The sequence below is a fragment of the Galeopterus variegatus genome, unplaced genomic scaffold, assembly GCF_000696425.1.
Source record: "Galeopterus variegatus unplaced genomic scaffold, G_variegatus-3.0.2 Scaffold3827, whole genome shotgun sequence".
Classification (NCBI taxonomy): Eukaryota; Metazoa; Chordata; class Mammalia; order Dermoptera; family Cynocephalidae; genus Galeopterus; species Galeopterus variegatus.
In genome coordinates, this window is record NW_007729938.1 from 84,669 (window position 1) to 156,757 (window position 72,089).

Consider the following 72,089-nt stretch of genomic DNA (forward strand, 5'->3'; position numbering starts at 1 on the left):
ATGTGTTGAGAATGTAAAATGGTGCAGTCCCTTTGGAAAACAGTTGGGCATTTCCTCAAAAAGTTAAACATGAAATTACCATATAACTCAGCAATTATACTTCTATGTATCTACCAAAGAGAAATGAAAACATGTTCACACTAAAACTTGTACAAGAATATCCATAGCAAAAAGTGGAAACAACCCAACGTCCATCAACTGATGAACAGATAAACAAATGTGGCATATCCATACAACGGAATATTATTTGGCCATAAAAAGGAATGAAATACTGATACATGCTACAACATAAATGAACCTCAAAAATGTTATGCTGAGTGGAAGAACATCACAGAGAATATCACGTACGGTGTGATTCCATTTATAAATAAGTCCAGAATAGGTACATCCGTAGAGATGGAAGTAGATTAGAGTTGCCTAAGCCTAGGACAAGGGGAGAATGGGGAGTGATTCTTAATAGGTACAGGCTTTCTTTTGCAGATGATGAAAAACTCTAAAATTAGACAACTCTAAATATACTAAAGACCATTTAATTCTATGCTTTAAACAGGTAAACATTATGGTATATACAATCTATCTCAAAACTGTCAAAAAATTCTTTTAATTTACAAAGAGCAAAAACAGGTCACATACAAAGGGTCAGAAATCAAAATATCACTGGACTTCCTGGAAAGCTACTTGAGGATATCCTGCAAAAAAACTGAGTAAATGCCGACAGAGAGGAAAGCACAGGCTCCAGAGAACAGGGGACCTGACATAAGAGAGTGGCAAACTGCCAGTTAGTATGACAGGAGTATGGCCGGACTGGGTAGCCAGTCCAGATGGAAGCGTGAGGGTGAAGGCTCCAGGAGCCTCATCTGATGACTTTGCAGGGTCAGAAATTATATTGAAAAGCATTTGGTAAATCTGTTGCTGCATGCTGTATTTGGTAAAGATTAGTGACAAGTATATAGAAAACTAAGAAAAAAAATCAATTATTAATTCCAGGAAGAACCCAAAAAAGTATACAAGAAAGAAAACAATCAAAATACTACTACTTGTGATCGTAATTTATTTGTATACTACTTGTGACCAGAATTTACATAGTCATAATTCACTAAACACCATTAACTGAAAACTTTGATATACTTGGAAGAGGGAAACTAAGGAGAGTAGGAAGTAAGAGAGCTAAATCCTCATCTACCATAATGCGAAATCAATGGAAAAATTCTAAAATTATTACTTTAAGAATCAGCAGTACATGCATATTGTTTAGATACATGAAGGTAAATATCAGAAGAAACAGCTAAAAATGAATAACAGTAACCTTGGAGGAGTAAGCCTGGGAGAAGACAGTGAAGGGGCACACTATTTTTCATTAAGACTTTTAGTACTATTTGACTTTTCAAATTATCATACATATATACCATTCTAATGAAAATAAAAATTAATTTTTAAAAAGTCTAGTAATCACCACTTTACCTAGTCCACAACAAAAGAGGGAAGACTTGGTGATATCAACAATAATAGTAACAGCTAAATTTCACCAAGTACTTACTTTGTGTTTGGCACTGTTCTAAGAACTATTTTAAATACTGTTGTTATTAAACAGCTCCTTGGTGGAGTCTCAATCACTTCCCCAGACTGCCTCTGATGGTGGCCGGAACACCAACTGCAAGTAAAATTGTGGTTCTTCATGAATTGAAAAGCACAATTCACACATATGTTCTTTTGATCTCCTCTAAACCTCACGATACAGGAATCTGTAGATGTAGAAACCAAGTTTCAGAGAGACTTGAAGAACTGCTCAATGTCGCAGGTGCAAGTGAAAATGCAGGTCTAGAATTCAGGTCTCTTGGCTCCCAATGCCAACTCTTTACACAACTGCCCCCACACCCATGAAAACAATTATTCTTAAAAAATCAATGTTTCAGATGTCTACTTTGTAATATAGTTTCCTCATGCTATTTTTAAATGTTAAAGGAAAAAAAGGCTTTGGGATTTCCAAGAATCTTAACCCAGTCCTTTCCTCAAATCTAGATACAAAAATATCCTCTGAAAAGCAACAAAGAAAAAAAAAAAAGATGCATTTGTGTATGCATACCCACACACACACGCACACATATAAGGTATGACACACTAGTATTAACACTCTTCTAGGGTTTGTTTTTAATAATCATAGTGCAACAAACATCTCCCAAAAAGTATTGTCCCATTCAGTGTAATCACTAAGACAGTCCACTGAGTCTACTGGGCAGTCATCACAGCTCAGGACTTAACAAAAAATGTGTCGCGCCCGTACCGGGGACCGGCAACAGGATCACAACCCTCCGTGTTGCGCCCGCACCGCGCTCAGCCAGTGAGCGGGAACCGGTCTCCACATGGGATCCAAACCCTCAGCGGGAGCGCCGCCGCGCTCCCAAGCGGCGCACTCTCCAGTGCGCCACCGGGCCCGGCCCCTCTTGGGTACTTCTAGAACAATATTTTGTGGATTTAACTGGTTTTTGGAAAGTGCCAAAAGCTATTTGGTGAAAATCAACAAATGAAGTGGGTGGTATAACTGCTAATGGGGGGAAATGGTGGGAAGCTATAAAATGGTTGTGCCAATTTACTGGACTGCTTTATAAACCATGCTCGAAAGTGACTTCCAAAGAGTCAGCATTTGGGAAGAGGACTACAGATGACTACTTGTAGAGACAAACACACATTTCCACTTTGGATATATACCTGGCATGATTAAGAAAGACTCACTTTATAAAAGCGGTAAGTTACATTACTAAAGTTTGTGACCATCATATAATACACCTACAAATGTTCCTTACTACTTAATAAAAACAATGGACAATAAACCTCACAAGACAGAATTCAATTTTTTAAAAATTATTTTAAAAACTGTAAACTAAGTCTATTCAATTAAACTTCTCTGACATTGAAAAATAAAAAATTCTTCAATGATTTTTATTAAATCTATTGGTTATTCACCCATGCTTATAAACTAATCTCTCAAACTCTTTAAAAGCTTTTTTTTTTTTAAATCATAAAACCCAAGTTAGAAAGCAATCTTCAAAAGACAGACCATTTGTCAAAATGTTCTCATTTATGATTTCCAAGTACCATTTGATCAGCCATCAGATTTCAACTAAAGGCTTTTTTACACTTGTTTTACATGTGGTTATAGAAAACATAGCAAAAAAAGGTAGTAGACATATAATAAAATCATCTGACAAAAAATTCAGGGACTTCTTATCATATTGTTCTTTAAATTTTAGCCAGCTGAAAATTTTCTGGAATCACTAATTCCTAGATATGCATTAGCCAAGTTCTGAGGAAATGTACTTTGGCTCACAAGTTTGATAATTTTATTTATTTATTTATTTATTTTTTTGCCTTTTTGTCTTTTTTCGTGTCTGGCAACAGATCGCAACCCTCAGTGTCGCGCCCGTACCGGACTGGGACCGGCAACGGGATCGCAACCCTCGGTGTCACGCCCGCACCTCGCTCAGCTAGTGAGCGGGAACCAGTCTGTATGTGGGATCCGAACCCTCGACGGGAGCACCGCCACGCTCCCAAGCGGCGCACTGTAGCAGTGCGCCACCGGGCCGGCCCAAGTTTGATAATTTTAACAGGTGCTAAAGGAACATTGTGATATTATTAGTGACTCAAGACAATTTTGCACCCTAAAGAAAAAAAGGTGAAATAATGTATAAAGCCATTATCCAGATTTTGAAGATACTTAGGGGTGGAAAAATATATGTATGTGTATGTGTGTGTGTATGCACATATGCACACATATGTATATATGCACACACATATACATATGCATGTGTGTATATATACATATTTAAATGAGGTTGGAAGCAAGCTGAAAAGCAGTGAGGGTTGTTTGCAAAGCAGCTAGATAAATGCATTTTAGAGGCATAGTCTGCACAGCTTACATCTTTCAAGAGTAGACATTAATTTCACACAGAGATCTGGCAACTATCAGATCCAAATTTTTAAGCCCAAAGACCTTTGCATAAAGAAGTTACCATTATGAGGAGTAAAATATCACAAATTTCTGTTTTCCAGGATCATTAGATAATCTCTACCAATAAAGACAGGAAAATCCATTAATGGAATTTAGTTTTATATGCTTCCAATCATAGATATCAAAATACTTTAATAACTGTTAAGTCCTACACATTCACATAATAGGCTAATATAGAGTGTCATTTTGGGTCCAGTTCATATTCTGAAGGGATTTACAGATACAGGTAAAATATGTTGCCAGGCAGGCACTATTTACCACCTCAAACAATCTTTCCTGAGGCCTAGTCTGTTCTCAGCCACCACTACCCTGAACCTTTTTTAGTCAGGGTCACCAGAAAGTTTTTTCACCCTTAACATAAACAGCAGTAAATTCTCCAAGTGCTCACATACCATTCTTGACTTTATAGGCTAAATGGATATGTGCAGTTAAGAAATAAAGATTGGTATCTGCTACACTTTGTAGGCATTTAGAACCTAATACTAATGCTGAAGTTGCTGACCCACTTAATTTCTTCATGTCTAATATTTTTATGCCATTAGATTAAAAATGCCAGTAGATTAAAATTACCTTGAAGCAATTTGAGTCAAGAGGAAATCCATTAACAAGCTGCTGATTAGCTGAGATCTTAACTCACCTATTTTCTTAGATAACTACGTTCTGTCAAACAGAATGAACACTTGATAAGGCACAGATGTGAGAGAGTGTTGCTTCTCAGAAAGAACAAACTGAGCAAATTTACACTGTGCCTCTAATTCTGCCAGAGAGAAAATACAAAGACTTTGGAAGGCAGTGACATATCGGAAAGAAAGACAGTAACTAGGCCCAAGTAGTAATGGATCTTCTGTTTATTTTTTTTTAATGTGATCTATAAAATTTAAAGATTATATACTTTATTGTGATAAACAAACAACATAAAACTTACCATCTGAACCATTTTTAAGTGTACCGTTCAGTAGCGTTAAGTATATTCACGTTGTTGGTGAAATGGATCTCCAGAAACTTTTCATCTTGCAAATCTGAAACTCTCTACACATTAGACAATTCCCCTTTTCCCACTCTTTCAGCCTCTGGCAACCACCACTCAAATTTCAGTTTCTATGAATTTGATTACATTATAAGTCAAAAAAGTGGAATCAGTGTTTGCCTTTTTGTGACTAGCTTATATCACTTAACGTAATGTCCTCAAGTTTCATCCATATTGTAGCATGTACCAGAATTCAATTTTTAAGGCTGAATGACAGCCTGCTGTATACCGCATTTTGTTTATTCATTGATGGACATTTGGGTTCCTTCTACCTATTGGCTATTGTGAACAGTGCTTCTATAAACATGGATGTGCAAGCGTCTCTTTGAGAACCTGCTTTCAATTCTTTTTGACATATACCCAGAAGTGGGTTTGCTGGATCGTATGGAAATCCTATTTTTAATTTTTTGAGGAAACACCATTCTGTTTTCCACAGAGGTTGCACCATGTTACATTCTACCAACAGCGTACAAGCGTCCCAATTTTTCTATATCCTTACCAACACCTTATTTTGTTTTGATTAAAACAATTATATTCTTTTTACATCCATCCACAGTAAAGTGTTCAGTTTAAGGTTATTGAAAATTGAAAAATACATTGGAAAAAATTGTCTAAAATTTTTTCAAATATTTGAAAATGTACATAGGTGACTAGAAAGTTGTTCCCAGAAGTTAAAAACATTTTTAAGTTCAAGATATTTAAATTAATTTTAATCTCTTATTCTTTAGTACACCCTGTACTTATTCCAGTCACTAATAACCCGACCTAGAATATTCCTAATGAAAAGTCCATCGGGGAGCAGATGAGTAAGGGTCCATTCAACAATGAACATGGTAGCAGTTTGAGGTAAACTTCTCTTCTACTTGACAGTGGTAGAGAAAGGGCAGAGGGGGACATGCATAACAGGGCAGGAGAAGGGAAGATTCTGCACCTACTGGCTTCTCTTGGAGATTTCCTTTCCAACCTCTGCCACAAGCATCTTCAGGAACCCCAAAGAAGTTCCTTGAAGCAGACTCGCCTGTTCCCCAAACAGATGAAAACTCAAGACACACCTCCCAGCAGCAGTAGCTACCCTAAGCTGCAAGGGGGCGCTCCCAATGAACTTGACTGTGGGAGATACCCAAGCCATAACGTGAAAGGTGCAGCAACTATGCCTTGGAAAACAGAGCCTCCTAATACCACTTCCTAATCAATGCAATTACCTTACTTTCACACATGTAACCAGCCTGCTGCTTGAATTTTGTATACATCTACTTTCCTTATGGCCTCAGGCATACTTATTTATTTTTTGCTATTTGTATAAGTAATAGTTTGCAAACTTATCTCATATAAACTCATGCCTTCACTCAACTATTCATTAGGAATCTTATACATAAGCACAACAACTAGGGCATTAGTGATAAACACAAAATCCCTACAGCCCTGTGAAGTTTATACTCTGGTAGAACATCATTAAGCAAATAATCACATAAATACATAGAGCTGTCTATTGCTTCCAGGACCATAAAGAGAAGCAATGAAACTATAACTGGGGAATTCTTAATTTAGATGTGGAGATGAGGCAGAGTCAGGGAAGAGAGTTCTGAAAAAAAAAATGACAAGCTGATGAGAATAGCCAGGTAGACGATGGGAGAAGAGCTTTCTTGGTTAAGAGGAAAGCATATGCTAGGGCCCTGAGGTGGGAAAGCACAGTGAATAGAAGGAACTGAAAGACAGCCAGGGTGGCTAGAGCTTACTACCAAAGGAGAGGGGGGAAAGATAGATGCATAGGTAGGTGCCCAGTTGTGCAGGGTTGCTAAGCCATGACAAGTACTTAAAATGTTATGCTGAGGCAATGGAAAGTCACTAAGCCATTTTTGGGCTAGAGATGCTAACATCTACTAGATTTTAGTATTATGATGTTTTTCTTTTAAGTTAATGCAACTATTGTACAATAATCTCTAAGACTTATTAAAAGAAAGGTGTTGTAACACGCTGTCATTTCTGGGAAAAAGGGAGGGAGTGTAAACGTTCATATATAAGTAAATCTCTAAACACAGGACACTGGTAATACTGTACCTCTTTATTTTAGATGGAAACTAGATGGCTAGGAGAGATGAGTAGGAGGAACAAGATTTCACTGTATATCGTTTTTGTGCCTTTTGAGTTCTGTATCATACTTAAGAATTACCTGTATAAAAGTAAATTAAATTCAAATTAAAAAGTCACTCTGGCTGTTGTGTAGAAAAGACTGCAAGGCCAGAAGTTAAAATTTTAAAAACCTGATAATATCTAGTGTTGGCAATGTAGGGAGAAACTGGAATTTTCATATGCTGCATTCAAGTATAAACTGATGCGATTACTTTGGAAAATTGTTGGGCAACATCTACTAAAACTCATTACACACATATCCTATAGCCCAGAACTCCATTCTTATGTGTATACTCAACAGAAATGTGTACATATGTTCCCCAAGACATTTATAAAAATTCCTAACAGCACAATACATGAAATGGTCTCTAAATGGAAAAGCAAACGTTTAATGAAGAGCAGAATGGATAAATGGAATACTATAGCACTGAAAGAGTCAGCTACATCAAGCAACAAGAATGAAATTTGTAGTATTAAGTAAGCCAGATACAAGAGTATATACTGCTTGATTTTATTTATATAGTTAAAAAATAGGCAAACTAATCTGTGGTCATATAAGTCAGGCTAGCAGTTACGTTAGGGGAAGAGTAGAGTTTGGAGAGTAGGAGATACATAAGGAGGCTTCTGGGGTACTGGAAACGTCGTATTTCCTATCTGGATGCCATTTACATGAATGTGTTCATTCTGTGAAAATTCAGAGCTGTACAAATGTGGTGTAACTTTCTGTGTAATATTTTAATCTTTAAAGCATAGATAAGTTGGAGGCCAGGTAGGACGATACTGCAGTAGTCCAGATGAAAGATATTGGTTTAGACTAGGGTAAGAATAGAGAGTAGACAAAGATAAGATGTACACAGAAACATGTTTTTGTTTCTAATTTTGCATTTTTGTCACAAGTATAATAAAATCATCAGCAAATCTAATGTCAAAACAATAATCTGCTTGGAAGAGGTAGTAAATTTGAGTAAGGCTATAAATATCTGTGAGTAAATCCAAGTAGTTTCCAGATATATTAAAATTTAAAACCTTTGCATTTGACAGCACTAGATTCAGGGCACATATTTAAGAACCAACCAAATTAAAAATATAGAATATAAGGCCTTCAGTAAACATTAATCCTTCATGATAGAAGGGCAAGCCAAATTTTAAATAACACTATTTTAATTGTGCCTTCTTATGGGGGATATCAGGCAGTAAAAGATCAACACCGTTAACCAGTTATCCTAGGCTTGTTACAAGTCTTTTATAACTTGTCTTATTCTCACGTAAACAATTAAGAAATTTGCTTATATTTTAATCAGTTTATCAGCATATACGCTGAAGCACATGATGACTTTAGATGTCTGTACTATATATAATAGCCATTTCAAGAATCTCGACTGTGTCACTTCCCATGGCTAATTGCATTTTTGTGTTATACTCAGATGTCTCCTGTCCAGAAACCCAACTCTGCTGTGCTGGCAGCCCCTCTTCCTAAAAATAACCCTCCCCAACCCCTCTGGCACCACGACCCAGTATCACCCACATTCTTGAAGAGTGCTATGCAGGGGCAGCTGTGGTTTCTAGCTGGTACACCCCTTGGGAGTACACCCTAGTCACCTTTGAAAGATGCATAGGCAAACTATATTGGCTGGCAGTCACAGAAATCATTAACTCCAAAAAAACTAGTCTTTCTAGAAAATGTGTGACCACGGCCAATAGGGTTTTCTTCTTCTAAGTCAAGAGCTAGGAAGAGGAAAAAGGAAACCCAGACCCATTTATTTATTTCAGACTAATTTCAGCCACAATTGCAAAGCCCCAGAATCTCCATTTTAACAAGAACTCAGTCGATTCCGATCAAGTTCTACTCAAGTAGAACACCAGGTTCTGGTTTCAAGAGGGAGACTAAAATACATGAATGAATACTTTCATTTCCTTAGTCACAATCATGCATTCAACATTTACTGAATATCTACCACATGCCTAGCACTGTCCTAGAGCTCATGTTGTTAACAAAAAAAAAAAAAAAACAACAAAAAAGTTCTTGTCCCCATGGAGCTTACATTCTAATGGTGAGAGACTGACATAACCAAAGATATAAAAACACCGAAGCAACCAGGGAATGAAGCCATCCATTTTTAAAAATAAAATATATCCCTTGGTATAATTAATTAAATGTGAATTTTAAAGGATGTCCTAATCCCATCATTTTACTGAAAATGCTCAAAGGCAGTTATTTTTAAATGGGAGCATGTGCCCAACATTCTAATACACATGTAGAATCCACATTACTAAATGAAAATACACCTTAAAGAAAACTGAAAAGAAACTATCAAGGCCATCTATCAGCAAGGACATTGGCAATATTTTAAAAAACCTGTTAAGTCTCCTAGTCTTCTTAATAAAATATGCACAGTCTTAAACCAGTAACACATTACACATCAAAACCCAAACCAATTATCCATGCATGGTTTCCTATACCTGCCCAGGATTGTCTAGTCCCATATCAATGCTCTCCTGAGTCAAGGGGCTTCCCCTCCTTCATTATTCTAGTCACCACTCCTTTCCCAACTCAAAACTTGACTACAGATGCAAAGTATGAGCTGTGCTGTATGCTAAAATATGACCTAGCCAAAGGAAATTAGTTCAAAATGTTTTCCAAGTTAGTACTTTTCAAAAGGAAGCAAATTAAGATTATTAAATGGGTATTCTCAATTTTTTTTTAGCTATGTTAAGACTTATACATTAGCTTTATTTTTGTGAGCAAAAGCACTCATATAAAGCACACGTGGAACAATATACAGTTTAACCAGTAAAACTAACTGAATGTGAAAATCTGAAACTTATACAGTATCAATTCTCAGAACATGCACAATTGCATATGGCTACATATTTCATGCCCATTTTGTCCAGATGGTTTCAGACTTCTCTTCATCGGTGATATACCCAAACCTAAGAAAAAAACATAAAGGAACAGGAAAAAGAAAATCACAGTTGGTCAAGTTATGGTATCTACTGCTTGTATACAGCAAAACCTGACAGCACCACACGATAATCGAGCTTTTTGCAAAAACTCTTGTCAATTCACAAGAAGGAAGCAAAGTCAAAAGATGGGTCTACAGGCAAGTTAAGCTCAGCTGAAAGATCAACTGGACAGCTCAAACACCAGAGATCACTTTCCAGCATACAATTGACAATTGCCCTGGCTGTCCTCTTAACTTTAGCTATCCAAAAGCACTTTAGTTTTGCTTGTGTTTGCAAACTTTCCAAGCTGACTTCAAGCCATTAGATGTGGATCACTTTCCCAGAGGAACAATGGTTAGTGAATTATAAAAAAATGCAACAAATTGGAAAAGTTAAAATTTAGCTTATGTATTGGAACTAAGTTGGAACATTCAGGGATTAAGTTATAAGGTGCAGGTCATTTGTTAACTGTTAGTCTAACTGGTGCTATTATTTAAAAACCAAACTATGAAAGTTATGTAGATTAATTCATATCTCCCCGCAAACAGAAGCCTAATTCTATAAAACGGTCAATTACTATCAGTGCCTTTTTTTCCCTTAAGGTAAAATAAACAAATATTTCTTCCAACTCCTATTTCCTAGATATAAATTGAACTTCTTTCACATTTAGGCATTTCTAAAACCAGAAGTCATTCTTGTCCCTAAAAGAGATATTTGCACAAGGTATCCTATGAATTACAGCACCTATGCTATCTGCACTACCTTTCAAAATAAACCTAATTCAAACCACAGCCCAGTTTTCATATTAACATGGCATTTTAACACTATACTAATTTACCACAATTTGGCACAAATTTTTAGTCATAATTATTCACATAATTTCCTTGTTAAAAATGGAAAAGATGGCAATCTAATTCATAGTAACCTATTTGAATGTAATACTCGGGTATTTTATTACTAAACATGGCAGAACACGTATTTAAGCAAAATCCCCCTCATTTGAACCACTTAAGAGTGAAGGCATATAAAAACTAGTATCAGTCTAAAAGAGGACTGGCAGGTTAGTTCAGTTGGTTAGAGCCATGGTGCTGATAACACCAAGGTCCTGGGTTTGGTCCCTTTACTGGCCAGCTACCAAAAAAAATAAATAAATAAAGTCTAAAAAATATCATGTTTGCATGCTTTCAAAACATACTAAAAGTGCAACATTAACGATTATAATGTATTAAGGAGAAGCCCAAATGCTCACTTTCAATTAATAGGGAAGATTTAATTTGGGCATACCCACTACAAAAGTGTCTAGAATATTCACTTAATTATTTTCCTACTCTTTTCCTATGTTTGTCAGGCTTGTTACACACACACACCACCAAAGATTAACCTAGACAACGTCCATTTAGGCTAGTCCATATCTGTGAACTCCAAATTAATGAGGTTTTTACTGTATTAATATTCAATAAAATGTATACTTTTAGAAGGGTGCAAATTTCTACTCCCCCATATCAAGATTAGATTTTAATTCAACATAGCTAGTGGACTTTTAAAACCTACACAGAACATAGAAATCTAAGTCCTAGCTGGTTAGTTCAGTTGGTTAGAGTGTAGCCTTATAACATCTCCCCATATAAGCCAGCCACCAAAAAAAAAAAAAAAAAAGAAAAGAAATCTAAGTCCTGAATACATACGTACTCCACATACCTTACTGATAGTTTAACTTAAAAGAAAACCAAATTGTTTATTTCATGGCAGCCTGGAAGGAATAATTATGTAATAAACGACAATAAGAAAAAGCCACTTATCATATAGTCTAGTCTTTATTGAAAGACTTACTTCAACTGTGGTTTACAGCTTTGGCTTAAGTTGGCAAGTCATTTTAGCCTCTCACTGCCAGCATATATAAAAATCAAGTGGGAATGGCATGGGGGGAAATATTAGTAGAGCAATTACTAGAGCAAAGAAAATGAGAGAAACACATCACCAAAATAAATCTTAAAATAATTATGAAATAAGAAACATTTCCTTGCATGCCAAAGAAACTCTGCTGCTGTTTTTAATGAATACGGAAGAGAAAAGGCAACAATTCTTAGGCTTTAAATTGGATCAAGATAGCACTGACTTCACTTTGTGTTATAAAAGTCTGAGTCTGTGTTAGCTTGACAGTCTTATTTTTTAAATGGTTCATTTCATTTGGATATAAGTAGCTTTATATTTTAAAAACAATTTAATATGAAATAACTTCCATTAACTGATCATGAAATCCTGTTTTCTTTCAGATTAAGACGAAGGGCACTTCAGTCACATGTTTACTATGGCAATATAACTAGTCTGGACAGTTTTATTAAATCATAGAATATACAACCAGGAAATGCTGCAGCTATGCTGTTACCTATCTCAAAAAGCTACTTAATTTACTGGCAGACCAAAAAAAAAAGCAAACAGAATTTAATAGGCGTTTATCAATTTTTTAAAAAAGTTTTTAGCTGTTCAAGTTTCATATATTCATGATATTTTTAACTTGGGGGCATAATTAATATAATTTCTTTTCCCTATAAAATATAAAGTAACTTTTCTAAAAACATTCCCCAAAGATACTATAAACAAAACAAATAAGGGTATATTTCATAATAGAAGACTGTAATAGGTTACTATTGTAGTTAAACTAAGGTGCCATAAAAAATTTGGCCCAAGGATGAAGAACTTCAGACCCTGCAATTTTTATGTTGAATACATTTGGCTATATTTTCTAAGTGGAGGGAAAAAAAAGTAACACCAAAATCATTGTGGTCACCAATTATGAAACCATCATTATTTTAAAGCTAACTGTAAGATTTCAAAGGTTTAAAAAATAGTAATTTGTGGGTGCCAATGGAATCTTACTACTTAATTATAAAGGGCTACTTTCTCATTTTGGTGCCCAGACCAACATTTTGAATACACTGCCAAAACATTTGCACCCCCTAGCTGTCACAATTCAAATACAACAAGTTTTACCTATTTTACATTCCTGTTTGATAGACATTTGAGGCAGATTTTATCCGCATAGCCTGAAAAATAACTCAAAAGCAAACCTCAATCTTCTGCATCTTCCCAACTGATTCATTTACAAACTATGCACACATACAACTCAAGCCTTCCTTCAGGCTTGTCATCTCATGCACACTACCCACAAAGGAAAAAAAATTACTTAAAAATAAAAGTCACAATTCTGTGTACTATTTAAACTGAATATCCAATTATAAATTGGTACATCAAACTGTCTAAATTAGATGTTTTAGCAATCCTGTTAAAAAAATCCTTGGCCAAAATATATCTAATTTTTAAAAACATCCCAAGATTTTTAAAAAACACTTGTACTATACAACTTATAGAAACCTTGAAATTGGTTTACAAGGTTTTAATCAAGGTATTTACATACCAAGTAATGTAAAGCAAAAAAAAAAAAAAAAAAGTCTAATATCCAATAACGTTTTAGAATATACTAATGTATCACGTATTTGTATGAAATTAAAATTAAGGCTTTTTCTGTGTAGTAATTTGTATAATTTTAATTTTACATTGTAGCCAACCTTGGAAATGTCAGTCTTAAACATTCTTATCAATCCACTGCATTCAATGCAGTGAAGTGTGTTAAGTGTTACTTCAAATAATTACATTGCTGCTACTTCTATGTTGAAGCATGCTTTTAAAACACTGTAGTAATTCAATATTTACAATGTATATTATTTAAACTTCATGTAAAAGCGCAAGTATGACTGTCTGACTTTAATACAAACAACATACTTGGAATTCCCCCCCCCCAAATGAAATGTAATATACTACAGTTTTAATAATCAATACTTTTTGAAGTTCTAAAAATATGTCTTAATGTGGACCACCAACATTCGCTCAAGTAACTCAGACAATGCCGTTCCTTATTTAGGGTGCAAAATTTCAGTCTGGCTTCAGTTTCTTTAGGCATACAGAAAGTAAGTATTTCCTCCAAAGCGATTCCAAAATCATGCATTTCTTCTTAATATCACACTTTTTCAGCTGACTTCAAAAGTGGTCCACCTCAAGGGAGGGGAGGGGAGTATCAGGATTCAGGATGAACTTATATGTGATTCCCAGTTTTTCATGATCATCCCTTTTTTGCTCTTTTAAAAACACAGTGAGTTAAAATACTGAATAGCAAGATAAAAATGGAATAGTATCTAAGAATCAAAATGTATTACCCACTTCTCCTATTATATCAAAATTTGTAGTCAGAATTGTCTTTATTGACTTTATTTCAGTTTTTGTACACAAAGAAAAATCATGTTCATATCCATCATGAACAAAAACTTAAAAAGGCAGAACTAGAAGACATGTGTCCTTCACCAAAGCAAAGCTGTGCTAAAGGTTCCAAACATTTCAATTTTTAAAATAAATATTTTCATTTTCCGATGTCTACTTTCATGTCTTCAGAGTGTCACAGGAAATCGAAGCCTATCACAAATTACAATTTTGTTTAGAGTCCCAGCTCACTGTGTTTGGTAACTTGCCATTCCATATCCAGCTTGGTTAGGAGGAGGTATTACAGGGGGAGGAGCTTGTCCTTGGGGAGGCTGAGCACCAAATCCACCCATCCAAGCAGCAGAAGGTGATTGACTTGGAAGAAAAAAAAAAAAAACTTCAGCAAACACAAGAAAAAAATCATCCATATTAAGAAAAAATCAAGCACAATCACAGAATGGACAACTAGAAATCAACAAACCTACAAGAAATAAAGTTTTAAGGCTGACATGTGTAGAACACATATCCCACTATCAGCCTAAAATTTTTGTTAAGATTACCACAACCTAGCATAAAGACGTCTCTGAAGAATATAGGAAAACTGATTTTTTAAATTGATAAATAATTTAACACATCATCCACCCATCATATATTGCATACCTGGTCTATGTACTTATCAGAAATATTTAAAACATAAGTTCATGTTGGAAAGTCTTAAAAGAAGAAACCAGTGAAAGTAAAATCTAGGCTGGCCTGGGGAAAAAAATTACAAGGGACCAACCCACCCACTCTGTCAACAAAGGGGTGCAGGGCAGGGCGGGGAAAGGCAAACTACTTTGTATTACATGAATTTCTGAGATTTTTCACACAGCCAAACAGGCATAAAATCATCAAATTTCTGAAAATATATAGACAAAGATCTTTCACATGCAAAAATAAATAAATGAAATATTAGAAATGTAAGTCAAATTCTACCAATTGCTTACAGGGATAGTAGTACACACCAAATGTTACCCCAACTTCCCTTTTCACCTAGGTAATAAGAAGTAATTTTGGAGCCTCATAAATAACATTCCATTAGATTTGTTTCTACAACGCTTATAATGTCAAATAGTTGAATATAGATAATTTAAAGAGATTCTCCCTTGCAAAACACACTTTCTTATTTTCTTCATCAGAACTGTATCTGTATCTGTTTCTGTATTGGAAAAACCAAAACAACTTACTCTACTCCAAATCCTTGTTGATTCCATGGTTGCCCATATACTCCATAAGGTGGAACTTGCCACCCATTTGCCATATACTGTCCATACTGTTGTGGGTTTCCATAAACCTGGCTCCACTGGCCCCACTGACTATAGTCGACCTAGGAAAAAGCAAATTATTGTTTTAGGAAACAAGTAAGAAACACCGTATTTGAAGAAAGAGTGGGAGACAAGGAAGAGAAAAACTAAGTAAGCACCCTTATGTGAATAGGACTCTGTTATTTATCATTGTCTAAGTTTATTGGGGTGGTGACACCTGTGAAAAGAAAGTATTAAGATTCAGTTAATACCGCAAAATAATCAATTTTGAAATAGCATTAACACAATCAACTGAAAGTAGCTATATGCTTTATTTTATTATTTATTTTACAGAGTATCCAAAGCTTTTTATGTAGATATGTAAGATAGAAACCTTAAAAAATGCTATGAAAAATCGAATTACCTGTTGGAAGTTTTTAGTCATATCAGGAGATTCTTTACCCCAATAGCATTTAACCACATGTCCTTCAATCGTAGTACCATTCACCGAAACAATGGCATGGGCCGCACTTTCATGGGTTGAAAATCTAAGAGAAAAAAATAATGTGGTTTCGTCTTTTATTTTTTAAGAACTTGACACAGTAAAATAATACAGAAACTCCTTAGTTTATACCTGTAAGTTGATATTTTTCCTAGGACATTATGTAGGTAATTAAAAGTTTGATATTGCAAAGTACTAAAATAACAAACTCTAAGATGGCAGGGGGGATTTAAATAACATAACTGAAGGAAATGAATCAAATGTAAGAGCAATGATGATATTACCGGTAGAATGTTACCTGACAAATGAATACCCCTTCTCTGGAAAAACTCTTATTTCCATAATTTGCCCAAATGGTGAGAATGTCTGTCTCATAAGCTGATCTATAAAACAAAAACATACAGATAAAATATTTAAGACTTTTCATATTTATATTTTCACGATAAATGTATATCACGAAATTCATACTACAGTGATGAAACTCCACAGGGAGGGTGATTAGAAAACCAAACACTGTACCTGTTAACCCAGAGGCAATTCCTCCACAGTACACAGTACAATTTTTTGGACTTGACTGGTTTACTACATCTTCAAATCTCAACTGCTTAGTGTTGTCTATATGCAGAAAGAAAACAAAAATGCTGACTGTTATACAGTATTGTAAAACTACCTTTTGTTAATTACTATATGATATTTTAGTTAATTACTTTTAGTTAATAACTATATGATATTAAGATATGCCTGAATGGGAGAAGAAAATACAATATTTTTCTCAATGCTATGATCTAATATAGATTTGATCTATAAAATCAGGTGGTTCACGGTTCCAAAAATATTTATACCAAAGCCCAATTATTTTCAGATAATGAAATTAAAGATGAGTCTTGCAACAGTAATTTAAATTTTAAAAAATTAAGACTACACTAATTCATGATTTTGTGAAAAATTCATAATTTTAACATATACAGCAGACATATCTTACTTTCTTGTGTACTTTTAGGTGCAGGTGGTTTACGTGTGGCCCAATTGGTTCTGATTTGACGACCTCCCAACCACTGACCTCCCATATGCACAATTGCATTTTCTGCATCCTAGAGAGAAAAAGAGGAAAGAAAGAACAACCACAAACAATGAAAATAGTGGAATATAAGACCCAGTAAGATGAAATAAAATGCTGGCACTGCTGGATCCAATAAATGTCATCAGTAAATGAATTCACTAAACATCCTAAACAAAACTATTACTGACAAGAAAATGATTTGAACTTGAGTAATTAATAAAAACTATTTTTATTTACAGATTTCAAAATACCAGGATAGCATTTAAGTTCGAGTAAAGGGAAATTTATCATAAATCAAATATGCAAGAAAAAATCACAACCCCACTGGAAACCCCACAAATTTTTTTAGTTTCTCAAATATACACATTTGAATAAAAAAGAAAACAGAAATCCCACAAGACAAAGTCATCTTCAAATATTTAACTTAATGGTTGATTTGTAATATAACTTTTACTGAATAATATATAAAAAAACTAATGTTATGATCTAAACTGCCTACCCCCCCAAATCTATATTCTTTTAGTAATGAATTATAATTATGACACAAGATTAAACACCTATTTTGAGACAGAAGACTTCTGAATTATGATTCAGAATGCTGTAAAATGGCTGTCAATAAAAAACAAGTTTAGATTACCTAAATCAATGTGAATTTAAAATTAATCTAAGCAAAGACAGAACACAACTCTGGCCCTTTATCTTAAATGAAATGTAAGTAATTTAAGTTACCTATTTTTTAAATGTACATAATTTAAGGTGTAGAAACTGTTCTAAAATAAAACCCTACTTTATTATTTAATGTTACAGTTAGTGCAAGTACTTAGATATTTTGGTACCTCTTTCTTAAAGAATACCTGCAAAAATCAAGATGGATTATTTAAATTTTCATTTACATAATTTCCTGTCGTCATTAACATCCCAGTTATAAAAGTATAGACAATAATTTTAAAAAGGGTTAAAACTAATATTTTCATAGTTAACACTCAGAGTAGCTCATTTTGCTTAGTCTTTGCTTTACTTCTAACAAATCTTACCTTCACCAATACACAAATGCAATTTTAATAATCTTCCTTATAGTGTAATCACCCTATCTTTTCCCAGCAATTTATTTCCAAGTTTATGAAAGAATTAAACTTTTATTGAAACACACACAAAATTACATAAAAACTGTGTCTGTAGTTAGCATCTAAACATACTCGTTTCAGATATGATATACTAATGATGAAATTTAGCATTAAAAAATTTAAATTGAGTGGAAAGAACATACCAGTTTGTTATAAAAAGATACAAAACCATAGCCTTTGGATTTTCCAGTTGCCATGTCTTTAACTACCCGGGCATCCCTGTGAAAAGAAGCACAGCTAAATGAGGGAAGTAAGAGTCACCCTCAAAATAAAAACTAAAAGGAACCACACACACTGTATTGTGAGCATTTTTAAAAATAATATTCCAGTTAGCCCTAATTAACTACAGCCATTCCTGAACTCTCCCTAATGCTTCTTTACCTGTTAGAAAAAAGCAGTAGGACAAAAACATGTAATAAACATGCAATCTAATCAAATAGCCTATGCTTTCTAAACTAAATGCTCAAAGTTGAAGATTAACAGGAAAAACAGTTTCCTTTTCTAACATTCTATTTGCTAGTGTCCTATAAGGTTTACTGATTCTATAAATTACTGTAACAATGCTAACTACTTTACCATGCAATCTCTAAATAGTTAAATGTCTTCTGCCTACTGATACAAAATATATGAAATATTAAAAAATTGAAAAAGAGGAAAAAATAGGAATTAAAAAGGCATACATGGCCTGTTAACAGATTTCTTTATTTTTCTTGGTCAATTCTCTACCATCATTTTGGAGTTTGGGCAGCTGTAAATTTTGAAAAATTGACATTTTCAGAAATTTAAGAAAGGAGAATAAAAAACTAACAACAATGCTAAGCACACCAGTACGAAAACAACAAATTTACACAGAAATTTTAGTGAGTAAGTTAAAATGATTGGAAATATAGAACTCCACTGAATATAGAATGTTAAAATGTAAATACTAAAATATGTATATATAAATAATGTATAATAAGAATAAATAGAAATGAGAAAAAAAATCTACAACTGAGTTCCAGTGTGCACAGTTCCTTGCAGTTAGCCTTCAAGATCCTGTCCATTCTTATGAGCAATTCTGCAAAATAACCAGAATGCTATTACTTTTAATTGTGACTTGGACTTTAGAAAAACTGCAGGTCTCAGGTATAAATAAAGATTGAAAAACAGCAACCTGTATTATTTTTATACTGATTTTTAAAACAGTACTACTTACCACATTTAGATTAAAAAGCAAAGCAAATATTAAAATAGAAAATTAAGAATTAAATCTTTCTTTCAAATAAATTATATCTACAGAACAACAAATTATATAGAGAAAAAAACTGTTGTTCTTAGTTGAAACATATTCCTACAAAGTAGTACTAAAACATTTAATTTAAATATACAGGAAACATACAAATTAAACTGATTTTAATCAGAAAGATAAACTGTAATACACATTTTATAAAAGTTGCAACCACTTTTAATTTTCTAATATACTTGATCAAGTAACAAACAGCAAAATTTGAGCATAAACTTTGTTAAAAATCAAACCACATTTGCCCCATAAGTAGCAAAATAAAATATCACTAACAAAAACGATCTACTAATTAATCCAACATTTATGACTTAGACATTGAAACATTTTAATATTGTAATAGTACTACTTTTCACTTATAGCTAAAATACCAAACACATTTATCATTATAATTAAACATGAACATTTCCAATCTAACCACAATATTCCCAAAGAGTTGCCTACTTTTCCCCATTTATAAATTGCTCCTACAAAAGTTTAATACACAGTATAAATCACATTTACTTTTGATTAACCCATTATCCTTAACCACCAAATTTTGAAAACATCTCACAAAAAGCCGGACTTTGTAAGTTTTACCACTTAAACCTCTGCTTCAAATATAACAAACAGAATCACTTAAATTTTTTAAACATATTTTACACAGGATTAGAAGAAAACAAGATCCCAAAACATTGAAATGACATTAACATTTTCAACAACATCTACTACTCAAAAAGCAAAACAAACCACCAAAAAAAAAAAGAGCCAAAAAACAAAAAACAAAACACACTAACTAGAGAAAGAAAATCTTAATTCCAATACAAGTTAATCATATACAATTTTGCCTGTTAATACTGAGTGTAGTACTAACTATGATACTTACGATATTTTACCAAAGGGGGCAAATGCTGATTTGATATCTTCTGTTGTAATTTCTGGACTCAAATCACCAACAAACACATGGAAGTGATCTGAAATCAAAGCATTTGATAATCAAATACTTAAGAAGTCAGCTATTAAACCTTTTTTTAGGCAACACTAAAAGAGGAAAAAAACCCTATTTAAGCTCATAATGCTGCCAGGATAATTTCAGAACTCTTCCACAGTAAAATGCAGCAGGAGTACTTACTGGAAGTATCTTTTTTCTGGCTACTTGGTGTTGTTGCCCAGTTTACTTTGACTTCCTAAAAATAAAGATTATATTTAATACAATTATTAGGCATGTCATAATGAATTGTAACACTTACCACTTATTAAATCATTTACCAAGCAGGATTATTTTTGTAAAAGCACTAGGCTAAATAAAGTAAAACCATCGCTCAGCAGCTGAGTATGTTTAAGAATTTGCTAAGAAGGAATACAAACTAATTTCACATGCAAATATATGTACTCATAAGGTACCACCATTCTATTATCTTACCTTTCCCAAAATTTTTCTCCCATTCATAGCAGCTAATGCAGCAGCTGCATCTCTGTGTTCATAAAATTCCACAAAGCAATATGGGTCATTGCTTGTATGCTGCAAAACAGAAAATCCAACAGAAGAGTTGACCCTTCTGCTATCGGGTTGCTGAGAAGAAAATCCAGGAAAAAACATTACTGATAGCTAGGAATGTAACAAGTGAGATTGCATAAGCTTATGAAAGCCTAACACTTAAAAAATAAGATTTACAGATCAACCTGACTTTGTACCTCAGAATACCGTTGTACTCAAACAGAACTATAAAAGCAGTATAGAATCATGACCATCAGTATTAAATGAAAATACAGAATTCTGGTGAAGGATGAACATAAAATGGAAGCTTATATGTATTAGACCAAATACATAGAAAGAAAAACCTCAAACTCAGATTTGATGAGGACCACTCCTTACCACTGCTCTTCTCCACTTTTTTTCTTTTTGGCAGCTGGCCAGTATGGGGATCCAAACCCTTGACCTTGGTATTATAACACTGCACTCTTATCTTTAAAAGGATAAATTCTACTTATGCATCATAATCCTTCATAACTGTATCCCAGGACTATAAAAAATACAGAAATGAACCAACTTTATAAACTTTACTGCTGAGCAAAACTAGGTTTACTACTACAAATGATGGTACTTTGTACTGCTAGAAAGACTGGGTTATATATATTTCTGTTCTGGATAAGGAAAGAATGAGAATAAAAACAGAAAAATTTAAGATTTATAATCAGCTATTGAAATTAATTCCTTATTTTCCAAAACAGCCTAACATACTGGAGATTCTATATACTTTAAATTTGGTCTCCCAAAGACCAGAGAAATACACTAGTGATCAAGAAAAGAATTTCTGAAAATGTGTCTAAATAAAATATTCCAGGACAAAGCTACAATTTTACACCATAAAAACACCAATACAAAAAAATTTATTAAATATGTTCTATAACACTGTGCTTGATAGTAGTTGGCAAATACACATTTATAAAGATGGTGAGAAAGTAGTGCTACCTAAGCTATATAAACATTTACCACCTAACAATCAAAATGGAAATGAATTTTTATAAAATTGCAATCTATACTGAACAGCTGCACAACTGTACGAATATATTTTTTACATAAAGTTAAAAACATTGATCACTTTTCAATGAAAAATGCCCTAAAAGGACAATATTTAAAATGTGGAATTCTAGTGGACTTACAAGGGATAAAAATATCAGATAAAATAAAATTCTTTTCAACAACTACTGTTTTTCACTCCAGGAAAGTTTTAGAAGACCAATCCAAAATAAGACATCTAAACAACAGCAACAGAGCAACTAGAAGGTATTTCCTCAAGGGGAAAAGAGTGGGATCATTAAATACTGACAAGAAAACTATGGGCTCTTATACAAAATCCTACTGTTGTAGCTATGTGAATACTTTTCTAAGAAGTAGAGAAAGGAAATGGGGGAAAGACTCCAAATTAAAATACTTAAATTCCTCTTGTAAGAGTTAACATTTACCAGAAACATTCATCGAAGAAAGGATTTAAAAGTAAATAAGAGACTGGCTGGTTACCTCAGTTGGTTAGAGCGTGGTGTTATAACACCAAGGTCAAGGGTCCAGATCCCCACACCAGCCAGCCGCCAAAAAACAAAATAAAACAGAAAAGTAAATAAGAAGCTACAATTGTGCTAGCTGGTTTTTCCTTTTACTCCTACCTCTTCTGCTGTGATAGTCTCTAACGGAAACATTGATAATTATAGCAAAACCTATATGGGTCCAATGGCAGATCTATGACAATCACAGGCTTTAGGAAATTCACGCATACAGATTTCAAATTTATCTAGCTAGGAGCAGGCCAGACCTCAATGTATACATGTATGTGTGCGTGTATGCAATGTGTATGTTTTGAGTGTGTACATATTCACATCACACTGCAGTTCATCTAAGATACCACTGATTTTTAACTCACACCTCAACTGTGAGAGATGTTAAACTTTTTTAAAGTTTGCCTTAGAATCAATAATATATACTCGTCATATTATATAGGTGTGATATTATAATATTTATATACTGGTTTTCATCGGCAATTCCTGGCTCATGCTACTCTCTGACCTTCTCCTGCCCTCCTTTCACCTGTTCCTTTTTCTCTCCAAGGAGGAAAATTCTCTGACCTACCTCAGTTGATCGTAGGTCATAAGACCCCCACTTCAGGAGGGACCCTGCCCCATACTGGGAGGAAGGAATGCTGCACAGAGAGGCCAAGAAGAATCTGAACAAACAGTCCTTGCTGGGTTTCCTCACCCAGTCTGTTAGTGTTAGATCATATCCTTTTGGTCCAATCACATCTCTACACAGTTGTCCATGCTTCAGTCATTCCTACATAATGAAGCTTCCATAAAAACCTAAGACCACAGGGTTCGGGGAGCTTCCAGATAGCTGAACATGTGGAGGTTCCTGGAAGGTGGTGTGCTTGGGAGAGCTTTCATGCTCCACGCCCCTTCCCCTTATATCTTGCCCCTTCCCCTTATTCCTCTTGTAAGAGTTAACATTTACTAGAAACATTCATTGAAGAAAGGATTTAAAAGTAAATAAGAGACTGGCTGTTTGGCTCAGTTGGTTAGAGCGTGGTGTTATAACAAGGGTCCAGATCCCCACACCAGCCAGCCGCCAAAAAACAAAATAAAACAAAAAAGTAAATAAGAAGCTACAATTGTGCTAGTTGATTTTTCCTCTTCTGCTGTGATGGTCTCGATGGGAAACACTGATAATTATAGCAAAACCTATACAGGTCCAATGGTAGATCTATGACAATCACAGGCTTTAGGAAATTCATGCATACAGATTTCAAATTTATCTAACTAGGAGCAGGCTAGATCCCACCCAATGTATCCATGTATGTGTAAATGTACGCAGTGTGTGTTAGTCCTTATCCTTTGTAACATGTTTTCTAATAAAACAGTAAATTTAAGGATGCATTTCCCGGAGTTCTGTGAGCCACTCAAGCAAACTAATCAAACACAAGGAGAGGGTTGTGGGAACCCTGATTTATAGCTGATTGGTAAGAAGTTCCAGAGGCCTGGAATTGTGACTGACATTTGAAGCGGACTGAGCCCTCACTCTGTACAATCTAACACTATCCTCAGGTAGACAGTGTTGGAATTGAATTGGAGGGCACCCAGCTGGTATCTGCTGGAGTACTGCTGGCTTGCTTGCTGGTGGGGAGAAATTCCCACATATTTGGTCTGTGTTGTTTGTTGTGCTGTGACAGCGGAGGAAAGAGTGTGTGTTTTTCTCACTCTTACCATAGGGAAAGCTAGTATCTATCATAAACAACATCTAAAGTAAAAAAAATCATAAAACTAAGGGGAAACAGTATTTTTCATATACTTAAGTAAAATTTATGAAAGGAAAATAAATGTCTAGATGCTAGATATTCTGTACTGGAGTTCATGCCCTTTGGACGCTTCCCATTTACAGCACCACCAAGTGACACTCTAAAAATCAATTATTTCCTTACCTTAATTAGTGTTGTCATCTATTTTTGTTGGATGACAGAAATGTCAAGACAGTGAAATATGAGATTTTATAACTATTTACAAGTTCAAGTCTAGGAGTTCCAGAATATGAATATGTATGAAAATTCATTTCACTCCCTCCATCCCTCAAATGGCTGTACACACATAGGCTTTTTAAAAATACTGTTATCACGTTTCTCAAAAATTTTCTAGTGACTCTTTTTACCTTCTCACGCCCCATCCTCTCCTAAACCCACTCCTGTCAGCTTCCCACTGAATCCTGCCACTGAAACTGCATGTTGAGCTCACCGATGATCTCTGTGACCCTTTTCTGTCCTTGTCTTGACTTCAAAGCAGAATTCAAAACAGCTGACTACTAGTGAAGACAGGACTACTATCCTACTCCTTTAGCCATTCTCTTCTTTTGATCCTATCATACTCTCTGGGTTTTCCTGTTTCCTCATGCAGGATCTTTCAGCAGGTAGTTTAACTAGAACTCTAAACGTAACTTTAAACGTTGAGCTGCTCCACGGCTTGGACCTCAGTCCCTGTACTTTACCATCACTCTCTCTAGGTGATCTCGTCCAGTCCCATGGCTTCAAATGCCACTGCAAACTTCAGCACTTGTCCCTCCAGAGTTCTAAACTAATTTATCCAACTGCATACACATAACCATCCATTTAGATGTCTAATGCACATCTTAGATTTAACACTGCCAGAGCAGAACTCGTGATTGCCACCACCCCCCCTTCCATCTTGTACCTCCCTCAGTCCCTCAGTCATCCCATTTTAGTAAATCAATAGCATTATCGCCCATACATCTGGACTAATAAGGATCTTAGAGTCTTTCCTGATTTCTTCCTTTCCCTTACATCCCACAGACAAGCCAGTTCTATGGGTTCTTCCTCCAAAATATATCCCAAATATACCTACCTCTATTTCCTTGGCTATCACTCTAAAGAACAACCCCCTATCATCTCCTACCTAGACTAGTGAGGTAAACCCAGCTAGTTTCTCTCCTTCCACCCTTGTCCCTTACAATCCATTCTCCACACGATAGTAATTCTCTACAAAGAGTAATCTTAAAAATGCAAATCAAGACACCTCAGCCCCCTGCTTAAACTCCTCCAATGGCCTGCCACTGCAACCAGAGTAAAACCTAAACTCTGTCATGGCCTGTACTGCCCTACGTGATCCTGAATCTTGCCTACCTTGTTAGACTCATTTCCTACCAATCCCCTCCATCACTCACCAGGTTCTAGCTATCCTGGTCTTTAGTTCCACAAACAAAACAAGATCACTCCCAATATATAAGGCCTTTATATTTGCTGTTTCCTCTGCCTGCAGCTCTTAACATAGATGGCACCATCTTGTTACTCCTATCTTGCTCAAAGAGGTGGTATCTTCTCTCACCACCTAGCCTATATAGCACCAATCTTCCAATCATCATCCCAGAACTCTGTTTTATTCTCTTCGTGGCTCTTATCCCTATGTGCCTGCGGACCTCATTTTTCCAGCTCTCCATTATATTCCCCATGTCTTGAATAGTGCCTAATGAATGAAAAAATGAATGAATAAATAATCAAAGACAGGAAGGAAAGAAGGAAAAATATAATATGCCAGAAAAGAAAGATGACTGTCATCAGAAAAGAAGATCAAAAGGTCAATGTACTTTACAGGTTTTTAATAGTTCCCCATCTCAGGATAAAACACAAACTCCTTAGCACAACTTCCGACCCATTCCAAACACTCCTGCCTCATCTCCTGGCATCTCTCACGACTAATCCCATTTTAAACTCCATCCATGCTATAATTTCTATTTTTCCCTCTCATTCTCTCACAAGCATTCCCGCTTTCTCTCTCTATCAGCCTGTCTCTCTCTACCAGCCTGGATCAACATTCTTCTCTTTGTTTAGAATCCCTTCTTCCCCAAATTCCTTCCTAGCCAGTTTCTGTTGTCATCCTTTTAGGTTTCAGGTTATAACACCAAGGTCAAAGGTTCAGATCCCCTTCCTGGCCAGCTGTACACCCCTGCCCAAAAAGGTAACTATCCTTTTAGGTTTCAACCTAGACACCGACTCCTCCAAGATGCCTCCCCTGACCTAAGACTGCACTGGATACGCTCCCTCTGTGCTCCCACGGCACTTGAAGCTGTCTGCTTCCATAGCATTTATTATCCTATATGCTACGTGCCTGTTAACTCCCGTCTCCCTACTAGACTGTAAAATTTATGCAGCTAGGAACCGTCTTATTCACCACTGTACCCCTAGCACTTAGTGTAGAATTTGGTACATAGTAAATAGTAAAAAAAAAAAAAAAAAAAAAAAATCCATCTTGATGAATAAACAAAAAGACAAGGAAGAAATGAACAACTGAAACATGAGTCATTGGGCACTGCTACAGAGTCTTATCAGGAAATGTATAAAAAGTTTTCTTTGAAAAAGGACAACAAAATTATTATTCTAACAGTTTAAATGCTTATTTCCAAAAGGTTGCTCAGTCAGTATTTACTGAAGATGAATAAGAAACATGGTGCTATACTATGCACATGATAACATAATGTTCTTTAATGTATACCAGTTCCTAAACTTTAAATGTATACTATCTGAATCATTAATATTCTTACTGGAATTGTTATGAAATACCATCAGGTTCTTCACCACTCTGAGATAAGCTCTTAACAACTTTTTACAAGCAGAATCACTTATCATGAAGAATGACCGCTTGAAAATAACAGCACAGAAACTTTGCCCTCTCAAACAAAACTCCATTCTAAGCCTAGTGTGTCAGCCAAATCAGAGTAATGAGTCAAACATCAAACACAAATCTCTTCACCAGAATAACTTAAGGCATAAAATGAATTTTAAAAATGCTAATCAACCCATGTACCTCAGAACGCTAACCATCGTGCTAATTGACAGCACATGTAACTGGGAAGGTCTTACCTCTGTTATCATTTTACAGCTTTTACAGGGTCCAATCTGACTGAATAACTGAAGTATAAGGACTTCTGTCACATCTCTGGAGAGGTTACCTACGTATCTGCACAAGAAGAAAAAAATACATTATCAGCAATTTTTCTTCAACTCTGGCTTTACTGTGTTATCATTTAATTCATCACCTTTTATTTCATTTTAACTTCCTCTGTCTTCAATAAAATTTTTCCAAGTAAGCCTGATCTTATGAAAATAAGATTAACTCTTATTTAGGACAGCAACACTTGTTCTTAGGCCATTAAAATACCACTTCAGAAGACATTATAAAGAACAAAGTAATGGGATCTTGCATACCCCAAAGGTATATTATTCTGTACCCTATATATCATATTCTCATCTTATTCTAATTGTTAAAAATTTAAACCAGTCTCAAGATAACCACAATTCAAAATAATTTATCACACCACACACACAAATATGATAAATACTGATTCATTAAAACACCTGATCATAAGGGAATATTAGATATAAATGAGTTTATCTTGGACTCCCAACCAAAGCAATTACATGAGCTAAGGATAGAATTAAGAGTAAAATTATAGCTAAATACACAGAGGGTGGATGGGTTTTGTTTTGTTTTTTGCTTTTGGCTAAATAAGATTGTTAGTTATAATATGTCTTCATTATTTTGTTTTAGGAGAGCAGAGTAAAATAATAAAGTTTCTTAATCTAAAATGCATGAGAATCAACAAAATACACCTTTATGTGGATAACAAAGCAAATATAAAGATTTCTTTAGAAATTTTCAGAGAAAAATTAAGATAAATCCATGTGTAGGTTTGACTATAGCTATTTAAAGATTTGGGGTTTTGGGGCCAGCCTGTGGCTCACTTGGGAGACTGTGGTGCTGATAACACCAAGGCCACGGGTTCCGATCTCTATATAGGGATGGCCAGTTAGCTCACTTGGGAGAGCAGGGTCCTAACACCACCAAGTCAAGGGTTAAGATCCCCTTACCAGTCATCTTAAAAAAAAAAAAAGAAAAAAAAAAGATTGGGGTGGGTTTTTTTTCCTAATTACAAATTGAATATGTTTCATATAAAAGATGTTAAATACAGGGTAAGTTTAAAAAAAAGAAAAGAAAAAAGACTACTCCATCATCAGGATGACCACCTTGGTTTATGTCTTGTACCATGGATTTATCTTCATTTATTCTCAATAAATTGCCACACTTTTGTCTTTCTGGTACTCAGTGCATAATTACTCAACCTTGTATCTGTTATGAACAACCTCATAAACCAAATAATATTTGTAAAATTTAACACAGTTTCTTATGAAAATAGAAGGACATAAATTTTATTTTTCTAACTGTAATATACAACCAGATGTTAATTTGGAAACTCAATACTAAGACCAAAATAAGCCTTGCAACATGGCTACCATATTAAACACATAACTGCTTTAAGATGGAAACTCTGAAAGGGAAAAAAATAGGCTAAGAAAGCAAAGTTTAAGTAAAAAAAAAAAAAAAAAAAATCTAATTAAGAATGAGTAGCAATTTTCCAGTTCAGTTCAGAATTTCACTGCAATGAGTACTAATTAGTGTACATGCTCTAAAATTGAAACATATGTCCAGTGTTACTTAAATAGAAGACTAAACCAGTGACAAACTGGTTTAGGTACACTATGCCATCTTTCCTTCTAATTAGAGTAGAGCTGACCCATTGGTAGGCCAATGCAGTGACATACTTTTTCCAGCAGTAGTGAAAGGTTATAAGATTATGAGCTAAACATGGATAACTGCCTGCTCCTTTTTAACTTGTAGGGGTTTGTGAGCCTGTATCCATGGAATAATTTCTTTATACAAGGTAGACTTGTCTATAAGGAAAATGAACAAGTCATCTTGATCTTCTAAATATCATGCTCACAGTCCCTAAAAGGCTAATTAGCTCATTTCTGCAAATAGAGTGGATAAAACTGATTTTCACATATTGGAGCTAGCTTGTAACAAAATTCAAATAGAATAATCATTTTAATATAACAAATTTTAAATGATTTCAACAGTTTTGAAGTAGCATTACTGTTTAAACATCGATTTGTTCAGGAAAAACTGCATGGGCATTAATTACCATCCATAACTAATAGTCATTATAAAAGCTGCTGCTGTTTAATAGGATTTTTATTCCAAGTCAACCTATGTCCTATAGATTTTGAAGAATTTCTAGAGGCACATTTAGATGTATTATTAATTTATATTTCTAGCACGATGCCAAAGATCAAAATGTTAATAGCTAGGTTTAGAATGCCATGAAATACTTATAGAAAAATTCAGGTTTAAGGCTTCCTATTTTTCAAATATTTCCACTAAAAGTTAAGTGGTAAGGGGCAAACTAAATTTCAAAAACTAACGTAATAGACTCTCCATAACAATAAAAAATCCATAATTCACTATATAATTTCACCTAAATTTTACCTAAATTTCAGATTGCCTTTCCTTTATTCAGAGTTCTATAATTCAGACATTTACACATGCCTTCATGCAACATAATACTTAATAGAGACACATCTTTTAAAATACTACAATACTGCATAAGTGCCTTCACATTATCATAAAATAATCTGTCCCCAAATAAATACGAACAAAAATACTTAAGACAAAGTTTAATACTTGACCTAACAAGAACATCATCTCTTGGCAGTTTATTGAAATGATATCTTTTTTCTTTCCAAATTATAATTTCTACACTTCACTTTCTTTCTGCTATGGTTATGAAGTAGTCAACAATGTTCGGATTAAAGTTCCAAGTTCTTAAGTATATAATTTCTACCTAAGAACATATACAAAATAACACAAAAAAGACAAATGGCTCAAATTCTTAGTATTGAGAGGTCAATTCAAAGAGTAAATACTTAGGAAATTCCAAAATGACTTTTAACTCAAGGAAAAAAAAGAAAAAAGAAAAGGCATACCTTAGGGTCTATTTTGTCTTCTAAGAACAGGAACTGTAGGAACTGAAGCATTAAAAACTGAAAATGATACCTTTTCCCTAACATCGGGGTTAAAATCCATGTTGAGACTAGAAAATTAGCAGTTTGACAGTACGCAAAAGTTCACATTGCCAAACTACTTCCTATGTCCAACTGAGCAGAATGTTAAGAACATCATGCCTCTTAGAAGACTAAGGATATTTTTTCAACAGTGAATGTGCTGTCGCTCTGAAAAGTAGCCCTACTAAGGCTGAAATTAGCAGCACTTTTACACAAAATACTACAGCTAAATTTCCATTAAAGTAACTTTTCTGCTTTTGTTCTTGACAAGTGCCTATAGAGGAGGAGATTTTGCAACAACATCCTTCAACAGATCTCTAATGAATTGTTCAATTTGTCAGTATTTCACTTTAGGAAGGAGGGAAGGTGGAGGAAAGGTACAGGAGGTACAATTTAACTGACCAACTATATATGTAATGGATATACACATACACACACATGCTTTAAAGAAACAGAGAATATGATTAAGTTGAACAAGGGGCTTGATTATAGTCATAATATAGCCAAGTCCATGGTATAACTAGTCAATTTTATAATGACATTTTAAACTATTTTCTTCTGCTTTGCTCTTAAAGTGTTTGGTTTATACTCTAAATCATTAGTTTATTTCTTCTTTTTGACTGAGTATCAGGAAAAAAGAATAGCCTTAAAGGATGGCATTGCATAACATGGTATTATCCCAGATACACAATTTCTACTGATTTGGGTGCATCGGATAGATGAAGAAAATAAACTACAATAGAACACTGTTACAACTTAGTGTTGTATTGTAAGCTCAGATATACCATGGATCAAATCACTGCACTACAAAGCTACACACAACACAAGCCTGAAAGGTGTGTCCTACAAGGCAGGTGTCAGGCAGTCCAGTTCCAATACCAGTATTGTACAGCATAATCTCATTTGATTTTTTAAATCACAAGTTACCCAATACATAATACCCCCAAATAAATGTCAAATGAGAATGAAAAACATCAGAAAACAGACCTTTAAAGCAACTATATGACAAATAGAACTTTAAGCTCAACATCAAAGCAATTCTATACCACTTTAAATACCATCAAATAAATTAGTAATACTGTAGGTAATGAATATTTAAAGACCTACCTATGCTATAAACACCATATTGTTTTCTGAAGATAGAACCATATGTCTTAGCTTGTGTGTGTCTGCAGGAAAAAAACCTCACTAGTAACACACAGGCATTTTAAGGAAACAGTTTAAGATAAGCTTTGTTAAGAGTACATTTTTTTAAAACATACTAGCCACTTGAAAACCTAATCCATAGGTCACAATGTAAAATATAGGATCTCCATAAACAAACAAACAAAACAAAATCCTACTAGATATCAACCTCTAAAATCATGTTCAAAGTTTTCATCATGTTACTTGCATCTAAAAGAACCGTTTGAGGAGACATATGCAAAATGTACACTTAAAAAAAGTACTATGCGTTATTTTTATTAAACTCTGACAAAAATCCCAATTGTGAAATGTTTGCTTTTATCTCAAGATTTTACATCTGAAGGTTTAATATATATACATATAAATCAACAGACTGCACCACGTATGACAGTAATATCTGCCTATAATTTTAAATCAATCAGGACTTTCTAAAAAAAGGACTTAATACTAATTTAATGAAAGAAGTATAATCATTGTAAAATATTTATTGAGTACCTCTTATGTTCCAGGCAGTGAACTAAGTGCTGCAGGGGTAAGACCTAGGAAGATGTAGCAGTCCTTGTCTAAAAAAAAAAAAAAAAAAAAACCCTTCCCATGGAGAAGAGTGGGAGAAGGAAAAAGGAAGACAGAATAGTAAACATGTACTGGCATACAGGAACAACAGAGCTTAAGATGTTTATTTACTCATACTATACATGTCACATTTTTAGACAACTGTAAACAGACAACTTAAGTGTGTTTCAGAGAAAGAAACAGACAATTTAAGTGTGTTTCAGAGAAAGGACAGGAGAGTGGAGGAGGCAGAGGTAGGGAATAGGTAACAAAGAAGATAGGTTATTAGTCTCCTGGAGAACAGATGAAGACAAGGCAGATGTAAAGATAGATGAATAAAATATACTGAAAAAGCATATTATTTAGCAGGACAAAACCAGAAATTCCTCTTCATAAGGAACACATAGATACAGTTAATGAGACATGTGCCATAAGAAATTCCTCTTCATAAGGAACAGATACAGTTAATGAGACATGTGCCATGACATTTACCAATTTTTCAGTAGCTACTATGATGCAATGATGACATTTCAGATTTTTTTCAGATACGATGTAACTTTTATCTTTGTTAATTAAATACATGCTAGCTAGGTGCTAAATCTAGCTTTCCCAGATGTTTCCATCAAAACACACATCGCTAACTAAATACCAAGCCTTGGCTTCAACAGATGTTGAAAGACAAATTTCAAGTTTGTCCCAATTCTCTTTTATGGGAAGAGAAGGTAGAAATAAAAGACAACACAAAACATAAACATAAACCTTCTATTAGGAAGGCTTTTTATTCAAACATTTGATGTGCCTAAGTTGGCCTCAAATTCTCAAAACAAGATGTCAAATACTTCAGTGAGACGTTAGAAAAATAAGAATAAAAAGAGTACAAGGCCGCAAAATAACCCCAAAACAAACAAACAAAAAAACTGTAAACGTACTTTCTTTGGTAGGAGTGAAGAGATGAGAAGCTAATCAAACTTTCTGAGTGCCCATCCACCTTCATCTATTCCCCCCAAACTAATTTCCCCATCGGACAGCAGAGCCAAGTGACCTATGATCATATCAATACCAGACAGAGGCAAGAGAAACAAAGCAGCGATCTGACTTCTTGTACTCAAGGTAGGAGTGCTGGGCCTCAGGTGGCTGGGAAAACTTAGGTGCCCAATTTAAACATTTCATTAGAAATTACCCAGACTTAAAAAAAAAAAAAAAAAAAAGGTGCAGGCAAAGAAAGGAGTGCCACACTATCCGGAAAGGAACGCAAATGCTGAGTCATCACTCTTCATTAGGAAAAGAAGGAAACTCGAATTAAGTGGTGGGAAGATGAGATTCATTCATTAGGTTGGGCTTCAGATAAAAAGCAACGCAAGACAGGAGAAAAAGCGCCCAAAAGACACACGTCGAAGAGCGGATTAAGACATCAGTTTATCCGACTCAGAAGTTCTCGACGCACAAACAAATTAGGAAGAGGCAACACCAAGAAAGCAGGAGGAATTTAACAACTGTCAATCTAGCGTAGGGAGCGCTCAGAGTAAACTTCATCATCAAAGAAGGGAAAGATGCTTGGGCGGCAAGAGGCATCCTCCTCGCACTTCAAAAGTAGCGGGCGCGAAGCGGGTGAAATGACAGCGTGGGCGGGGGCACGTGGGGCAGAAAGAGAGAAGGGGCTGGAGCAAAGGAAGAACGTCCGGCTTTCTCGGGAAAAGAGCCTGGAGAGACAGGAGCTGAGGACGTGGAGGGCGTGATCGCTAATTCCCGGGGCCCGCAGGGGATGCAGCGGCGGTCCCACCCCCAGTCCCACCCCCACCAGGCCCTGCCCCTGTTGGGACCGGCCCAGCCCAGGGCCCCCGAAGCAGAGGGGAGCAGGAGCTCTCCTGGGCCTGACAGCCACGGCCGTGCCGAAACCCGGCCTAGAAAGGGTATGCAAAGAAGGGCGCGAGAGTAAAAGGTCGAGAGAGGCTCCAGAGCCCAGGAAGTGGCTGTGTTTGGGGGAAGGGAGGGCTTCCTTCCCAAGGAACAGGGGACAGATGAGGAATGCACTTCGCGTCCACGCCGCCCCAGCCAGGGAGCAGCTGAGAGTCCCGGCTCCGGTCCCCTCGCTCCTGCTCCCTCCCTTAGCGTCCCGCGGTGCCTGGGCCTCTCGGCGCCTGGCAGCCCCCGTCTCGGGTACTCACAGAGTCCGGGGCTGCCCGTCGTCTTCCATCATGGTGGGTGCGACGGAGCGATCCCGGGACAAGGGGGAGGGCAGGGCTGGGGAGGGGAGGGGGCGGGGAGGAAGGGGAGGGGGGCTCCGGGCACCGGCTGGGGACAGAGGATAAGGCACCGAACCCTACTCTCGGGCTCTCTCCCCCCAGCCCGCTCCGGACACTGCGCTCCAACCAGGAGGAGCAGGAGGAGGAGGAGGATGGACAAAATGGCCGCCGCCACCAGCCAGGCAGGAAACGGGGCAGAGCGCAGGCGCAGCCCGCCAGGTCACCGCTCAGGCCGGCCGCGACGGCCTGCCCGGGGGATAACTGAGCGGGGAGGAAAATGGGCCGTTGAGGATCTCTGTGCCCTCTCACGACGGGTCACGTCGTCGCTATAGGCCTGCTGGCCGGCCGAAACCCAACCAACTGCAGAAGAAATCGGGGAAAAAGAGAAAAGCCGTGATGCTGAAGTCTCTGGGAACCGTGGCCCTGGAAAGAAGAGAGGGAAGCGTTTCTCCAGAGGACTGCTGGGAACTGTAGTCCAAAAGAGACGGCTGGCGCCCGCGCCGCGCTGGGACGCGAAGACGAGACTTCTGGGTAGTGTAGTCGTACGTGAGGCCGTGCGGCGACCAGGAAGTCGGCGTGCATGGGAAGGGACGAAAAGAGTAAAAGCGACGTTAAAAGGCGACGAGACGAAGTGGGAAAAATCCCTGTCCGCGAAGTGAACTACTAGTCCCAGAGTGCCTCGCGCTGGGGGCTGCCCCAGCGCTGCTCCAGGCATGTTAAGGCTCTTCTGTTGGCTCAGCCTGAACTTCTGCTCCGCCTCCGTCCAGCCCGAGAGCGGTTTCTTCAACTGCGGCTCCGGCGGTGCTGTGGCTCTTCATGGCGTTCGAGCCGGCAGGCCTTGCCGGCCCTTCTCCGCTTATCACAACGGCCCGCCCGCGGTCGTCAACCGCCGCCTCGCGCGTCGGGCCGGAGAGAGGCTGGCCTGGCGGGGACCTGGGGGGACTTCCCAAGGGCCGGCGTGTCGTTTGGACGCATTTTCCTGCCAATAGGTGTCCCTCGCTTAGGTGGCCTTCTTGTAAATTGCTTTACAAGTGTCGGAAGTTAACGTACCCATTTATCTCATTGGATAGGGGGTAAGAAGATCCGTTCTTTATTCAAATGACTACCCCTTCTACCCTCTTACTTAATTCTTGGAGTTAAAAAAAAAAATCCTTGGGCAGAGACATGCAAAGATTTAACGTTTATAGATAATGATTTGGACGTGGAATGAAGTCTTGCGTTAAGATGTGGGGAGCCGTGTTCAAACTATGTCTGCAGATCTGTAGGTCTAGTTCCCGGTGTGCTTGTCCTCCCTCTAAGCGCCTTCGAGGGAACGTTAATGGATTAGTACGCGCTCATATGGCTTAGTGAAGGGTGGTGGGGAAGAAAAATCGTTCAGGCTATTGCCGGAGCTTAACAGGCTCGGTTCACAGTGCCTTGAGAGTTGGTTCTGAAAACATTTGCCGAGGACCTACTCTGTGCAATTGGCTATGCTGGGGCTATTACCAAATCCTAATGTTGTAGGTGGAGTCAATCATGCAGCAAGGCGTTGCAATGTCGATTTGTAGGGGAGCTGATATCAACCTGGAAGACTTAATAGAGACCATGACAAAGGAGTTGAGCCCCGGAAGAGTCAGTGGGAATAGCAAAAGGGCTCAGAGGCTAAGACCCATGGCTAAAATGTATGAGTTTGACTGCGAGGACATAGGCGGCGGCATGGACTAGTGTCTTAAGAGCTAAAGCTGGAGAGGTGTGCGTGGGTCTTGTAGAATCATGTTGAGGATGCATACCAAGCCGAGGAGTTTCTTTCTCTTCCAGGCAATGAGGAGCCACCCAAAGGTTTTTTTTATCTTTTTTTTTTTTTTTTTTTTTTTTTTTTATGAGTTTGACTGCGAGGACATAGGCGGCGGCATGGACTAGTGTCTTAAGAGCTAAAGCTGGAGAGGTGTGCGTGGGTCTTGTAGAATCATGTTGAGGATGCATACCAAGCCGAGGAGTTTCTTTCTCTTCCAGGCAATGAGGAGCCACCCAAAGGTTTTTTTTATCTTTTTTTTTTTTTTTTTTTTTTTTAGTTGGACCTAAGTGTAGAGTTGGATTAATCATAATCCAATTTATTGATCAATGCCTGGCCCACTGTATTAGTTTCCTGTTGTGGCTGTTACAAATTACCACAAATTTAGAGGCTTAAAACAACATGAATTTATTATGTTACAGTTCTGGAGGTCAGAGGTCCAAAATTAGTTTCACTGGGCCAAAACTGTGGTTTCGCAGAGCTGGTTCCTTGCCTTTTCCACTTTCTAGAGGTTGCCTGCAATCCTTGACTCTTGGCTTCTTCCTCTATCTTCAAAGACAACAGCATAGTATCTTCTCTCCTTTCTGACGTCTGCTTCTGTTCTTACATTTTCTTTTTCTGACTCTCATCCTCCTGCCTTCATATTTCACTTTACAAGGACCCTTTCTGATTACTTTGGGCCAGGATAATCTCCGCATCTCTAGGTTCTTAACTTAATCACATCTGCAAAGTCCCTTTTACCATATCATAACATTCATGAATTCTAAGGATTAGGACATAGGCATCTTTGGTGGGCCATTATTCAGTTTACCTCACCCACCTTTATTTAGTTACTTTTAATAATGTAGTTATAGCCACAAACTCACCACCCTAAAAAAGTTATAATGACAGCAATTTACATTTAAATCTATGGTATGCCTTTCGTACCAACATCCCCCTCACTCCCTTCACCTGTGGTAACCATCATCCTGTACTTACTGTTTCTTGCTTTCCTTTTATAAAGTTTTATTCCATATATATATATAGTCCTAAAAAGTGTGTGTGTATACACATGTATGTTTGAATTGTGTTTTAACAATAAAACAAATATGCACACTACACACCTATTAGAATGGCTAAAATCCAAAACATTGACAACACCAAATGAGGGTATAAAGAACAGGAACTCACATTCGTTGCTGGTGGGAGTGCAAAATGGAACAGCCACCTTTAAAGACAGTTTGGCAGTTTCTTACAGAGCTAAACATAACTCTTAGGTATTTACCCAAATGAGTTGAAAACGTGCACATAAAAATTTGCACATGACTGTTTACAGCAGCTTTATTTGTAATTGCCCAAAGTTGGAAGCAACCAACGTGTCCTTGAGTGCGTGAGTGAATAAACTGGTACAATGTGGTGTATCCGTACAATGGAATATTATTTACAGATGAAAAGAAATGAGCTACCAAGCCACGAAAAGACATAGAGGAATCTTAAATGCATATTGCTAAGGGGAAGAAACTAGTCTGAAAAAGCTACATACCCTATGATTCCAACTATATGACTTTCTGGGAAAGAAAACTATAGACAGTAAAAAGATCAGTGGTTGCCAGGGCTTCAGGGGGAGGAGGGAGAGAGGGAGGGATGAATAGGTGGAGCACAGGGCATTTTTAGGGTACTTAAACTATTCTGTGTGATACTGTAATGGCAGGTACATGACATTAGGCATTTGTCAAAACCCATGGAACTGTGCAACATGAAGAGTGAATCCTAGTAAAAACTATGGGCTTCAGTTAATGATGTTTCAATATTGGTTCATCAATTACAACAAATGTAATTTGTTTTTACACACTAATGTACAATGGTAATAATAGGGGAAACTAGGATTGTGGGGGAGAAGAGTATATATGGGAACTCTACTTTGTGCACAATTTTTCTATAAACCTAAAACTACATTTAAAAAGTCTATTACAAAGGATAAAAGTGTGCCTTTGTAATCTTTTGAGACTTTTTTTACTTAACGTAACATGAATAAGATTCAGCCATATTTTATGTGTGTAGTTCATTCATTTTCACTATCATGTGATATTCCAGTGTGTGAATATACCACACTTTGATTTTTCATTGATGGTCATTTGGGTTGTTACCAGGTTTTTACTATTGTGACTAGTGCTGCTATGAACATTCTTGTACATGTCTCGTGTTTTAGACGTGCAAGAGCTTTTCTTTTTTCTATTTGGGCCTATACCTAAAAAGTGAAATTATCGGGTCTCAGGGTGTGTGAACATTTAATTTTAGTGGGTAATGTCAAACTTTTTTTCCCCAAAGTGAATACACAAGTTTGCACTCCCATCAGCGTTGTGTAGGAGATCCTGTGAGTAGATCCACATGCTCTTCAATACTTGGTTTAGTCAGACTTTCTACATTTTTATCAGTGTTAGCTCAATGTGGTCATAATTTACATTTACCTAATCAATGAAGTTGAACCCCTCTTTAAATTTTATTAGCCATATGTGTATCCTCTTCTTAAAAATGCCTGTTGATATCTTTTTTCTATTTTTCTATTAGGTTACATTTGCTCTTGAATTGTAGGAATTCTTAATGCTAATCCTTTGTTGGATACATACTTTGCAAATATCTTCTCCCAGTTTGTAACTTGTGTCTTTTTTTTAAATTTCTTTGATGAACAAAAGTTCTTAATTTTAAAATGGTCAAACCTATTTTTTTTCCTTTTTGTCTTTTTTCGTGACCGGTAACGGGATCGCAACCCTCAGTGTCGCGCCCGTACCGCGACCGGCAACGGGATCGTAACCCTCGGTGTCGTGCCCGCACCGCGCTCAACCAGTGAGCAGACTGGTCTCTATATGGGATCCGAACCCTTGGCGGGAGCGCTGCCGTGCTCCCAAGCGCCGCACTCAACCGAGTGCACCACTGGGCCGGCCCATAAAATGGTCAAACCTATTTATCTTCTCTGTGTATGTGTCTTTGTTTAAGAAGTATTTCCCTACCTCAGCTCTAAATTATAGACTCTGAAAGATACTCACCCATAATTCTATGAATCTACCTGAAGTTAAATTTTGTGTATATGTAGAGTAGTGATTCAATTTTACATTATTCCATATGGATAACCATTATTTTCTAACTCTATTTATTGAACAGCCCTCCCCCCCCCCAGTCAATTCATCTGATATGCTTCCTCTCTTATTGTGCAATTTGGGTTCGATAAGAAGATGCCAAGATGGAATTAGATGGGCAAGAGATGTATTAAGGGAAAATATTGTGAAGAATGAATTGGGGAAGGAAATGGAATTGGCAAGGATGCCCTCAACGCAGGTTGGACATCTGTAAAATGAGAGAAGGAAGGAAGGAGGGCTGGCTAGTAATTGTCTCAGACTTGGTGTAGCTTTGAGAAAGACTTGGCTAGGCCAGTGGGGAGCCCCAGAACAAAGTTTGCCCCTTGGAGGAGTCCCATGTCAGGCAGGAATGTCTCCATTCCAGTGTCCCTACCATCTCAGTTGTTAGCGGAAAGCAGCCTGGGAGAAGGAGCATGGTCTCCGCATGAATGCCCCAGTGGAGATGAAGATGCAGCACTTGGAGGCCGTCCACTAGCTGCACTCCTTGTAGCAGGTTTTCTTGAAGGGACCTCTGAACAACACACGTTCATGGCCACCAGAGTCACGTATCAGAGTTTCATGCTTCAACAAGTTTATGGAAATATAGAATTAAAACATAATATGAATCTTCCCATGAACTTTTTGAAGTATCCTCATATATACACAGGTTTGTTTCTGGGCTGTTCTACTCTATTGGCCAACTTGTTTATGCCTGTGCCAATACCGACTATATCTTCATGGTAAGTTCTTATCCTAGTAGGGTAAGTCTCCTTCCTGCTCTTCTTTAGAAGTGCCCTGGCTATTCTTGGTCCCTTACTCTTCCTTATATATTGAGGGGTTTTAAGCAGAGGGGTAACATCAGATCTATAGAGTAGCAGGATAACTTAAACAGTAGTGTGGAGTATTGTAGGTATGAAAGATTTCAGGCTGTGAGAGCTTCTGGGACATTATTTCAATAGTTCAGGCAAGAGATAAGGAGGTATGTATCGAGTGGATTTAGGCAGTAGCAATAAGAAGAGAAGATTATATGTATAAGATGACAGGGCAGAAGGATGGGAGAAAAGGGAAACTGAGATACTCCCACGTTAATGGCTTGGCTGGATTCCCAGATTTCACTGAGTCAGGAAATATGGGAGTAAAAACAGGTTGTAGGGAAAGTTAATTTGGTTTTGTACTTGCTGATGGAGCATGAATTTAAAGCTGCCCAATGTACAAATGGACATAGAAGTCTGGAGCTTGTGTGGAGGCCCAGACTGGCTTTGGGAAAATAAATCTGGAGGTGTAGTTAAAGTCTTAGTATTGGAGAGAGTATCACCTAGGGAAGGCATAGAAGAGAAGAGGGCTGAGAACCTCGGAGGATGCCAACATATAGGAAGTCAGAGAAAGAGGAACTACCTAAAAAAAATTGGTAAGGAATAATCAAAAGCAAAGAGCATCACACTCATTAGGATGGCTACTATCCAAAAAGTAGAAAAAAAAAACAAGTGTTGGCGAGGATGTGAAGAAATTGGAACCCTTTGCACACTGTTGGTGGTACCATGTACAATGGTGCAGCCATTCTGGATAAAAGTATGGCAGTTCCTCAAAAAAATAAAAATAAAATTACCATATGATCCAGCAATTCCTTTTCTAGGTTTATACCCAAAATAATTGAAAGTGGTGGCTCAAAGAGATATGTGTTCACTTGATGCTGTGGTCTGAATGTTTGTGCCCCAACCCCAATTCATATGTTGAAACCTAAATACCAATGTGAGGTGATTAGGTCATGAGGGCTCCACCCTCAAGAATGTGATTAGTGCCCTTATGAAAGAGACCCCAGGGAGCTAGCTAGATCCTTCCACCATATGAGGATGCAGTGAGAAGGCACTAACTATGAATCAGGAAACAGCCCTCACCAGAACCCAATCATGTTGGTTCCTTGATCTTGGACTTCTGGCCTCCAGAACTATGAGCAATAAATTTCTGTCTTTTAAAAATTATCCAGTTCAGTATATTTTTTTATAGCAGCCTGAGCAGACTGAGACACCCGTGTTCATAGCACCATTACAATAGTCAAAAGGTGGAAGCAACCCAAGTGTCCATCAATGGATGAATGGCTAAATAAAATGTGGTGTATCCATACAATGGAATAGTATTCAGCCTTAAAAAGGAAGGAAATTCTGACACATGCTACAACATGGGGGAACCCTGAAGACCTTATAGGCTAAGTGAAATAAGCCGATCACAGACAAATATTGTATGATTCCACTTAAATGAGGTGCCTAAACTACTTACATTCATAGAGAAAGAAACTGCTTTGTGGAGTGTGCAGCATTACAGGGATGAAAGATTTCAGGCTGAAAGAGCTTCTGGGACGTAATTTCAGTAGTTCAGACAAGAGATTGTTAAAGGAAATTCCAGGTTCCACTGGGTGAGTCTGGGTTCTCAGTGTCTCAAACAAAGAATTGGTCAAGACACGCCAGAGGCAAAAAGCAAAGAACAGTTTTATTTAGCAAAGCTAGAATACATTCTGGAGAGGATAGAGTGGGCTCCAGTGAGAGAGTTTCTCAAGAGCCCTGTCAGGTACGTTCCCAGGGGTTTAAGTCCTCTTAACTGGATTTGTGTCATTTGGCCATTGGTTGAGCCCTGAGTGTAGTCTCTGTTGACTGGTGCCCTAGCTGGTGGGAGTTCATTGGTCCAACCAAATGGCGCCCAATGTGGGGGCAGAGCTCCCTGTCTGGAATTGTCTTTGTCACTTGTGGCTGCTTTTGCATATGTGCATGCCTACGTCTTTGGAGAACCAGTTGTCCCATTTGCAAATAACCAGGTTTCCTCCTCCCGCTCTTGACTCTATCTAGCTTCCTGCCTCGAGATGAGGAAGTATATATTGACTGGATTTAGGCAGTAACAATGAGAACACACAGATATGGTGGTTGCTGGCGGCTGGGGGAGAGGGAAATGGGGAGATATTGTTTAATAAGTATAGGGTATCATTTTGGGGAGATTTAAAAAGTGCTGAAGAAGGACAGAGGTAGTAGCACAATGACGTGAATGTGCTTAATGCTACTGAAATGTATATTTAAAATGGTCAAAGTGGTAAATCTTATGTATATTTTACCACAGTTTTTAAGAAGGCTCTGAGAGAGACTTCGTCAAGATGAAATGTAAAGAGTTCCTAATTTATTTGATCTTATTGAAAGGAGAGCAAACAATTGAGGGAGAATTTGGGAATATGTTGGTATGTAGAAAACCAAGTGAACAGAACATAAGCCATTAACTTACTCCTTAAAAAGAAAGTTGCATGGGGCCGGCCCGGTGGCGCACTGGATAGTGCACTGCTTGGGAAGCGCGGCGGCGCTCCTGCCCGAGGGTTTGGATCCCACGTAGAGACCGGTTCCCGCTCACTGGCTGAGCGAGGCGCGGGAGCACGCCGAGGCAATCCCGTTGCCGGTCCCCGGTCCGGTACGGGGGCAACACTGAGGGTTGCGATCCGTTGCCAGACACGGAAAAAGACAAAAGACAAAAAAAAAAAAAAAAAAGAAAGTTGCATAGGAAAGGAAAAGTAATTGTATTATTTGGCTTAGCTGTGCACAGCATTTATGTGGTGATAATACAGGAACACTAACTATTGATCTAACCAAAATTATAATATGGCACACACTGGAGGATGGGATGACAAGAAGTGTGAGTTTGTGTGGTAGAAGAGGGGTGAAAGAGAGAGAAATTCTTATATCCTATAACAGTAAGTCAATAGATAATACCTAAAATTGAGAAATCAAGTAGTGGCAATATAGTCAAACTATTCAGAGAGGGGGAGGGGAATACTAACAGTTCAGTTATGAATTGAGAGTGGGTTGACCCTAAGGAATGGGAAATGGATGGGTTCCACGAGAGGAATTTCTGATGTTCCTAACAAGTCCTATAAATGTATTTGATTCTTTAAACAATATATGTAGATTGGGTAAAAATTAAAACTAATCTTTTAAAAAAAAAGATCAATATGGCTGTACCAGTGGGAAAATTAACCCTCCCCCCGCCCCAGTTCTGGGCTTCAGTCATGGAAGTGCCCTGTAGATGACAAAAGGCCTCACTTTTCAAAAAATCAGACAACTAAAATGTAAGTGGGAAATGGCAGATCTAAATTTAAAATTAGATAAATGAGGAATATAGACATGTTGAAAGTACAGACATACTTTTTCCATAGCAATCTCAGCCTCTGTTGTTGTCAGAGGTTGTAGCATTTGTCATTTAGAAACATCACAAGTTTCTGATCTATGTGACAAATAAAGCATCCTCAAACTCAGGGACTGGGAATCTGCTAAATCTTCCTACCTGAAACAGGGATCGAACCCGGGCCCTTGGTGTTATCAGCACCATGCTCTAACCAGCTGAGCTAACAACTTAGCCCTCTCCTAAGGTCCTAGTCGGCTCCTTCCTATAGTACTTCCAACTCCTCCCTAATCTTACAGTCTGTTATACCAGCACTTCATGCAACACAGTTATCAGTTAAGAGACTCTCACTGGCTGCCTTAATATCTCACCCCCTTATCCTTTACTGCAGATTCGTAACTTCAGGGTTGTTTTTTTTTTCACTCCTTTTCACTGGCAGTCAAAGATTGCCAGAAAAAAATTGGATCCAATGTTGCTAATTGGCATCATTATAAACTTAACAGTTTCTGATCTCAACCAGGCCCTTAAAGCTGTTCAGCGTTTCTCTAGTGCCTCAGTTTTCTCTGTCACGTGTGTAACAGCACCACAGGATTGCTGTAAAAACTCAGTGGAATAATACACTTGGCCCAGGGTCCGGTACAGGATGTGGAATGGATATCATTATTATATACAAATTATTCTCTAGCCTTTATCTCTCCATTTCCTTAGTTCCATCCTGAATTTTGAATAGTTCCCTGTGCTCTTCAGTCTCCTCAAAATTCCACTTAGGCATTCCCAATCTTGATGAGTGACGTCATTCTCGCAAACTAGAAACATCAGCCATCTACTCCATCTTCCTTCTTCTCTACGTTCATTTGATGACAGAGTCCTGCCCGTTTCCCCTCTCACTTGTCCTTTAAATCTGTCCCCTCTCCATTTTTACTTTTACCACCTTGGTCTATAATTTTCACGAATTATTGCAATGCCTTTTCTTCCTGGTTCTTCATGCCATTTATTCTCTCTTCATTTCAATACAGTATCCATATTGCCTCTGATCTTTCTTTCCTTTTTTCTTTAAAAAGAATTGGCCCTCAAGTACACAAAATTGGACTCATCACAATCCTTGGTTCGTGTGTATCCCTTTTCTATTTCATTCACGTTTTAATGAAATAGTAAACAACCACGATCTCACCATCTATCCAAGGAACTAATACATTGATAGTAAGTTATATATACCTATAGGTTTCTTTCATTTCCCATTCCTCTACCTTCTCCCCACCAACAGATATAAGCCCTACTGTGAATTTTTAGTTTATCATTCCTCTATTTTCTGAAATAGAATTTTAATGCATATATGTGTATATATAAATAGTTTGGTTTTTATTTTTGTAACTATAAAAAAAGTGTATAACGCTATATGTAGTCTTGCTTTTTTCAATCTCTCTTACCTATTACCTTGGCTAAATTTTTTTTTTTAATCTGGTTATACTAAATGGCAGTAAGGATGGGAGCAACTGGAACTCTCATAACCACATTGTAAAACAGTTTTGCAATTACTTATAAAATTAAGCATATAATTACTATATAACCCAGCAATCCTGCTCCAAGTTATTTATCCAAGTGAAATGAAAACTTATATTCACATGAAACCTGTACAGGAATGTTCATAGCATAGCAGCTTTATTCATATTCACCAAAAAATGGAAATTTAATTTTTTTTTTTTTATAAAGATGACCGGTAAGGGGATCTCAACCCTTGGCTTGGTGTTGTCAGCACCACGCTCAGCGAGTGAGCAAACCGGCCATCCCTATATAGGATCCGAACCCATGGCCTTGGTGTTATCAGCACCGCACTCTCCCGAGTGAGCCATGGGCCGGTCCTTAAAATGTTTTTTTGTTTGTTTGTTTTTGTTTTTTTGTTTGTTTGTTTTTGTTTTTTTGTGACCGGTAAGGGGATCGTAACCCTTGGTTTGGGTGTGGCCCGCAGCGCGCTCAGCCAGTGAGCGCACCGGCCATGCCTATATAGGATCCAAACCCGCGGCCTCAGCGCTCTCAGCACCGCACTCTCCCAGGCGAGCCACGGGGTTGGCCCGGAAATTTAATTTTGATGATGGTTAATTTTATGTAACAACTTGGCTAGGCTATGGTGCCCACTTGTTTGGTCAAACTAGTGTCTGGTTGTTGCTGTGAAGGTATTATGTAGATGTGATTAACATTTACAATTAGTTGACTTTAAATAAAGATTACCCTTGATAATAGAGGTGGACTTCTTCCAATCAGTTGAAAGTCTTAAGAGCAAAAACTGAGGTTTCCCAGAGAAGAAGAAATTCTGCCTTAAGACCAGTACATAGAAATCTTCCCTGAGTTCCCAGCCTGCTGACCTGCCCTACGGCCCTACAAATTTTGTACTTACCAGCTGCCACAATCACATGTGCCAATTCCTAAAAATAAATACTCAATTATTCATTTTCAGATAGATAGGTAGATACATGGAGACATAGAGACATAGATAAACATTCTCTGGAGGACTCTAACTGATACATATCCCAAATGTACTTAAACTTCTGAATGGATAAACAAACCATGGTATATCATTCATACAATGGAAGAATAATTAGCAATAAAAAGGAATGAAACACTCATACATATAACAACGGGGGTGAATCTCAAGTGCATTACACTAAATGAAATTAGCCAGACTCAAAATGCTACTTATTGTATGACATTTGATTTATATAAAATTCTGAAAAAGGCAAAACTGTGGGGATGGAAAACAGATGAATGGTTGCCAGGGTCTTAGGGCCGGGAAAGGATGTGACTACAAAGAGGTCTAGGGAGATTTGACCGAACTGTTTTATAGTTCCATTCTTGTTGGTTACATGACAATCTGTAAATTATACCTTCATAAAAATATACTAACAAATAAGAAAACATTTAAAAATGAATAGGAGGCAGTCATGTAAAGAAGATTATTTTGCATGATTATTTGAAAAGAAACACAAAAGTCAAGAGTAAGTTGCCTACTTATATTAACTATACATATAGGTTGAGAATAATTGCAATATAGTAATCTTATTAAAAATTATCTTAATAAAGATTATCTTAATAAAAATTGTTATTCCATTCAATTCGAATTAAGATAGATACCCTAATAAACTAAATATGATTTGATTTTTAAATTTTAAATATTGTCATTTAAGAAATGTATTCTCAAAAAAACAGTGATTTTTAAAAAGTTCATATTGTTGCATGTGGCTGCAGTTGGTTTCCAGGGCTGTGTAATGTTCCATTCCATCAACACTGCAATTTATTCATTCTTCTATTAATGTGCATTTGAGCTGTTTCAGTTTTGTGCTATTATGAGTAGTGTTGCTATGACTATTAAATAAGGTATTGATTTTATTAATCACTTTTCTGAAAATCTTTGTGTCTATTGCCTATGGGATAAAATTCTGTGTGACTTATTTGGCTGCATTAATTGGTCGTCCTATGCTCTGGCTTCTGTCTGGGGAAGACTGGCTAGGCTTGCCACGTAGATCCAGGGCTCACGAATAAATCTGAATTTCAGAAAAACAATAATAATTTTTTAGCATAAGTATTTTCCATGAAGTATTTTCCTAGTACTGGTAGGAAGGAGGAAATAGAAGAGGACTGTATTTATTCCCCCAGCTTCCTGCCTGCTAGGTCACCACAATAGGCACCCCAAGTCACAGCTCCTGTCAGGCAGCCCTCACCATACAACCCATGAGGTCCTAGCAATTGGTCCTTCCCCTTGCTCAGTCAAGGCAAAGAGTGGTAATTAACAGCTGCCAGCTATTGCTAGTTCCCAGAGTACTGTACAACCCTTCCTTGTTGCTGTTATTAAACCCTGCCCATACTTTGGTAAATAAATCCTTGATCAAATTCTTTTCAATTCTCCACTTTGAGTGTGCTCTGTCTTGCTGGACACAGCTGAGGCTTTTCCTGTCTCCTTGAGACAGAGTATGTAGGTCTTCACTGATACTCCCACAGCAATGTGTACATACCCTCACAACTCCTTGACAGGGGCAGGGTGTGTGGCCTTGATCTCAGGCCCGACATATCAGATCCAGAGGGCTGATCGATTAGCTCAGTTGGTTAGAGTGTGGTGCTGATGACACAAAGGTCCAGGGTTCAATCCCTGTACTGGCCAGCTATCCAAAAAGTAAAATAAGTCATATCCAGATTCTTTCTCTCCTGCCGGCTGGGGCAGGATAAAACTTTTCCCAGGACCTCATACCTTCCTTCCCCCTCTGCGTTGATGGTATAAGTTCTGTACTCTGAGTCCTCCAGGCCACTGGTCTTCGAGACCGAGAAGCCCTTTTTCTCTCAACAAGCCCCCTCTTGCATTTGGTAGGTGTGGCTTTCAAGACCACCATTTTAGTTCAATGCTTGAAAAATCCACTCAGAAATGTCTATGACAGGCCTTACCCCTGACACTCCCACTGAGGCAATAAATGTCTTCACGGATGAGGGTCACAGGGCAATAAGAATATATTGTGATAGAAAAAAAACTCAGTTATCTCCAAATTTTATCCCACTGCATGGGACCTAATATAGTGAGAGTTCGATAAGATCGTGTTTAAGAAAGGTTATGAAAGTTAGCTTTTTAATAATAATCAAAATAATTATCCTTTATTGAACATTTCATCTGGGCTAAGAACTGTGCAAACAATGCTGGTCTTGACAATAATCCTACAAGGTTGTAAGGTTTTGTTTCAGCTCCTGCCATCCTGTACTGGGCTCTGTAATCCAGAGCTGGGAGTGCTTCCTAATAAGTTATGCTAATAAGGGGCCACTTGAGAGTTTGGGAGGCAGAAAGAGGAAGGAAGGGGCTTATTCCTTCCTATTTGCTTGCGATGGTTCCAATTTCCAACTTCTTTCCACACTCCCACACAGCCAGGTGGTACCCACTCTTCAAATGTCTGAGACCCCTCCTCCAAGCTCCTGAAGTAGCAACAGTGGTGGGGAGTCCTCTCCTCTTAACTTTAAGGTTCTTATGACCGATTGCTATACCCATGACCTTTAATGAATTACACCTCCTGATTTCTATGTCCTCATGTGGTCCCCTCCACAGTGAATTTGGGCTAGGCCAGGTAACCTGCTTTGGCCAACGAGACATCAGCAATCAAGCAAGCAGAGGCTTTGAGAGCCCCTGTGCACCAGGACTTGTTCTCTGGTATTGTTGCTGCCACCAAGGGAGGAAGCCCAGTTGAGCTTCCTTAAGGATGAAAGAGAACTAGAGAGAGAGGCCAAGATATCCAAATGTCCCAGCTGCCCTTCCAGCTGAAGAGAACAGCATGGATGAGCCCAGAGAAGGCCAGGAACGGAGCTGCCTGGCCAATCCAGGGAATGCTAAGTCTCTAAGATTTGGGGCCATTTGTTACACACCGATAGATGACTGCAGCAGATCTGATAATCCCAACCTCTTCCCTCCACCAAAAGGATGGTAGCTATTTCCTGCAGTCATTATCTGTAACTTTCAAAAAAGACCATTTTGGTCTTTTTGGTCCTCCATGTGTTAATGATTCCCCCATATTCTGTCTGTTAAATCAACTCGTATAATTTCTGTTTTCCTCACCAGATGCTGACTGATAAAGCATTATTACATCCCTCCGAAAGATGAGAAAACTGAGGCCCAGAGAGACTAAGAAGTATGCCAAGATCACTGCTATACAAGGGCCTGGCTGGCTCCAGAGCCGTTGTCATGCAACAATACTATTGATAGTATTGTTATTATTGTTATTGATTAATAGCAACTGACAATTGTCCTGTACAATAAAGATTGTTATAGATTATTATGAGAACAATTACTCGAAGTTGATGTCAGCGTAGGAAGGACTTGGTTCAACATCTTCAAGGCTCCAGCTCGTGAACCAGCAGAGGGAGCTCTGTCCCTAAGGAGCCAGCCACCAGCCAGCCAGCCCAGCAGGGAAGGAGGGCCACAAGATGCCTGTATGACAGAAAGCTTTGGACCAGCCCTTCATCCTAGGAGGTGATAGACTCCATGAGGGGGAGACAAAGGAAGCAAGGTAACATTTATTAAGCCCCAGAACTGTGTTGATTTAATTCTTAAAATATTAAACCAGAGAGGCCTTATTTAAAGGGGGCTGTCCTCCAGGAGAAGGAATTCAGGGTCCCTTCCTGTCCTCCTCCCACCCCACGTCTGATTTCACTCCAATGTTAAGAGCAGTTTCTCTGGAGTGGGCTGCATTTGCCAGCGGACAGAATTACTGAGTAAAAGGGACCTTGGATCCGAGTGTGGTTCTCCTTCCTAATTCCCACCACCTGGACAGGAGTACTGAAGGACAGGCCTGCTCCCTCCCTGGAGAACAAAAGCTTTGCCTTCCTGCCTTCTCTCTTCCCTTCCTCTCCTGAGACCTGCACCAACTCTGCACTTAGAACAAAATCCAAACTCCTTGCTGTGTTCCGTACAACCCTACAAGATATGTCCCTTCTTGGCTTAGTGTCTTCTTCTCTTCCTTATGATGATCCAGCCACATAGACTTCTCTCAGTTCATCAAATATACCGAGCACTTTCTCACCCCAAGGCCTTTGTCCTTCTTCTTCCTTTTGCCTCAAATGATCTTTCTCGGCTCTTCCACAGCTGGGTCCTTCTCATCTATCAAGTCACAGTTTGCAGGTCCCCTCCCTAACCTCCTATGGAAGGAAGATTCCCCCAGTTACTCTGTTTCATTGCTCTGTTTATTTCCTTCGTGGTGCTGATTATTAGCTCTATTTAATTTGTTTGCGTGCTTGTCAGTCTCCCCAACTAGAATCTAAGCTCCACCAGGACAGGCTCCCAGTCTTATCCCAGTTTTGTCCATTGTATCTCTAGCTCCCAGCACAGTGCCTGGTGCATTCTGTAGGCTTCGTAACTATTGGTGGAAGGCACATCATGTGCTATCTGACCTAGGCCCCGGACCCTGTAGCCCAACTCTTCTGAGGGAACACATGGCCCAGCAGAATCACCAGAGCTGCACCTCTGACCCAATCCAGCTCAGCTCCCAACCATCCAGTCTACTTCCAGGTTTTCAGTTGGCCCCAGGAGCCAAAAGAAGTTGAAATGCAGAGCTAGCAACAGTTTACCTCCATAAACTGGACTCCCTGTTGCTTCTGATATTAACTCTGGTTTCAGACACTTCCACTTCAATTAAGTCTTGGCACATTTCAAAATACCTCTAAACAGCAGGACACTGATTGAATTGGAGGTGTTGGAAAGACAAATTGAAAATAGTAAAGCCACTGATCCTTTTATACTGTAGTTAAAAGCTTGAACAAACAACTATTACACCTCCTTTAATGTTCCATTCTGTTCCAAATTAATCTGGAAAAAGTATAGTAACTTACACTGTTTTTAACCTGCCCCACTAGGCGTGTCCATTCCAACCCATACTGCCCTCGATTTAACGTTCCAGTTTGTCTCCCAGAAGCACTGTTTGTACATAATGTGGGTCAAGTTGATAAGGTTTGTAAATGTTGAAAATGTGTTTGAATTATTCAAATGGTTGTTTGCATGCATTTGCAAATTTAAAACCTCTGAATACATATGTAATTATATATTTTAAATATTCCCCTTTGGTGATATAAATTATGGTATCCACACTCAATGAAATTCTGCCCAGTTATTTGAAAAGAATGTGGGTAATATGCATTCATGTGGAAAAATGCCAGATTATTAAGTGAAAACAGCAAGTTGCAGAGCATTAAGTATAACATCTCTGTGTGCATGTGTGTGTAAATGTATTCTCTTGTAAGTATGAATTATTTCTGGAAAGAGACCCTAAGAACTCTCTGGAAGTGGAACGGCTATCATGATAATTGCTAACATATGTCAGGTGCTCGTTCTCTGACAGGCATTGCACCGAGTGCTTCCCTCAGCCTCCATTTAATCTCCACGATAACCCTAAGAGGAGGTATTACTATTATCTCTCATTTACAGATTAGAAAATTGAAGCCAGGAAAAGTAACTCAACTTTAGTGTCCTATATTATTTAAGGTGGTACTCTTAAAAATCTTGAATCTGCATTAATTCTATCATAAGAAACAAACTTGCTAATATTTTTAAGTCATCCCAGCAATGGAAATGTTCAGTGCCCAGTTCTGTTATGACAGTGAATAAAAACCCAGGTTGCATCATTTCAGCTGAGTGCCCTTTTCCCCCAGCCGCGCATGGAGAGGGCGGTCAGGGGGCCGCCGACTCCTGCATGAGCTCGGCAGCAGCAGAGCTCAGGAAGAAGGAAGGGGCTGGTAAACGCCTCAGAACAGCTGCCTGTGGTGTCCTAAGTGTGGGATGATGGGCGGGTTGACCCCACTGCTCACCGTGGAGACATTGAGGGAGCATTCCTAACCGAAGGGCAGCACTGCCCCAGGTAGCCTGAAACATCGGGCTTAGCCACTGGCTGCAACTTTTTATCCAGCAGCATCTGGATAAAACCTGTTATTATTAAACACTCATTGCGATGCCAGACCTCACACAAACATCCATTTGATATCCACAACAACCCATGGACTCAATTGTCCCCATTTTAACAACAATTAATTTGGCACTTTGTGAAATTGTCACATGAGCCCCACAGACAACTGCAAATTTAGGACTTGCTTGAACTCAGGTCTGTCTGGCTCTTTGTTGTCTTCCCCACTGGGGCTCCTGGGGGTGAGCTAACAGCTGCCAGATGTTGCAGGTTCCGTATGTTCAGCTCTCCCTTATTAAGTATCCTCCACCCAAACTGTGGAGCATATAAAAAATGAACAACTACAGGCTCCTGCTTCATGAACCAACCTTCAAAAAGAGCCTCCATTCTGCACCCAAGTCATTTCCACACTGGAGAAACAGTCAGCATAGTAGCATCTGCTATCAGATCACCCCTCCGTCACCTCTCTAATGACCCCTGCAACTTGTTCCTTGGGCCTACAGCTGGAAACTTCTGGGACTGATTGCTGTGTTCTGAAGTTTCCCCCTGGGCTCTGTTCCTCAGCCTCAATGGACCGGCTGCTCTGCCACCCACTGAACCCTAGTTCTAATGCTGAGACCTCATAGCCATCTAAAGACGGAGCTTGGAAATGCAGAGGCTTGGCCTCTGCAAATCTTGGGAGGGTTCATCTGGCTCAGAACCTCATGTCCTAGACCTCTGGTGTCTTGAAGACAAGACCCTGGGGCAGTTCTGAAGGACTTTCTGAGGCTAGAAATGATGGTGAAGGACCGAGGTGTACCTGGCTAGTCTTCTGGCACTCCCTTCACTTGAATACTGGGAACACACACACACCGTTTCATACCTTGGGTCTTTGCTTCCTGAAATACCCTTCCCACTTTTCTTTGCACATTAAGGTGTTACTTAATCATGGAGATACAGTTCGGGGGTGCCTTGGGTTGAATGTCCCCCCAAAACTTAATTCCCACTGTAACTGTTGAGGGTGGGAAATCCTATAATGGTAATTAAAAGGTGGGGCCTTGAAGAGGAGATTAGATTGTAGGACTGTGCAGTAGTGAATGGATTAATAATGGTGGTCAGAGGTATGGTTCTGAGGGCTTTAAAAAACGAGCATGTGAGAGGTTAGTCTCTCTGCTCCACCATTTTCTGCCACATGAGACCCCTTGGTCACTGTTGCCATCACCAAGACCCTCACCAGATACATTCCCTGGGCTTTGGACTTCCCAGCCTCCAAAACTGTAAGCAATGAATTTCGTTTTCTTATAAATTACCCAGTTCCAGGTATTTTGTTATAAGCAACAGAAACAGACAAATACAGGAGGCCACTTCCTCAACTCCAAGCTGGGCTAATCCTCTCACAGCACCAGTGTTTAGTACCATCCTACTCTATTATGTGGAAATGATCTGGTAATGCATCTCCCCCATCGGGCCGAGAGTCTTCAAGGATGGGGCCCGTATTTGGCTCCCCCATGGCTGCTCAGAGTCTCACCACTGTGTGGCAGACCACAGGTGCTCAGTGCAGTTGTGTAGCTCTGTCCAGCAGCAGTTGTGGTCTCAGCCTCCAGGTGGCCTCTTCCTTGTGTCAGGGCCAGGTTCCCATTGTGCAGACTCATTACATAAGTGCCAGAGCTTGTAAGTTTGCTGCTTATCCGAGGTTCATCTGCAAGAAGCTGTAATTGAAACAGCTTCCAGGATGGAAAAATCACTTGTGAATTTAATTTCCAAGGTTGCAGCCTGCATCGTTCAAGCTGATTACAGGAAATGGCTGGAGCACTGATGCTCCCCGTGTTGCATCCAGATGGGTGTGTTTACTATGCTGAGAAATGTTAATCCTGTCTGGCCCAGAAATGTCTGGCATTCACTTTGGAGGAAAGTAGAAAAATAGGCTAGGACATCCAACTAGGCTCAATTATATTTCTCTTAAAGGATGTTTTTTTCAAAACAAGGTGAGGAGGGGTGGGTCTGCCAATTCTAACCCAGGGCTGTTGGGGGCCTTTGCCTGACAGGAGATCATGGGCAACTGTCATTGATTTTTAAAGTTCAGAAGAATTTTGAGTAGTCAGTCTTTAGTACCATCACAAGACTGGCTAAATGACCACAAGGCCTGAACACTGACAGAAATACATGCCAGGGGGAAGGAGCAGAGGTCTGAATGTGTTCCTCTCCAAAGGCCATTTGGAGGCATGCACATGTAGTCAAATGGCAAGGAAAGTAGCTTGCACATCACTGAGCCCTGGCTTCTTGCTGAGCATTATGCTAGAAACCTCACACTCCTTACGTCATTTAATCCAATAACTCTTTGAGGTAGACACCTCTATTTCTAACCCTATTTACAGCTGAAGAAACCAAACCAAGATTCAAGAGTGACTTGTCCAAAGTAGCAGGGCTCCCACATGCTTTGAAGCACTTTTACAACCTAACAATTTTTTAAAAACCCCATGTGCTGGCAATGCCACCAGCCCAGTCAGCAGGGTGTTCACTCCTGTCCTGGGTAGCTCCTCCAGCAGGTGCTCACCAGGCAGCAGGGCAGTGGGGCCTTTCTGTCCCCAATAAACATTTCTTCCATGTAGGGCTCAGCCCCACCTGACAACAAAGACAACAGACTCATTAACTAAATGGGTAACCAGCTACCTGCCTGCCTGTCTGAGACTGTCTTCAGTTATAGGTACAGTGAGTGATAAGAGAAGAGTTTTTTGAAGCCATGACCCTGCCGTGGACATATCTCTGGGCCTCCCACAGTACCTTTCCATGGATGCTAGGAGACACAAGAGAGGGAAGAGTCTGTCAGTTGCCAGTGCCGCCCCATGATGCCAGAAGAGAGAGCTGAACACCCCCCTGGTCCCTGAACTCAGCCTTGAGAACCTACCCACAGCCCCTGCTTTGAAGCAGGCTCTGTTTGCAGTGCAGTGTAATCAGTTAATTGTGTGAAGGTAGGCTAAAGGCAAAATGCCACCACACTGAGACCAAAAAACGACGTAGGCATTTCTATGCAGTAAAGCAAAGCATTTTATTAAAACGGTAATTACTTACAGAATGATGGCTCAGGTGGGCAGCAACCCAGTAGCGTAAGCAAAGTTTCTCCACGCCGCCTCCTGCTTGAGCCCACGTTTATACAGACAGTTCACACAAAGCAGTGGAAAAGCCAAGTGGCAATTACTAAGAAACAAGCTAATGTCACTATTTATGACAATGATTATTTTTTTTTTTTGGTGGTCTTGTGATGCAGGTAGCCATATCAGTACTTAACCACTAGGTCCCTTCTTTAGAGTCAGCAAGCTCTTTTTACCTATGGTTCTGTTTTTTTACTTTTCACTTTTATTTATTTATTTTTAACTTTTATTGAATCATAATTGATTATACTTTTTGGGGGTTCAACATTGACATATGTTGGGGCCGGCCCGGTGGTGCACTGCTACAGTGCGCCGCTTGGGAGCGCGGCGGCGCTCATAAGACAAGGAAAAAAATCAATAATTTCCTTTTCCCTTTTAAAAGGGTAGCCACAAGACAACTGCTGCTGTTTTTTAGCTTTGCCTGTGAAAGGTCTTAAAGTGTTATCAGTTACATGGATGTAAGACTTCTTTTAACTTCAAACAACCAGCATTATGTTAAACACTGTTAAGTTAAAAGGAAATCATCTCAGAAAACCCAAATTCAGGCTCTCAAACATCTGGAATTAAACCCTCAGTAGGAAAACAGAAAGAAGAATGGGGAAAAGTAACAGATTTAGTTTTTTTTGTTTTTTTTTTTGTCTTTTTTGTCTTTTTCCGTGTGTCCGGCAACGGATCGCAACCCTCAGTGTTGCCCCCGTACCGGACCGGGGACCGGCAACGGGATCGCAACCCTCGGTGCTGCTCCCGCGCCTCGCTCAGCCAGTGAGCGGGAACCGGTCTGTATGTGGGATCCGAACCCTCGGGTGGGAGCGCCGCCGCGCTTCCCAAGCGGCGCACTATCCAGTGCGCCACCGGGCCGGCCCCATACTTATTTTTTATGTCCCTTGTCCAATCTCCCCTCATCCCCATCTCCCTCTCTCCTCCCACATCTGATAACCCTTGATTTCTTCTCTCCCTCTGAAAAAATAACGATTACTCTGTTGATTTGTTGCCTAGATGATCTGTCCAATGCTGAGTGGTGTGTTCAGGTCTCCCAATATTATCATAGAGCAGATGCTTCTTCTGTCTCTCTGAAATGTGGGCTTTGTGGAGAGAGACATCCTCTTCTTTTCTTTGGTCTCTGCTGGTGATTCTCCTTCTGTCAATGCACTCCAGTGGCTGGCAGACCATCTACACGGTGGTTGTGGCGTCTAGCTGCTTTCACGACAGCCATGGTTATTGTGGTGGCTGTCATGGGCCACCCAAATGGAGGTGATGTTTTTGGCATGCTCCTTACCTAGTTGCTGGTGGCTCCCAGCTCCATACCTCAGGACCCCAGCAGGCCCTGTGGCACTGACAGTGTGCCTGGTTGTGGGCAGAGGGTCCAATTCTTGGCTCCATACCTTAGGACCCTGGGCAGGCCCCAATGGGTACTCTGTTTTTCCTTTCAGTTCTGTGTTGGATTATTTGTTATTCCCCCCACTTAAACTCTGTGCTGGAACTAATTTGTTGTCCTTGCTTACTTCTAAAATGGGGGAACTTTCTGTGGGGACCAGTACTTGAGCCCTGTGGTTGAGCTAAATTGCTGCTTTGCTGCTGATTCCCTGGGGAAGGCTTTTTGTGTGGCTCAGGTGTTAATGGTTGACTTTATAGGTACTTCCAGGTTTAGTGAAATCTGCTGCACCTGGGTTGTGTAGAAACACTGGTCTGAGCCTGAGTTTTCATCACACTGCACCCCCTGCAATTATATATTCCTGACCAGTCTCCTCTGAGTGGTCCTATACCGGGGTGGGGGGGGCAGATCAGCTGTTCTTGCTGTGCGCCAGTGCTCCCCTGGTGGGCCCATCTACCCACCACCCATGCTGCAAACACTTCCCATGGGACAGGCTGTGCTCTGGCCCCTTGCGATGACTCACCAGCCTCTGAGTGGCTCCTTTTTTTCAATTGTTGTGGCTCCTCGCTCCTATGCGGGTCCAGGGAAACCCTATTAGTGGTATTGCTGGCCTGGGGGCCCCCAAGACCCTCTTCTCCCCTGCCACCTCCAAGCAACTTCATCTGAAGGGCATAGCTGTGGCTTTTGCCAGCTCCTGATCAGTGCGCTCAGCAGCTCCAGACTTAAAGCAGCCGGATTCAAAATGGTTGGAGTGGTTTTTTCTGTCTCTTATCATGGCTTCTCTGGCCTTCATGCATTCTGTAGGTCTCTCCTCCTCTTCTCCTGAGCTCTAGTGGCCCCTGCTTGGCTGTCGTTACTTTTTAATAGTTGTAAATTTGTTGATTTGTGGGAGAGAGTGTCCCTGTTCTGCCATCTTGACTGGAGCCTCTCTTTTTACCTACTGTTCTAACTACCTTACCCCTAGTTACTGAATAACTTCTGTGGGCAGGGCTCATACCAAGGACATAGCAAGTGGTAAGGGCTTTCAAGATGGAGTAAGTTATGTTCACAGTCTCACACCCTACCTCCAGTTATCTTGATGGCCCTGACAGTTTCACTCTTCATTCTTTCACAAAGACCCAAGAGCCAGATACCAGGAGGTGATTTGCTTTGCTAAACAGCAGCAGCAGTAAAGACAGCAACATGAAAATAGGGTTCCTATCCAGCAAAGAAGGATGCTTAGTACTACAGTCCTCCATTTTCCTGGGAGGCAGGTGAGCCAGTGAGTAAAAAGCATCTGCAAAAGACATATGATCTACTTGGTCAATGGCCTTTTCCATATGGGACAACCGATCAGTAATGTTTGACTCATAAGAAGGTCTGTAGGTACAACATTCTTGTCCAATTAAAGTGCATGTTCTTCTGTGAGCTGCAGTTAATATATCTAATGCCATTCTATTATGTAGCACCACTTTTTTCATCTGGGTTTTTTCCTGGATTACTAAGAAAAGGCTCTGGTGGGAGTCATACAGGGCAGTGGCAGGGAATTTGGCCAATTCTTGAACTTTTAATTTTATGACAATGTCCGATAACTGGAGAGAGAAAATGGCTGCTGGCTATTCCCACCAGGAAAGGCTTCAGTGCCATCTGGACTTGAATGCTGGGAGAGTATGAGGAACTCCATGCAGGTGTCCTATATCCTTCCTGATAGAGACCCAAAGCCTAAAGTGCATCAGCCAGTCTGCCCATATGGTAGGTATGGTCAGAGGTTTGTCCCACATATCCAGATATCATTTTTTGGGTGCCAAAAAGGCACCTGTTCTAACTGCTTTGTTTTCCTTCCTGGCCCGTTTGGTGTCCAATACCTGTATATGATATTGCAGGTGCAGGGTGGTAACCACCCCATATGTCTGTGTGTGTGTTGGGTATGATTTGTCCTTTCAATGCCAAATGGGACTACCAAGCCTACTATCTCCTGTTCTGCACTGTCAGCCCAGACCATCCCAAATGTGAGAGGCAGTGGATATCTTGGAGTCATGGGTGTGGTGCCTCACTGATGAGAATACCTACTGCACAGTATTATTACAATCAAATAGTAGACTGGGGGGCCGGCCCGGTGGCGCACTCGGTTGAGTGCGGCGCTTGGGAGTGTGGCGGCGCTCCCACCAAGGGTTCGGATCCCATATAGAGACCGGTCCGCTCACTGGCTGAGCGCGGTGCGGGCGCGACACCGAGGGTTGCGATCCCGTTGCCGGTCACAAAAAAAGACAAAAAGGAAAAAAAAAATAGTAGACTGGGCCTCCAGGTTGTATTGAGAGGGCCCAGTGGGACTTTGCTGTCTATAGTCATCATCCCCACCCAGAGTTCCCATTCTGTTTTGTGCAAGGGCAATACCTCCCACGTCTCCCTTTAGTGCTGGGTATTGGTTGCAATCTGCACACCTGATGCTTGGAGTGGTTGTGCACTCCAGCAAAGGTGGTGGCCCAGGACAGGAAGGCATTTCCCGATGTTGTAGGAGGGAACCTGAAAATGAGGAAGCTAAGGGAGATAAGACAAATGTTTTAAAGACACTAGATAAGGCAAGTCTCCTTTTAACATGAACACAGTGGCTGTCTGATCACCATTAGCTAAAACTACCCCAGGTTTAGGTATTTTTCTGGATGGACAATACCATATATTCTGACCTGTGACATTACTGGAGGTTATTAACATGTCATATCTAAGGGCCTCCATGATCATGCATAATAGTAAGCCAACTTCTGTCCCCTGTTTTAGGGCTTCAGGAGAAGTTATAGTAAAGTAGGTCCCCGCCTAGCTAGAAAGGGGGGCTGAGTGTGATGCCAGAGTTAGGACCAGCCAAGCCACCTGTGAAGGGGACATCATTTCAGTTTCCAACGTATTAAAGTATTACCAGGTGGGAGGTCCTGTGGCTAATGCAGTATAGGTCTCTCATCCCGCCACATAGGCTGTAGTCCTCCATCTTGTATCTGTACCTTCAGAGCTCTGGTTACTGGTGTATGTTCTGGAAGCCATTCATATGCAGACATGTGACCCACAGTGGGGGCAGCATTTATTATTTATTAGTTTGATGGCTTCAGTCGGCTGAGGGGACCATCCCTTCAAGGTCCCCTCTGGTAACCAAGGTTTTAGTGTTGTTGTGATCATGCCATTCACCTGTTCAATGAGGCCGAGGGCAGTAGGGCTGTAAGTCAGATGAAAAATCCATAATACGTTTTGGACCTTGGCCCTCTCTTGTACTTCATGTCCGGTAAAATGAGTCCCTTGATCATTGTCTGTTTGGGCTGTGGTTTCATATTTATTTCCTAAGTTGGTGAGTCCCTTTATTGTAGCAGCTTGATTTGCCCTTTTACAGGCAAATGCCTGAACAAGTCGAGTGGCAGTGTCTGCACAAGTCAGAAGGTACTTGTGTCCCTTTTATACCAGCAGAGGGCCAATGTAGTCTATCTGCCATTGAGTGACAGGATGAGTGGAATGAACAATATGTGTCTTAGTGGGCATCGTCTCAAGTGGCACTGTGGACAGTCCTTGCCAGCAGCCTGAAGATTTGAATATTTTATGGGCAGATGCAGTTTCTTAACTATCTCCCATGTTGTTTTTGGACACTGATGGCCAGACTTATGGTGAACCCAGTCAGCCAGGTGGGAGGGTGTCAGCAAGTCTTCTGGCAAAACAGCTTGGGCCCTCGTTAAGGCATCCACCTCGTGGTTGCCCAGCAAGGTTAGAAGTGAACTGACACATGCCATATGGATGTTCAGGCTGTTGGCTGGGTGCAGACTTCCCGTGTGTCTTTCCATAGTGCAGCACCCCACAGTGGCTTACCAAGTATTGTCCAGTTTTCTTGGTGCCACTGTGGCACCAAGTTATCCATACTTTCCAAACAGCCCAGCCGTCAGTGGCTATATTAAGTGACATCAGTTTGTGGGTCAATATGACCCATAGTGCTGGAGCTCAGCACATGCACTACTCTGTTTAGTTTCTTCCTCAGACCAAATAATGTCAAAGTCCAAACAGACGGCAGAGGAACGCCAGGGGGTGGATTCCCCTGGTGCTACCATCAATGTTCCAGGTCTCAGAGGGAGGAGCAGCCATGTCATCTTGTACTTGTGGAAGGGACAGAGCGATGTCCCGTACTGTTGGAATATGGTCTGGATCCACATTTGTAAACAGGGTGCTTACCTGGGCATAGCACTCTCTGGTTTCACAAACATGTCTTTGATCTGTCCGCCCACTGGCAAGGAGGTGTGTATACTTCTACCACCAAGCTGGTTGTCAGGACTTCAGTCTGCTTTGATGCTAGATAGACAACTAACAGCTGCTTTTCATTGGGACTGTACCTGGTTTCTGCGCCTTTCCAAAGTTGTGAGCAGAATCCTAACGGATGCATTTCCCATTCTGCCTCTGCCACAGGCCCCAACCAAATCCCTCTGGATAATCACTAACATTCAACTCATATCCCACGACCAGCATCAACATTCCTAAGGCCCGTGCTTGTTTGACAAGCAATTTAGCTTTATCAAATGCCTCTTACTGGGGAGTACTCCAATCCCAGCTAGTTCCCTTTTCTACAATGGCATATATGGATCTTGAAATTTGTGCTAAATGAGGAATAAATGGCCACCAATAGCCCAACAATCCTACAAAGGTCTGCAAATCTTTCACAGTTTGGGGTATAGGAAAGGCCTCTGCTTTACCAACCACAGACTCTGGCACAACTTTTTGTCTTATCTGAACTAATAACTCCCAGGAATTTTACTGACTGCCCAGGTCCTTGCTTTTTATCAGCATTTATTTCTCATCTCTGGGTCTTCAATTGTGCCTGTAAGGACACTACTGCGTGGGAGAGAGAAGGCAAATCATCATTGGTTAACATGACATCATCGATATAATGACACATTTTTAGGGACACATCTGTCTTCCATTTTTCCTTTTTTAAAAATTATTTTTATTTTTATTTATTCATTTTTATTTTATCAATCTACAATATAGTTGATTTTTGTGTCCCTTTACCAATTCCTCCTTTTCCTTCCTCCCTCTCCCCCCTCTCCCCCCTCTCCCCCATCAACATCATATCTGTTCACTTGTCTTAACAAGTTCAAGGAATTGTTGTGATTGTTGTGTCTTCTTTTCACACCCTGACAGATGGTGGGGCTATGTGTGCACCCTTGTGGTAACACCAGGAAAGTCCATTGCTGCCCATTCCACATAAAGGCAAACTTATCTTGTAATGATTTGTCTAAAGGAATACTAAAGAAAGCATTAGCCAAATTCAGTGCACAGTGATATGCCTTGAGAGATGAGGAAATCTGTTCCAGGAAGGAAGATATGTTAGGCACAGCAGCATTATGGGTGGAGTGACCTTGTGTAATTCCGTGTAGTTCACAGTCATATGCCAGGTGCCATTAGGTTTCCTAACTGGTTTTTCCAGCTATTATAGGGGCTCTGGGATGGTCTTATCACCCAAGCTATTTCTAGTTAATTGTAGTCGTGGTGTCATTGTGCCCTCCTGACAACTTGTATTGTTTTAGAGTAACAACCTGGCAAGGTGTGGGCAGCTGCATAGGGTCCCATTTTGTATGTCCTACCAAAACAGGCTTGATTGCTCGAATGTGAGTCTAAACTTACCCGAAGTAGTTGTAAGGTCAAAATCTTGTAACACATTCACCCCAGTGTATATTCAGGGATGGGAAAGATGACTACAAGGAAAAGATAAGAGAGTAACATCTGATTTGCAAATACAAGCTAATTTATTTTACTTTAATTGTTTGACCTCCATATCCATCTAAATTTAGATGGGTTGCCATATATAAGAGTATATTCTGGGCTGGCCAGTTAGCTCATTTGGTTAGAGCATGCTGTCATAATACCAAGGTCAAGGGTTCGGATCCGTGTACCAGCCACACACACACACACACAAAGTGTACATTCTGCTCCAGTGTCTACTAGAGCCACAACAGTTTGTTTTTTGGTGTGTATATAGTCACTGCCATATGGGGCCTCCAGTTACCCCCTATTGCATGCACCAGAGGGCAACACTGGCACACCTCCTAGTCTCGAGGAGTCGGGGGAATCCACCCCTGGAAGTCATCTGGTGGTGGAGGTGCACTGGGCTGTGTCTCCATATTTTCCCCTTTGCTCTTTAGTGAGGTGAATTATTTATCCTTGGGGAGAGCTCTTCGTAGACTCAACAAAACAAAATTGGGTTTCTTATCAATATCTTCTTTAGGAGTGCCGGCCAATACCTGATCTTGCCATAGCTGTTTATGGTACACCCTAGTTGGGCCTTTTTAATTTACATCTCCTTCTTTGGTATTCTTTTTTCCTTCGTCTACTTTCCTATTCCTTTTATGGTGAAACCTGCCCATTTCACCCAGATCTGCCATCGTGAGCACTACAGTGTGTAAAGGTTGATTTACCATCCATGCTTGTACAGAGACCAAAGTCCTGTGCCAAGAATCAGGGACAGACTGGACAATACAGTCCTTCATTCCAGGTGTGAACAGTTCTGCAACTGGTCATCTAAAATTTTATCATAGAGGGCATGTTTTATCCCTAAACTCTCTCACAACTTCTTGTAGTTCTTCCAGCTGTAGGGTTGGACACCTTCTTCATTTGGTCAAGCCATGTAAATGCCAGCTCCTACGCAGTCTGTCAGCTTCACTATGCTGCCTCAGTTTCCCCCCATCCCAGTATCATACAGCCTCTGCCGGAGTGCAGGTTGAGCAGTTACAGATGCCATCTGAGACATTTCCAGCCCATTTACCATAACACCTTGTCCTTTAGTGTCCCACAAATGACACACCAAAGCAGCTACCCCCTCTCTGTTCTGTTAAAACCTGCTGGTAAGCACCACCAATTCAGCGGAGGAATATTCCCTTACTGTTATTTTTTGACTAGCAGGGATTTCTTCCCTATTGTCTCCTGGCTCCCTAGCAGTCTGGGGCTTTGTTTGGATTAGGGGACATACATGTAGTGGATTCTCCATATGTTCAATGCTAATGTCCTTGTCCTCCAACAAGTCATTATCCCACGGGTCCCAGTGTTTGGGATCCCAGTCCTCTTGGGAGATTATCATTCTTACTTTTCCATGAGACAGCTGTTTGGCCCTGTATTTTGGCCACCTTAGAAGCCATCACCTCAAGGTGTTCTTCTTGCTGTTGCATCTTTTTTGACAATGTCAGCGTTAGCTGAGTAGGCAGCCCCAACATCCTGCTCCATTAAAGCCTCCTTACCTTCTCCAGCTCTGGCCAGGTTTGTAGTTCCTTGTCTGTGCTGATCTCAAGTACACAAAGAAGGGGCCAAGCCACTGTCACTATAGCCTGTTTACTTTCTCTTTTCCATCTTTTATTTCCAACCGCTTTGGTGAGAATGTCCAACAACGCTTTTGGCATTTTTAGGGTGTCCCCATACTCATGCATGGGTCTGAAGAGTTCAATGAACCCAGCCAAGTACCCCCACATGGAGGTCACTGGCCAGTCTGGGATTTTCCCCGTGGACATCGGATTTCCCCCTGAGGACACAATTGCTTTACCTTTGTCTGTTTTGTGTTCTGTCTTCTCCTAGATGGCTCATTAACTGTGTGAAGGTGGGCTAAAGGCAAAATGGTCACTGAACTGAGAAGGTATTTTAAGACTGAAAAACAAAGCAGGCATTTCCATGCAGTAAAGCAAAGAATTTTATTAAAAGGGTAATAACTTACTGGATGATGGATTGGGCAGACAGCAACCCAGTTGTGTATGTAAAGCTTCTCTGTGCCACCTCCTAGTCAAGCCCAAGTTTATATGGCCATCTCACACGAAGCAGTGGAAAAAGCCAAGAAGCAATTACTAACTCAGAAACAAGCTAACGTCACTACTTATGACAATCGTTATTATATTTGGTGGTTTTGTGATGCAGGGAGCCAGACCAGCTATTACCATAGCAGTACTTAATCATTACATCCCTTCTTTATAGTCAGCAAGCCATTTCTACATATTGTTCTAACTACCTTACCCCTAGTTACTGTATAACTTCTGTGGGCAGGGCTCTCACAAAGGACATAACAAGTGGTGGGGGCTTCAAGATGGAGTAAGTCATGTTCACCATCTCACAGTTAATGAACTGAGTGATATTTCTGTAGTCATTCAACCAGTCCCATCCTCAGGGAGGTAACTGTATTTGAGGTTATTTAAAAACATTACTGTATTCAAATAGAGTTTACATCAGCAGACAGTGTGATTAATAATCCTGCTATCCCTGGTGTTTCTAAATTGTGCTATCGGCTGGCCAGTTAGCTCAGTTGGTTAGAGCAAGAGTTGTGCTATAAACTGCCCGGTGAGTCATGCAAAAATGGCTGCACCAACAGCGAGTCTGTCTCCCCACCACAGTGAGGCTTCTGTGCCAGAGGCAACCAACTGTCTAAGAGGGGAAGTAGTAAAAGTAACTTGTGGCTAAAATCCACTTGACCTTGGCTTAGAACAGACTGTTTTCAAGAGTTCCTCCAGTAATTTGATCACTGTCTTTGGATGTGAACTCTCTCTTCCTTATCTTTACAAGAAAATACTTTAACACCAATCTTGGTCTCCCTCCTTTACCACCTTTTTTGGAGATGTTAGAGTGACACAGTTAAAAGCTTAATGAACATCTCCAACTCCCCAATGTCTTTGTCTGTAAAGTGGGGTTCATCACAGTGACAGCAATGAGTTGACATTTGAGTGTTTATCAAGTGTCAGGTGCTGTTCCAAGTGTGTTACATGAATTATTTCATGACATCCTCATGATAACTTTGTGAGATACTATTATCTGGTACTTTAACTAGGGACTATTATTATTATTATTATTTATTTATTTATTTTTTTAAAGATGACCGGTAAGGGGATCTTAACCCTTGACTTGGTGTTGTCAGCACCACGCTCACCCAGTGAGCAAACCGGCCATCCCTATATGGGATCCGAACCTGTGGCCTTGGTGTTATCAGCACCGCACTCTCCCAAGTGAGCCACAGGCCGGCCCAACTAGGGACTATTATTATTAACACTTTTCCTTTCAGAAAACTGAGTCACAGAGGTGATCAGTAACTTCTCCATGATCCAGCCGCATTCCTAGAAGGAACGGAGCCAGCACTCAGATCTAGGAGACTGATTCCATGATCCACCCACTAACCACTCTGCTTTTCTCATAAGGTTGTAGTGAGGATACAATGAGATTCATTCAGTAAATATTCACTGTGTGCCAAGTGTAATAAAACGTGCCAAATACAGTCTGGGTGTTGGAGTTAAGGGCAAATCCCTGCCCTCATGAATATCACATTTTAGCAGGAAAGATTATCCATTCAAAGCTTTTAGTGCAACACCCAACATAAACTACTCAGTCCCAAGTGTTAGGGCTTTAGAAGTTTCTGCATAGTATTTTAGTTATTTATGTACACATTTCAATGTTCCTACTACTTTATAAATTCCCTGAAGGCGAGGTTAGTTTCTGCTTCCTTTCTATGTCTTCTATCTCTTTATACACACTAGAAACTCAGTAAATATATCTTGAATAAATGAACACACTGATCCTATAAATATAAGTGAAAGAACTGCAAAATGTGTTTCATCCATGCATTAATGCAAAAGTTCTCAATGTAATGTTAATCTGTAGCTGTAAGTACATCTGAGATCTAGAACTACATATCCACGTTGATTGCTAAGAGGGTCAAATGAGATGTATATGAAAAGCTCTCTGAAAACAGTGACAAAGCAAACATATGTAACGTGTTATTGGCGTATATAATACAAAGAGAGAATTCCCTCCTCTTCTGTGTTTCCAGATGCTAACCCCAGGGCATAAACTTCCCCTAGTATGTAGAAGGGAACCCACCAATCACACAAGGCAACAGTAAGTAGCAAGTATTTACACACAAGCTAACAAGGAATTTTTTGTTGTAAAGAATAAAAAGGTGTATTAGTCATCTATTGCTGCATAACATTTAACCCCAAAACTTAGTGGCATAAAACAACAGAAAACATTTATCATCTGCCATAGTTTCTGTGGGTCAGGAATTTAGGGGCATCTTTCCTGAGTGATTTTGGCTCAGTTTTTCATGCAGTCAGGATATCAGCCAGGTCTGCAGTCGTTGAAGGCTTGACTGGGGCAGGAGGGTCCACTTCAAAGGCAGCACACTCACATGCTTGGTTAGTCGGTGCTGCTTTTTGGCAGGAGGCCTCAACTCCTCCCCACGTGGGTCTCTCCTCAAGGCTGCATGACTGTGACTGGCTTCCCCCAGAGGAAGTGACCAAGGCAGAATCGACAATGTCTTTTATGATCTATCTCAGAAGTCACAACCATCACTTCTGCAATATCCTATTGGTCACACAGTCAGCCTTGTTCAATGTGGTAGGAGACTATCCAAGGGCGAATGCCAGGAGGCGATGATCACGGTCCATCTTGGAGACTGCCTACCACAGACAGGAACTGCGTCTCAGAAATCAAGAACAGTAGCCACAGCCCAGATGGGCCTCCTGGAGACAAGAGCTGGAGGGCATCTCAGGAGCCAAGGCAGCTCTAGGCACTTGAGTGATGGGCACCCCCAAGTCTCCACTCCTATTCTCTCCTCCTCATGTGGCTCAGCCACACCCCTCCTGTCTTCTCCTGCCAGCTCTTCCCATGTCTCTTAGTTTTCATTCCTAAAAGCAGATGGATCAGCTCATCTTTTTCTCACCTCATCACAGGTCACATGGCAGCCTAAGGCTCCACTCCTAGCCCAGACGTGGGGGAGGCAAGGTTCTCATTGTCCAGAACACAATCACCTTAGCCCAGGGCTGTGGTCAGGACAGTCTTGCTGCGACAGCAGTAGGACAGAGCTCAGGAAGTGTAGCCTGCCCAATACAGCTACTGCTCACCAGGCGTTGAGCTGGATGAGGGGCCACCAGTGGGGAGAAGGAAGAAACACGAAGATGAATAAATTGATCCCTGGCTTCTCTGTTTAGAGAGGAAGACACCCATAAACAAATAATATTAGAAGTACACCGCAGCACTATGGGTGGGATTCCCTCCATCTGGGGCAGATGGAAAAATTTCCCCAAGAAGACTTCTGCCAGGGTCTAAAGGATGAGATAGAGTTCACCAGATGAAGAGAAGGGAGAAGGGCATTTCTGGCAGGAAGGAGCCGGCACAGTGTATTTTGGGGAAAGGTGAGACACCGTAGATAGGACTCGATGGCAGGGTGGATGGGAAGAAAGATGGCAAGGTCAGCTGGGTGACACGATAATGGGCCTGGTATCCCAGCGAAGATGCCCACGAGCATCCTTCCCCCTTTAGGTTCTAGTTCACAAGGGAATGTACATGATTTTTAAGAAAAAAAGAAATGGAGCTTATGAAGAACTAATGACCACTCCTCCCCTGGCTTCTATTAATAGCAGTCCCTCCAAATATAATTCCACAGGCATCCAAATTAGGCAAAGCTTTATTAAGCACCAAGAAGGCCACATCTGCATAATGAAAAGATTTAATCGGAAGCCTGAGAAAAAGACTCCCTGCGGACTCCTCATCAAATAACTTCTCGTCTTCCTACAAACAACCTCCCAACCAATTTAGAAAATAATGTCTGAAAAAGAAACCCTTTTTCCCAGATCAGGTCATACCAATATTAGCTGCTTACAGCAGACTTGGGATTCCTATACATGGGAGTGAAGTCCAAGTAGCCACCCTACAGGCTTTATTATTTAATGTCCTAAAGCCAATTTTATGTCTCACTGACTACATTTATAGAGTGACTTAAGAGAAAAAAGCAAGCTTCTGGGCTTTCACTCAGAGAAATGGGTTGTTTTAGTGAGGCCTGGCCTTGGGTAAGAAAACCGTCTCATTGCAGAAGTCCGTGGAAGCTTCATGGCTTATGCTTAAGAGTCTAACCTCTGTAGTTGGCCTGTCTGGGCTTATTTCCTTCCTCTGACACTTTGTACTGTGTGACCTTAGGCAAGTTCCTTTTTTTTTTTTTTTTTTTTTTTTAAAAAGATGACCAGTAAGGGGATCTCAACCCTTGGCTTGGTGTTGTCAGCACCATGCTCAGCCAGTGAGCAAACCGGCCATCCCTATATAGGACCCGAACCCGTGGCCTTGGTGTTATCAGCACCACACTCTCCCAAGTGAGCCACGGGCTGGCCTAGGCAAGTTCCTTGAGCTGTCTGTATCTCAGTTTTCTCATCTGTGAAATGGGGATGATTGGAATAGCACCTCCCTTTTAGGATTCCTGTGAGGATTAAGTGAACACTAAGAATTGAGCTCCTAAAAGGGCTTTATGTGGCATATAAGTGTTAGCTATGGTTGTTATTACTTTAGTGTAAATTAATTGATCTGCAACTTTTCTCATTAAGCTGTACTTACAAAATGTTTTCATTTTGAGTTAGCTATCTCAATGATAATAAATGGAACCAATCATCTAGTTTGGGTTCATGGAAGAAACCATCCAATCTATCACCAAGGTCTGCTGCTTCTTACTCCAAAGTATGTTTTGAGTCTGTCTAATTCTCTCTAGTATAGGTGGTAATTAAGGCCCTGCATTCAAATCCTGGATCTCCACTCACAAACTGTGTGACCTTGGGCAAGTTTCTTAACCTCTCCGTGCCTCAATGTTCTCTATAAAGCAACAATAATAATGGTACCTACGTCACAGTTGTTTGTGAGGATTGAATGAGATCATGCAGGTAAAATGCTGAGAGCAGTCCTGGCACTTAATTATAGAGACAATCTAACCTAGTTTTCGTTATTATTATCCCCATTCTAGTCCCAGCCATACCGTCTCTCACTTAAACGTTCATATTAGCCTCTTCCCTAGCCTCTTACTTTATATGGGAATTACAAGTCCACTTCCAATCTTACCCCCTTGCAAGGCATTTTCCACATGACAGCCAAATGGTTTCCTAAAAACACAAACCTGATCATGTCACTCCTCTGTTTAAAATTCTGCAGATGATGCCTATTATCCCTAGGATAAATTCTCACACCCCTATAGAGGCGTCCCTGGCCCTACACGAGCTAGCCCAGACCACTTCATCAGCCAGAGCCCTACTTCACCATGTTCCTGCTTCCCTGGCCTTGTCTCATTTCCTGAAATCCCTTAACACAGACCTTCACACATGCTGTGCAATGGTTTACTCATCCAACAAAGCTCAGCTTCCCCAACTTCCTGACTAGAACGGTTCCCTCCACGATTACTTTCTCAAGGCATCTTATTCTGTTCCTTCTCAGTGTTAAAAACTGTGCTTAAATTCTTATTTAGGGCCGGCCCGGCGGCGCACTTGGTAGAGTGCAGCACTTGGGAGCGTGGCGGCGCTCCCGCCAAGGGTTTGGATCCCATATAGAGACCGGTCCGCTCACTGGTTGAGCACGGTGTGGGTGCGACACCAAGGGTTGCGATCCCGTTGCCAGTCGCGGTACGGGCGCGACACCGAGGGTTGCGATCCCGTTACTGGTCACGAAAAAAGACAAAAAGGAAAAAAAAATTCTTATTTAAATTTAATGTCCATACAGGAGCTTGGTCTAGAGTTTGTATTGTTCACAGAACATCCCCAGAGTGTGGTGTGGTGTCCAGTCCATACTAGGCACTCAACAAGCATTTAAAGATTGGGTAGATTAATGAGAATGAATGAATAAATGAACAAATGAACAAACAGATGTGGCATTCCCTCCCTGGGGCCTGTAACCCTCTTCTGCAAATGCCACTGTGGACAGTCCTGCTTCATTCTGCCCTCCATTGCTCTGTGTGGGCAGTAATGGGGGAAAAGGGGTACACTGTTCAGAACGCAGCGGGCTGAGGACAGGCTGCCCTGTCATGAAAATCAGAGCCAAAAGTCCTTTTAGAGGCTGATTATCCATCCTCTGCTCTGTTAATACCTCCAGTGACCAGGAGCTCCCATCCGTTAGCAAGTTCTTCCCATATCAACCTTAATCCTGTCTCCTTAAAAGTTTCCACCCGGGCTGGCCTGTGGCTCATTCTGGAGATTGTGGTGCTGGTAACACCAATGCCATGGGTTCGGATCCCATATAGGGATGGTCTGTGGCTCAGTTTGGAGAGCGTGGTGCTGACAACACCAAGTCAAGGGTTAACCCCTTACTGGTCATCTTTAAAAAAAAAAGTTTCCACCCATTTGTGAGATTTTTTTCTTCTGTGACTTCTGTATTTTTCACCTTTTATAGAGTGTATGTAAATTGCTTTTGTAATTACAGAGAAAACAATTTTTGAAAACTCTGACCACAAAATCTAGTTCTGCCCTTTCTGTTAACGAGAAAGGGAAGAAAAAGAGAAAGAATCAAATCACTGGGCTCCTCTCCCAATTCAGTTGGTGACTAAATCCAGCACAAGCACACGTGGCCTTGTTGTTAGGACCTTCCTGTTATTTGTACATACAGTGAGCTGTCGCTTGCAAATGCTTTTCCTGACCTTCAGATTCACCTTTACCAGCCTAGTGTTCTGAACCTTCCATAGTATATGGACTCCCAGAGGGTACAGGCTGCCTCCCCAGGTTATAGACACTTTCAGGGCAAAGACCACCTGTTCTAACTCATGAGTAGGTCTTGGCATCCGGCAGCCAATGAACAGTACAAGAAAGCTGATGTGTAATCTACAGGTTTTGATAAAATTAATGTGGGAAACAGAGGAACTTTGGAAAATCATAATGGGTTTTCCCCAGGTATAAGCGGGTTAAACTCCAGGCCTACCCCTTGTAAGAACAACCCTAAAGAATGCAAACAAAGGCCAGATTTGACCTGTTGGACGAAATGCTTTCTTTACACAATAGCTGAAAAATTTAAATACATTTTCAAATGAAGATAAATTTTACATATTATTTATGTACTTTAAAATTATTAATATTAAAAACTTCCAAACATAAACAAAGGAAATAGAGCTAAATATTCCTTTCTACTAAGAATAATTTATTCTTAAATATCCTTTATTAGTGAAAAGTGATCAAACTAAACCAGTGTGGCTTGTCAGGGTGAATAGCTGCTCCCCTGCAGAAGAATGTGATTTTTAGACACAAATAACAACAACCAGAAAAAAAAAAAAACCCAAAAAACATTAAACTAAGGAGGCTCAGTTTCTATAGGATTTAAGGGAAGTGATGAAAAGGGCCCTTCAAAATTTAACAACCCATTTTCTATGTAATGAAAATGGCTTCAGAGAAGGGTTTTGAGAGGAGAAAGAAAAAAGTGTTTTCAAGCATAGCAACAAGAGTCACAGCCAAGTTGTGGCACAGAAACACCAGAGACGGTAAAAAGCTTTGATTCTAGAAAACTTTCTCTAATCACCTAGACACTCCAGAAGGCAGGGATGCCCTGTTCCTATCTTATTTACCTTTGTACTTCAGATCCTACACAGTGGCTAACACACAGTAGGTGCTCAATGGACATGAGGGTCTTGGTTCGTGGGCAAGGAAAGATCTGACACATGGCAATAATAATGCTTCGCATTTTATAGACAATGGTGATACAACTTTATTTCATTCACATCTCATCTCTGGGCAATGGGACTACAGATGTTCTGGGGGTTTTTTGTTTTGTTTTGTTTTTTGCATAGTCTGAATTGTTTTTGAGTATGTACTTTGAAATAGAAAGTAATAAAAGTTGTTTCCTCATTGGGAAAAAAGCAATCATCATAACCATCATGGCAATTTCTTGACACCTTTTGGAATAGGGTA

The 72,089-nt window shown here is 39.8% G+C and overlaps 1 protein-coding gene across 2 annotated transcripts; it reads right to left on the reverse strand.

Moving 5' to 3' along the window:
* Window positions 1-11,901: 11,901 nt before the first annotated feature.
* TIAL1 (TIA1 cytotoxic granule-associated RNA binding protein-like 1) lies at window positions 11,902-35,032 on the reverse strand. 2 transcript variants are annotated; one of them, XM_008586101.1, is made up of 12 exons: window positions 34,436-35,032; window positions 27,495-27,591; window positions 21,008-21,106; window positions 20,717-20,771; window positions 20,471-20,558; window positions 18,470-18,545; window positions 17,125-17,233; window positions 16,662-16,757; window positions 16,441-16,525; window positions 16,065-16,188; window positions 15,584-15,723; window positions 11,902-14,732 (listed from the first exon to the last, which is right to left on the reverse strand). In XM_008586101.1, the coding sequence occupies exons 1-12, from the start codon at window positions 34,465-34,467 to the stop codon at window positions 14,606-14,608; spliced, it is 1,128 nt and encodes a 375-aa protein (XP_008584323.1). In that variant the 5' UTR covers window positions 34,468-35,032; the 3' UTR covers window positions 11,902-14,605. The 2 variants fall into 2 exon arrangements, with proteins under 2 accessions (XP_008584323.1, XP_008584322.1); XM_008586100.1 differs by having other exon boundaries at window positions 21,008-21,157.
* Window positions 35,033-72,089: the final 37,057 nt, after the last annotated feature.

Coding starts and splice junctions, on each gene's coding strand:
- TIAL1 (XM_008586100.1), bottom strand. CDS start 34,467: ATGATGGAAGACGACGGGCAGCCCCGGACTCT. Junction 16,189..16,440: donor AAGGGGTATTCATTTGTCAG/GTAACATTCTAC, acceptor TTTTTCTCTTAG/ATTTTCAACCCATGAAAGTG. Junction 15,724..16,064: donor TGACTAAAAACTTCCAACAG/GTAATTCGATTT, acceptor GCTTTTTCCTAG/GTCGACTATAGTCAGTGGGG.